The 72,089-nt window shown below is 37.2% G+C and overlaps 4 protein-coding genes across 4 annotated transcripts in view; all 4 read left to right on the top strand.

The window, feature by feature from the left end:
• LOC101964634 (toll-like receptor 11) overlaps positions 1–1,709 on the top strand; it is a 2,759-nt gene extending 1,050 nt beyond the window's left edge. The window contains 1 exon segment of the mRNA XM_078049037.1: positions 1–1,709. This exon segment is cut by the window's left edge and continues 143 nt beyond it. Within this exon segment, the coding sequence (XP_077905163.1) occupies positions 1–1,709 (1,709 nt within the window).
• Positions 1,710–11,208: 9,499 nt separating this feature from the next.
• Positions 11,209–12,162, top strand: LOC101964928 (olfactory receptor 11G2). Its single transcript, XM_005341417.3, has one exon. The coding sequence runs from the start codon at positions 11,209–11,211 to the stop codon at positions 12,160–12,162; it is 954 nt and encodes a 317-aa protein (XP_005341474.3).
• A 22,874-nt stretch (positions 12,163–35,036) lies between these two features.
• On the top strand, positions 35,037–35,990 carry LOC101965217 (olfactory receptor 11G2). Its single transcript, XM_005341418.2, has one exon. It carries the CDS (start codon positions 35,037–35,039, stop codon positions 35,988–35,990), a length of 954 nt encoding a protein of 317 aa, XP_005341475.1.
• Positions 35,991–71,168: 35,178 nt separating this feature from the next.
• LOC101965512 (olfactory receptor 11G2) overlaps positions 71,169–72,089 on the top strand; it is a 975-nt gene continuing 54 nt past the window's right edge. The window contains exon 1 of the mRNA XM_005341419.1: positions 71,169–72,089. This exon is cut by the window's right edge and continues 54 nt beyond it. Coding sequence (XP_005341476.1) covers positions 71,169–72,089 — 921 coding nt within the window.

Here is a 72,089-nt window from a genome sequence, read left to right as displayed (position 1 = left end):
TCCCAGATGGGCTGGTTAGCACAAACTTGAGAGTGCTAGATCTGTCCAACAATGAGTTATGTGTTCTGCCCTATGGAGCCTTCTCCTTTATTCCTCAACTTGAGAAGCTGTGGCTGAGTGGCAACAACATCTCCAACTTATCCAGTGAGAGCCTGGAGGGACTAAAGCAGCTAAAGACACTAGACCTGAGCTGGAACAAAATTAAGGTACTAAAACCAGACTGGCTCTCCTTTCTTCCTGCTCTCACCTCACTGAACCTGCTGGGCACCTATTTAAGTCATATCCCAGGCAAGGAGCTCCAAGGTCCCCAGAGGCTGAGCCATCTGCAGCTGGGTTCACTTCAGATGCTGGACTTCTATCCTCCCTGGCCTCTAGCTCTGCTCAGCTTAGAGATATGGGCAGAAACAGGTATCTGGTTTAATAACTTCAATGAAGATCCCTTCTTGTTCCTGGAGAAGCTGATCTTACAAACTTCCAAAGTGGTACTGTCTCCATACAACACCTCAGTTCATTTTCCTTCCCTGCGTCATCTCACTCTTCGAGGCGTAAGTTTCTTTGGCTTCTCAAGTCAACAGTCTCAGAGATCCTTCCCTCAGTTTCCTGTCCTGGAGCACCTGCACTTCTGGTCTGATTATGGGAGTACAGAAAACCTGCAACTATTTGGGATGCCCAAGCTTCGAGAGCTCGGGCTCGGAGATCTGAATTTCCACTATGAGTCAAGGTCAACAAAGCTGGAGCTGGTACTGAAGGAAGTGCCTCAGTTACAGGTACTGGCATTGAGCCACCTGAATCTTGGGAACCTCTCCATGTCCAGTTTCAGGGACTTGGACCACCTGCAGCTACTGCTGTTCAACTCTGAATGGACCCTGGGGTTAGACAGCAACCTTCAGGAGTTAATCCCCCAGATGCCTCAATATGTTTATTTCTCAGATGTCACCTTCACCTGCCAGTGTGAAAGCTTCTGGGTGGGGCCTTGGGCAACACAGGCCCCCAACACCTTTGTGTATGGGCTGGAGAAATCCATCTGCATGGCCAATGCTTCTGACTACTCCAAGACTCCACTGCTCTCCTTCCTTTCTCATCAGTGTGCACGTGATCTTGAGTTTCAGGGCTTTCTTGCCAGCTTTACTCTGGTGCTCCTGTTCTCTATCCTTGTACTGCTTGGCTGCCCCAAATGGTCCTGGCTTCACCATCTCCGGACTCTTTTTCATGTGTGGTGGTGGAAACTATGTGGGCGTGGCCCCAGAAGCCAATTCCACTATGATGTCTTTATATCCTACTGTGAGCAGGACCAAGACTGGGTGCTGGAAGAACTGGTTCCTACACTGGAGAAGTCTCCTCCAGCAGGTGAGGGCTTGAGGCTGTGCCTGCCAGAGAGGGACTTTGGGGTTGGGCAGGACAGGTTGGATGCCCTTGTTGCCAGCATGGAGAACTGCAGGGCCATCCTCTGTGTACTCAGCAACAAAGCCCTGGGGAGTCCCCGGTGCCATCTGGAGTTAAGGCTTGCCACCTATCACTTGGTGGCCAGACCTGGAACAGCTTGCCTCCTGTTTCTGGAGCCTAATGATGGGCGGAAGCTATTCGGCTATCACTGCCTCACCAGGTGGCTTCAAAAAGAGGACTATTTTGATTTGCCTCAAGGGAGGGTGGAGTGGGATGTTTTCTGTGAGCAGCTTCTGAAAAGGCTACTTCTAACCAATGAAGCCTGACCTTGCCACCAAGTTAAAATAGGCAAAAATGGGATAAACCTCTTCAAAACAACACACATATCTATTTATATGAATTTTTTCTCATATTCTCAGAAACTGCATAAAATAAGTGCCCTGAAACAGAAGGATAAAGTACAATGATGAAAGATGGAATATCCTGCATTCATTAAGAATCATGCTCCAAGGATATTTAGTGCTATGGGAAAGAACCAATATATAATATCAAATAAAAACATTGGCAAATGGTGTGTGCTATAATTCCAAATATGAAAATAATTGCTTCTGTATTTAATGTATGAAATATGAAGACAGAAAGAGACTAGAAATGTAAAATTAAAAAATGGCCCTGGTAAAAGCCCTATGAATGATTTAAACTTCTAATCCTTTTCTGCTCTCCATTTTTTTTTCTGAAATAAACATGTGTTACTTTCATAATAGTAAAAATAAAATAAATTATCTTTCAAAAATGAAAAAACAAGTTAGTATAGACTAAATAGTTTAACAATCTACTTTCTGTTGGCACAACTGTGTCTTTTACTACCAGATATCTAAACTCATTATAAAGCTATACTAATTTAGAGAATGTGATACAATAAGTACAAAAAGCCAGATGTTATCAAACAAGGAATCCAGAAACCAATTCATGAACATACATACCTTTAATTTATGATAAAGGAACTTCATAGTGGGGATAAAAGAAGGTCTTTTCCATCTAAAAAATATATATATATATTAAATGTCAAATGGATTTCTATATGAAAAAGTGAAATTTAACCATAACTTTATATCACACACAGAAAGTAGAGCCAAGGCAGATTGCAGATTTTAAATGTGGAAGGTGAAATATTAAACTTTCTAGAAAATAAAGTAAAATGTTTTCATTACTTTGAAATAAGGAAAAAATAATAATTATAAATGAACTGGACTGATAAGTCAGAAGAATTAAAATTTAAAAATTCTGTTTATTAAAATAAAATTGAGGGCTGGGGTTGTGGCTCAGTGGTATAGCGCTTGCCTAGCACGCATGAGGCACTGGGTTCGATTCTCAGCACCACATACAAATAAATAAAACAAAAAAGGTCCATCAACACCAAAAAAAAAAATTTTAAAAAATTATAAGTAAATAAATAAATAAAATTGAGGGGCTGGGGTTGTGGCTCAGTGATAAAGTGCTTTCCTAGCACATGCAAGGCGTTCAGTTCAATCCTCAGTGACAGGAGAATTTGAAGTAAACATGTTTTGATGAAGAAGGGTGCATAAGTTAGAAATATGTGTGAGTTAGATAAGGACATAAGGTAAACATGTTTTGATGTATTTTAGCACAAACAAGTGTGGTAGTTTAGGATAAGCGTGTTGTGATACAGTGTAAACATAATCTGTGAGGATAGGATAAGAGATAGAAGCCACGACGTAAACATGTTTTGGTTTGAAGTGTTGTAAACAACTATAGTATTTAAGGGCCAGGAAGGCTGAGCTCTTTGGTCAGTTCAGATCCACGATGCCAGTGGATCAACATTGAGCGAACTGAGCCCCGCCAGTCTCTGTTCCTGTGCCTCGTATGATGTGATGAAACCTGGTGTGAATAAACTGAGCATTCGAAAAGGCATATCGTGTGCAGTGACTTCTTTCTTCAGGACACGGATCGTTGGCTGGGAGCGGTTACCTGGAGCAGAGGCGATCCTGACTCCAGGACCACCTGGGGACGATCACGGGACCTCGATGCAGTCCTGCTCGTGTCACTCAGCAACACATAAAAATAAATAAATAAAATAAAGGTAAAAAAAATGAGAATGGAAAATAAAGCCACACAGATAGGAGATAACATCTGTAATAGATATAACTGACAAAAGGCTTATGTCTAAAATATATTTTTATTAACACATTAATTATATATATTAGTAGCATTCGGTATGATATTTCCACATATGTACATGTGTAGATCATGTCCAACCACTTTTATTCCAGCCTCACCACCCACTCTCACTCCAATACCCTCCCCAGTTTCTACTAATCACTCTTCTACTCTCAGATCAATTTCAGTTACTTTCCATGTATGGGAGTGCCAATGTCTTGGCTGGGCACAGAATCACGAGCCACTCACACCTTGTAGATTCAAACAGCGATTCTTTATTCCCGAACTCACACCAGCCTCTACACACGTTCTCGGGAAATCCACGTTCTGCCCGCCAATTCACGTCCCCAAATACTTTATCTTTCTCAATTCCAGGAGAACTCAGCGGGAACTCAGGCAGCAGGAACGCCCTATTCCCAGCAGCAATAAACTTAAACCTGGAACTTCCCTAAAACCACATTGTCTTAAACCGGAACGCCTTAAACTTGTCTTAAACCGGGAACGCCCTAACCCCAAGGAGCAGGATACTTCCTCAAACGTGCAGGATACACCTTAAACCTGGATCCACCCTCGTCCTTGAGCAGGGTCACCTTTCTCAAATACACATGCAAGGTCACAGCGGATTTCCAAGGCAAGTCCATTTAATATGGGGTATGCTGGCAAGGAAATTTCGATGCGTCATTCCTACTTGGCAATGGCCCTCAGCATGGGAGAGTGCATGTGGTACTTGCCTTTTTCTGTCTAGCTTATTTCATTTTAGATAACCTCCTCCAGTTCAATCAATTTTGCTGCAAATGCCAGGATTTCATTCTTCTTTATAGTTTAATGATATACCATTTTGTATATACACTGTATTTCCTCTATCCATTCTTCTCTTGATGGATAGCTGGCCTAATTCCAGGTACCTATTGTTTTATAAATTATATTTTATATGCCCTTAATCTTTATTTCCTCTTTGTCATACATCCCAATCCAATGATGTGGATGTTTGTTTTGTTTAGTGATGTCCCAAATATATTGAACGCTGTCTTTATTTGTGTGTGTGTGTGTGTGTTTGAATGGGGTATTTCAAAAGGCCTATCTTCAAGCTCAGGTATTTTTATTACACTGTCTCTTCTCTGTTATTGAGGCCTTCAACTGAATTTTTGACTAATTGAGCTGTTTACATTCAAGATTTTCGTTTGGTTCTTTTCGAAAACCTCTATCTCCTTAGAGTTTCTCACTCATATTCTACTTTGTCTTCCCAATTTAACTTCAGTATTTGCCAGTGTATTCTCTTGTATCTCATTGAGCTTTTTTATAATAATTGTAATTTTTTATCAGGCATTTCATTCGCTCAAATTTCTTTGGAGTCTAATGCTAAAGCATCATAATCTTTCAGAGGTGTCACATTATCTTGATGTTTTTATATCCCTTATGTTCCTACTTTGAGATCTGCAGAATTTGGTGACTCAGATATCTCTACCACTTTCATAGGATGGCTTTCTTAATCAGCAGCTTTCTCCTAAAGACATGTGTTGGGTTGTTTGTTATGCAATGTTGGCTTTATTTCCAACTGGGCATCATAGTGTCATCTCCCTCTAGCTTCCTTGACTGTTGTAAGTAAATTTGGGGACAATGTGTTACATGTACATAGCAGAGTGTGTAGGGTGCACAATGTTTGGCTACTCCTCCACTAGGAGTGCTGACACCTACTGGGGGATGGGTTTCCTCTGGAACTGCTGATGTTGGCTCTGTTACTTGTAAGGATTTCTGGCAATGACTGAACCAGTTGTGTTTCTGAAACACTGAGGGGTCTGAAGCACTAGGACTCTGGTCAGACAGAGGTGCATGCCCAAGCACTTCGTGAGAAGAGGTGGTGACAGGAACCAAGCACCCTCTCTGTGATGCTCACACACAGTCCTAACAGCAGTGTGTGGTCAGTCAAGGTGTGCGGGCAGCCAACAATTGGTGTGGCAGCAGCAGGACCTGTAGTGCTCCCTCTGTTGCTACTATTAGAGTGCCAACCTAGGAGCAGAACCTTGGACCCTCTAGCCTTGCATGCCTGGAGTCAGGACAACTATGAGAGCTTTTCTGAATCTTTAAGCTGCAGGTCCCACCAGGAAGCAAACGGGAGCCAAGCATGACTAAGGCAGGCAAAATTCTCTCAGGGCCTTGAGTACCCAGGAACAGGGTGACTTCTGGGGGTTTTCTCTTCCTGACTCCTTCAGTTGAAATGCCCACAAGAGGGATCAGGATGTAGCCAGAGCTAGGCAAACTTTCTCTATATATCTCTTTTGGCTAAGCTCCCACAGTGTTGCTCAAGGTCCCCTCAGCACATTCCTGTGGGGAGCCGTCAGGGAACCATGACATTCCTTCCCCACCCTGTTAGTAGCAGGTACCTGTGCACAGGGCAGGAGGAAGGAGCAAAGAGAACTGCTACTGCCTTCAGTCTTGGCCCAAACATGAACCTGCATGAGACTGGCCACACTTCTGATCTCAGAGGGCAAGATTCCTCATCTCCTGGTTCTTTAAGGCAATGCTTCCCAACCCCCTCCATGTCCTCACACCAATCCCCTACAGTACAGAGCCCCTAACAAGGCAGGTCAGAGTCACTCTGATGGGCCCAGTCAGAGTGTTAGGCAGGTATCCATTCACCCAATGCAATGGAATATCTATGGAGACCCAGAGATAGGCATATGCAGGGGCTTCAGACCCATAGAGCAGTCCAAATTCAGACAATAGGTCCTTTCTCCAGATGGCTCCTGGCTACCATACCAGGTAGAGTGGAAGGGGATGTCTTCCAGGCTAGACTACTGTGTGAATTTTAGGCCTATTATCTGTTTAGGCTGTAGGCCTATTATGACAACAAAATTTTCCAACAGCTAACATTGCCCATCTGTACTTAAAAAGCTTTCTGGGACTCTCTCTTTCACCCTTAACCCTGAAGAGGTGACATTCCCCCACTCCAGGTTTGGAGCTGGGAAGACAGGTGCTAGGATATTTTGTTTCTCTCGTTATGTCATTGTCACTGGTCTCTGTGACTTACAAGCTCCCAGCCTCTCTCATGCTGATCTCCGGTGGTCTCCCATGATCACTCACCTCAAAATGAGGCCATACATGTGTTGCTTTGATTCTCTTTTGTAGAGAGGAGGGAAAGGCTAGATGCCTCTATTCCATCATCTTGAAATCTCTACTTCCTGGATTTCATTTCCCAGCTTCCAAAATGTCCTAAGGTTGTTTTCTCTATGCATCTCTGCACACCTGCAGGTCAAGGGTAGCAGAGGCTAAGGTTGGAGAAACCTGGACATCCTGGAGCAGAGAAAACAGATCCTTCAGAATACATTTTTTAAAGTTTTAAAGTAATAATATATGTTCGATAAAAAGAAAAACAGGCAAGACTGAAAAAGAATACATCCAAACAATAAACAATTATAAGAAAATGTGCTCAAACACACTAATTATAAAGAAAATGCAAATTAAAGCTGCAATGGGATATGGGTACATATCTTCCCAAATGTTTTTGTTTTAAAAACTGACATAATCAAGAACTGGCAAGATATAGAATAATAGGAATTGTCATGTATTACTCATGGGAGTATACCTTGGAGCAAACATTTAAAAAATAATCTCTAGCAGGTTATCTCTTAAAGTTGAACACATGCATTCTCTAGGATCCCACAATTTCATATACATACAACATAAATTCTTGAAAGCATATGCTTAACTATATGCATATTATTCACAGTGGCATTTTCTATAACAATTCAAAACTGAAAATAACCCAAATGTCCCATCAGCAATAGATCTATTTTTGTGGTATAAGCATTCAAAAGAATATTAAATGACCATGAAAATCAATGAACTATAGTTATGCAAAAGTTCACAGGTAAAGAAATATTATACAGTGATGAAAATCCATGAAGTGTCATTTTACTTTAATGTATGAACATGCACAGATAAATATCAGAAATTTATGAGTGAAAGATTCCAGATACTATGCACATATATCATTTCATTTATACATATTTCTAAAACATACAAATTTACAGAAGGATGATAGTTTTTTTCCTTGCTTTTATTAGTGCACTATACTTAAATGTAATAGTTGATTTCAATTTAACAAACTCATACATGAATGGAATTTAATTTTCTCCATTACAGTCCCTGGTGCTCCCCATTTCTCTCTCCTGCCTTCCCCTATTCCCCTTCTTCTGCCCTACTGGTCTTCCTTTCGCTCATTCATTTATTTGGTGCTTTATAAACAAATGTAAAGGTGGAATTCACTGTGGTATGTTTATACATGCACATAGTGTAATTTTGTCAATTTCATTCTTCTTTTCTTTTTCTTTCCCCTCTCTCCTCTCTCCCTCTCAATCTTCTTCTGCTCCAACTGGTCTCCCCTATACCTTTATGATAAGGTTGGTGGTTACTTTGGGAAGAAGAGAGAAGTTGTACTTAGAAGGATCCCAGTAAGGCTATGGGGGATACATGATAATGTTTTATTACTTTGACACAGGCAGTAATTAAATGGGTGTATTTTTTAATAATTCAGTGAGCTTTATTATATACACTATTTTTTAAGGTTCAAGGTTTTACAACTTAAAAAGAAAACTTTAAGCCAGACCATTTTGTTTTCACTCAAATCTGACCCTTTCTAACACTGAAAGCAAAGTCCTTACAAATGGCCTACGTTAAGCGATCTGCCTCACCCAGTGTCCTTCTTGCCTGGTATCTCACTGCTGTCCCTACTCCGTACTCTGCCACAGCCACACTAGCCTGCTGGCCATTATGCTATCATTCTATTATCCTTTCTTCTGCCTGTGGTTCCTCTGACAATTGTTGTTTGGGCTTGAAACTCAGCTCCTCCAGATATCCACAGGTTGTTCTTCCAGTTGGGGACATTGCTTAAATGTCACATTCCCCAGCTTTCCTGTCACTTTAAAATCATCATCTCCTTTTCCAACTTCCAACGTCCCTGCCATAATCCAAGCTCCATTTTTCTCCTTATTATTTTCAATATACTATATAATTATCTTATTTAGGCCTTTGTTTTCTTCTCTCTTTAATAGAATATAGTAACTGTGACAGTAGGAGTTGTGGGGTTGTTTTCTATATATCTCCAGGATCTGAGAGGCATTTGGCAATTCATGCACATTTGATAAATATTTGTGGAATAAGATGATGTAAATGAAATTTTTTGAACTGCCAATTTTTTGTACTTTACACAATGTTCAACTCAAATATCTCTAACAAACTATACAAATACAGATATTTGATAAGCAAAGAATGATTTCTTCTTTGAAATGGGTATAGGGGACCTAACAGAGCTTTCTATGTCAGCTAGTAGAAGCATCTCTTTTACTATTTAGTTTTTCCCCAAGAACCTTCTGTAATTTATGAACACTAGAAATGAAAGAAAGAATTTACTTCTACATCTTCACTCTTCTTTGGGGAACAGTAAAATTTGGCATGTGATTGTAATTTCAAAACTGACCTCCTCTTTTGAGGAAACAGAATCAAATCATTGAGAGAGCCCCAAATCCCAAAAGGCCATGATGCAAGCAAATAAATATACATGGTACCTTCATCTGGACTTTCACTTCATCCTCTAACATGTACCCTGAAGTTAGTGAAACTGTGTTTAGTGCTCACTCTTTGCAATCTAAAAGTGATTACAAACTGGATGATCCCATTTCTTGGAAGTCTCCCACTTGTCTTTTGGTCCATGGAATAATATTTTCTCTCCCCATCTCCGACCTTCTCAGCGTTCATCCAAGGAGTGAGTGGAAACTTTATAACATGTGGGCCACACATGCTCAATGTTTTGCAAAAATAATAGGAAACTTTTTTTTCTTGCCTTTGAGAAAACTTAAAGTATTTTATTAGAATAAAACTGGCAAAAAATTAAGGCTAAAATGTGAATTTTCTTGTTTACCTGGTTTCTGATAAGTATTTTTACTTAGTTATAATTTCATATATATATATATATATGCATATATATACACACTCATATATATGTGCATATATATACACATTATAAGTTTATATGTATATACACACAGAGATATACACATATAAAGAGGCTTAGGATTTTAAGAAAGGATGCATATTAACTAATAAGTAGCAAAATCAAATTTATTTATTTTGATGACTTTTTTTTACTTGATGAATAAATATGGCATATTTCTCTTGCCAAAGATAACATCTTTCCCAAAGCTTACATATGGCTTTTGAATTCCATTTTTGTTGTTGTTGCACTACAAGATTTACTCTAAACTGTAATACTGGACAAGGATATTCTGAAACAAGAAAGGCAAGTACCAATAATGATTTGAAACAAATCAGTGATACTTCTCTACATAAAAATTAATTAACTGAAATGATTAATTAAGAGAAGGATCCTATGTAAGTAGAATAAAAGAATGTCTAAAGAACAAAAAAGATTATACATTGAATTTTAAGTTACTGAAACAACATAGTAAGGGACAGGATTCAGCTGGCCTAATTTGCTACACTAGTTTTCATGCAGGTTCAAGGGCAATGAGAGTCTTAAATAGTAATCCTTCCAATTTTAGTAACATCTCAATGGCTCTCAAAAGGAAGAGTTAATCATCTCTGTGTAGTATGGCCTGAGAAACTCTAATATTATCTCCTATAAACAAATATTACCAGGATTTCTCTAATCAGGGTAAGAGAGCTTACTTTGACAAGCATTCCTTTACTTATTGAGTATTATTTATAAAATACAAAAATATTTCCAAATGTGAAAAATTAATCAAATTTCAGTAAAAATGTACTAAAATTTTGCTATGAGTCCCATAATCATAAAACTTAACCAATCTTTCAATTACTCCTGCAGCTCACTGGACCTATGGTTAACAAGTATAGGCACATTAAACTTCAAATTAAACTTCACATTAAAATTCACCAGTTGTTCTACCTAAGACCAATTTCCAAAAATGGTCTTAGGTAGAACATATTCATATATTCACCTGGAAGTATATAAAAATATTCAGGTAGATCGATTTAGAGGCCAAGGCATAAAACTCTTCCTAACACTTCATGGAGCTGCCTACAAGGAAAAAAAAGCTTTTTTTTTTTAATACTAAACATTGGTATGTATATACAAAGTGGCATAAAAGACTATTTATCCTAGAGTGACAGAGGTCTTTTTTATTATCATTATAAAACACCATGAGTAATTACATGGTGATTACTATGTGCCCTATTGAGCAATATATTGAGATGTGTTCTCTTAAAATATCTTGATTTAGTATTTTACTATATTTCACTGTTATAAATAATTTAAAAAGTTATGAAGTATCCATATAGTGTTCAAATAATTCCACATATTCAGAAAAGTAGTACAGTATCAATAATGCAGTTAAACCGAGTATATCCTTAGTATCTAATCTAGGGTTCATGGTGAAGTAAAATTTGCCTCCAATTCATATTTTTTCCTCCTTGCTATTACTGTGACTTTTAAAAATAACATTGTTTGTTCAGAACTGAGTCTTGCAAGTTTGCAGGTCAGTTTTGCTGCTCAAGCAACACTTTAATTGTTTACTACCTCATAAAATTAATAATAAAAAAATTGGTGATTCCAGGAAAAAAATTCAACATTAAACAGCAATAACCTCTGTAATCTCACTGACTTCTACACCAATGAACGGGTCCAACCAAGAACACACAGTCTCTGTTACCCACTTCATCCTCATGGGCTTTCCCTCCAGCCCAGAAATGCAGCTCCTCTACTTTGGGCTCTTCTCCATAACCTACACTCTGACCCTGATGGGGAACGCAGCCATTGCCTGTGCTGTGAGGGGAGACCGGCGCCTTCACAACCCCATGTACATCCTTCTGGGAAATTTCTCTCTCCTGGAAATATGCTATGTCACCTCCACTGTCCCCAACATGTTGGCCAACTTCCTCTCCACAAGCAAGTCCATCTCTTTTGTGAGCTGTTTTGCACAATTCTACTTCTTCTTCTCCTTTGGGTATGATGAGGGCTTCTTCCTTTGCTTCATGGCCTTTGACAGGTACCTTGCTATCTGTCATCCTCTGCATTACCCACGCATCATGACCAGACAGCTGTGCACTGGCCTCATCATCTTTGGATGGTCATGTGGGTTCATCTTCTTTCTAACTCCGTTTATTTTTATTTCACGGTTATCCTATTGTGGTCCAAATATCATCAACCATTTTATGTGTGATCCTGTCCCATTGATGATGCTGTCCTGTTCTGAAGATGCTACCACCCAGTTCATTTACTCTGCCTTCAATTCTTTTTTCATGATTGGCACTTTGCTGTTTATTCTTTCTTCTTATGCTCTAGTGATTCTAGCTGTGGTGAGGATGCCCTCAGCAGCAAGCAAACGCAAGGCTTTCTTGACTTGTGCTTCTCACCTGGCAGTTGTCACCCTTTTTTATGGTTCTATTTTGATGATGTATGTTGGCCCTGAATCAGGACACACAGTAAAAATGCAAAAAATTATTACCTTATTTTATTCTGTGATAACACCTCTATGTAATCCTCTAATATATAGCCTGAGGAACAAGGAGATGAAAGATGCTCTGAGGAAAATCTTCAGAACTGAACAAGGTGTTCATAAAATATGAGAGATACAAACTACATCTACAAATGCAACCTACCTTAGCCAGACATGGGTGATATATATCTACAAATTAATCATATTTTAAGAATTGCTAGAATGAGGTTCCATTATCATCTTAAACAGCACTCACCATGAGAACCTAGATTGAAAATATTGTCCGTACTTAAAAGGCAGGATTTATTATTTTTAGCATTACTTTTATTTTGTTTTGTTTGTTTGTTTCCCATCCTAGGGATTGAACTCAGGGCCTTATAAGTAGTAGGTGAGTGCTATATCACTAAGCTATACACCCAGCTCCAAATGTTAAATGGCTAGTAAATGTAGGTATTTTTTTTATTAGATCTCTTTCCTAAAATTTTTTTGTCACTTTATTCTTTAAGATACCTTGTAATTTGGTTTATTTCCACTTCAAAAAAGCTTCCTTTGTATTTTTATTTAAATTTGATTGTTTAAGATTTATTCATGAATTCAGAAAGAAATAATATCATAAATAATGTTCACTTTCCTAATCAAGAATACTATCTTAAATTATTCTTGATTTATTTATGTATTATTATGTATTTTAGTAAAGTTTCACAGTTAAAAAATGAAAAAAATGTGGGATTTATGTGAGTTCTGTAGGAAGAAGTGGTTTATAGTATACTATGCATAAGAAATATAAATCAAATAGCTGAACAATTACCTAAAAATTGCTGTAAGAGGAAGAAATTATAAATAATTTGGAAATTCATGGAAAATGACTTTAATGTTAAGTTTAAAGTATTCATGATGTTAAGGAAACATCGGTGGTCTTAAGGAAAATTCATGCAATTTCCATTATTCTCAATTATATGAAAGGAGCAATTAAAGTAATTCAATAAATTACTGTGTTTTTACAAAGGTATTTTTATATTTATAATTTTGTTTAAGTTAGTTATTGACCAAACTTTGTACATTCAACTTAAATTTGTACTGATATTAAGCTTTCTGGAATTTGATGGAATTGCAAATATTTGATACATTAAGAAGCATTGGGAGGAATAGATGAATTCTAGATAGGGCAGAGGGGAGGGAGGGAAAGGGAGAAAGCAGGGGATTAGCAAGGATGGTGGAATGTGATGGACATCATTATCCAAAGAACATGTATGAGGAATTGAATTGGGTGTTAAAATATTTTATATATAAACAGATAAGAAAAATTGTGGTATATATGTGTAATAATAATTGTAATGCAAAAAAACCCAAAGTACATATATAAAGACATGAATTGGTGTGAAAATACCTTATACACAAAAATATGAAAAATTGTGCTATATACGTGTAATGACTTGTAATGCACTCCGCCTTTGTGTATTTAAAAAAGTAAAATCAATAAAAAAAACTTGGAAAGGGTAATGAGCATCTTAAAAATTAACACAAAAGCCTCTATATTTTAATTTTTAATATTTTGGCTTTCAACTAAAAGGGAGTAAGTTGAGACCAAAATGTTTGGGCTGTAAATGCTGGACTTAGACAAAACTTTGCTGAAGAAAAATTTGATAATAAAAGAAAAGGGGAAATTAAAAAAGAAAAAGAAGCAATTCCTGAGACACCAGCACATTTTCGCTATACCACAGCTTTTCTTCAGTTCATACCTCTGGCTTCAAGGTGGGAAGTGGAGCAGGTTTTACACAACCTTCTGACTGGGAAAGAAAGGACCCCAGACTTGGTTCACAGGTGGGTTATCTGAATATGCCAATGGACAAAAGATTCACTGCACTATTCAGAGTGATTTATTCTGATTGTCAATTGTTGCTGCTACATAACAGGGACAGGGAGGAACAGGGATGGAATGTAGAGGATGCACTGGGGCTTCTTTTGGCACTTTCATGCTTATCGATACCATTGGACAAGAAAGTAAAATATATACTGCCTGACAAGGCAGAGCAACTAAGCTCTCAGAATCCTCAGAGATCAATGTCTGGGAGACCCCAGAGTCAAATGACTTACATAATCCAAATTGTTCTTTGAAGATGAAGAGCTACAATAGTGGTGGAGGAGGGGGATAATGAATATCTTTGATCATTAGATCAGTTTTGGAGTAGAGTTTGAGGTACCTCCAAAACATCCAAGTAAAAATATCATCTATCAGTCAGATAAAAACACCATATAGCCAGACATGGTGGTGCACGCCTGTAATCCCAGCAGTTTGGGAGAAACTGCTGAGAAACTCAGTTTAGCTGAGAAAGGAGGACTGCAAATTCAAAGCCAGCCTCAGCAACAGTGAGGTGCTAAGCAATTCAGTGAGACCCTGTCTCTAATAAAATACAAAAGAAGGCTGGGGATATGGCTCAGTTGGTTGAGTGCCCCTGAGTTCAATCAACTGGTACAAAAAGAAAATAAAATAAAATTTTTTTTAAAAACCTACCATATAGCAGTTCTCTTTGGAAATTTTAAGGATTTAACTTGTAATTTGATGTAATTTTGGCAAATGAGTGGTGACCAAAATTTTCAAAAATAAAATGGCTAGATGGGAGTATAGCATTAAGAGATTTGAAGGCCTAGAATCCAGCCTCACAGAGCTTTAATGTTTAATGGCCAAAGGGAGGGTATAGTCTACAAACTATAGCTATAGCAGAAATGTGGAAATTTATGCCACGTTTTTGTGTATCAGTTAAAATTTTTTAAAAAGTTAGAATGTGATAAATATTTAATGGAATATTATTCAACATCGAACCTTAATAAAACTGGATGGCAGAGAAGTGGAATAAGTTGCACCCCTTACATTTCCTATATATATTCACATAAACCTGTCTTTTATTATTTTTCTCCACCTAAACTTATTACCCTCTAGCTATGTAGTTTACTTAATGTCAGTTAAGTAAAGCAAATATCAAAAGCAAATCCGGGACTTTTGCCTATTTTGTTCATTACTTTATCCATGATCATTCAGAAAATTGCCTGAAACAGAGACAATGAATTATTATTGTTAAATTAACAGTTCAGTTCTTATATTAAAATATGAATGTAAATAATATAAACATGCATAGTCAATTTTACATTTAAATACAAATATGAGTCTAACAATAAATGTAAGATAGATGGAAGAGAAAACCTCAAATGTTAAGTGGTTATGTCATCATTTTCTTGCTCATAGGTTTTCTCACATTTTTCTACTATGAACATATAGTTCCTTTTGTATAACATAAACAGGAAATATTTGTTAAAATAATAATCTTCCAAAATATCCCAAGAAAGGAAAGCCTTCACAAATCATTGCTCTAAAACTACACGTAGACAAGGCAAAAGAGAGGTAGAGGGCATGGAGAGTACCATGAGCCAACTATGAGTCTCAAGATTTTTCAGCATAAAACCCCACAAAGATAATTGTTAAAAAGGACTGTCCCACTTACAAAGTTTAGGCAATTATTATGATGTATCAAAATGTTATCACTACTCTGGGTGAGGTGGTACACGCCTCTAATCCCAGCAGCTCAGGAGGCTTATTTCAAAGTCAGTCCCTGCAACAGTGAGGCACTAAGCAACTTAATGAGACCCTGTCTCTAAATAAAATACAAAATAGGGCTGGGGATGTGGCTCAGTGGTCGAGTACCCCTGAGTTTAATCCCCAGTTACCCACCCCACCCCTCCAAAAATATTATCACTGCTCCATATGTGAAATTTGAAGATTCAACACTGCAAATTGAAAAACCCACAGCAACAGAGTGGTAAAAATCAAATCCAATTACAAATGATGGCACATGTCTCCTTCTAGCTCAGTATTAAATGAAAAAAGAGCTCTATGGGTCTCTTTTCCTCCTCCCAAATGACAAAAGGAAACAGGAAAGACTCAGAGCCCCACTCCTTGCTCAGAGGAGGCAGAAATGACAGTCGAGACATCCCAAACATATTGCTCACAAAGGTCCCTGGCCGTCCACTAGCCTGGATGCTTTCAAACCTGTTCTCAACATAAAAATGACCTGGCACCCACTGTGGGTGGACCACTTCATTTCAATTGCTATCAGATGCCAGTTTCTGTCCCACAGTCACATCCAGAAACCCAAACAGGACCTAGTATCCACCAGGGGCCTTTAACTCTGCTAGTAAGTGATTTCCTGGTCCCAAAGGAAGGAATTAATTTTGCTCAATTGTACCTTTGATTTTTTGCTACTCCACTGGAACATTTGGCTTTACTGGGCAATGAATGAGCTAGGATGATCCTGGCACATTCAGGCTACCTGACTCAAGCTCTCCCTGTTTCACTGACTCAGGCCAAAGACAATGTGATGAGGCAGAAGCCAGAGAGCTTGCTGCAAATGCCTCAGAGCCAGGGTTGTCATGCTAACAACTGAGAGATCACAGAGAAGAGAAAGATAAGAGAGAAGCCTGTGGGGAAACTTGAAGAATTATTGTAAAATGTACAATATTTAAACTTGCAGTGGAGAAATGTATGGGAATGTTCTGGAGAATGATACTTTTTCAGAAAGTTTGACTTTGCAACATTTTCTTGGAGAGATTTGGTGTTATGGGAGAATCTCCCAAGTTATGTCTCATCTTGGACTAAAAGGGCATGGAATGTTATTGGGGTACACAGATTATCATCATACTGAGAACTTCATATTAAGGAAGCTATACAGCCATTAAAATGGCAGAAAAACAATAAACGATTTCTACAACAGATCGTTGAGTAGGATGTGAAATGGTTTTAAGGTGTAGTCTGAAACCCCAACTGCTGTAAGATGTCTTCCAAAGTGTAAATTTGTAGTGTCCTTGAGTTAGCATTGAAAGGAGAATAGGTTGGAGTGGGTGACAGAAGCAACTTAGTGATCTAGGTGATGCTGATGGGGCCCTGGATAATTGCCCTAAATTTCTCCCAACCAACAGTGTGTGGCACACTTAAAGGCCCAGGACTTCCATTAGTTTGCTCAAGAAATTATGGGGATCATTCTGCCACGTTGTGGCGTGGGATCTATGTGCATAAAACTTGAAGAGAAGAAGGTACTAAAGGGAACCACAGATGTCTCACTGAAGAAGGAAGGTTCTGAAATCCATCCTTCTCCCTCCTCCCTATAGATGTCAACTTGCCCAAGAGTGCCCATCCCTATTCTCAGGGATGATACTGTATTTATTTAATTGCTGAAAATGAATAGGATCTGAACTTTATCTCTTGAGTGGGGTTTTTGCTGAGATAAAGTACTTAATATTTTTTTCTGATTAAGTGATTTGCTGTATTGTAAACTCCTTGAGGTCAGAGATGAATTAATTTTCTCTGTAGAGTCCAACTTCCAATGTCTTTTCTTCAAATCACACTGTTTATCAAATATAGTACTTCAGTGACAATATTATTTAAGAACTAAGTCTCCAAAGTGACTTAAAGTGTTAACCAGAGTGAATGAAAGGCATAAATTCTTCTAAAGTAGCCAGAGTCAGATTAGATATTATTGCCACTAGAACTCTTGGAAGAAATAGCTAAGGTACACTTAAGCCAAATCTTATCTCTAAGCCCCTGTGAATTGTGTCACTTTTAACCGGTAGCACCTCCCTGACACTCTGCATGTAAAATCTTCAGGCATACGCCCCTGCACAGGACAGAATTGTGGGAAAGGCCCAGGGATCTGAGTGCTGAATGTGACCCCATGTGATTCTTCACACACTGAGTGTGACAGTCACTGGACCTTCAGAGTGAGCATCAGTCCCACTCTTGGGTGACCTGTAGGTGTAGGAGAGAGCACGAAATTAAACCTCCACAACTCAGTAATAAGAAGGGACAATGAGGTTTCTCTTAGGAAGTGATTAGAAAGGTACTCAAGATTTGGGGAGTTGTTCAATTCAAATTTACTATCACTTAAAGAAGGACATATAGGGAAACTCTGGGAGTCCTTGAAATGACTAGTCACATTCATTTTGAGTCTGACTCTTTAAATTCTGGAGGTAACAGGTGGGCCCCAAACAGAGAATGACCTAGGTGACAGTCTCACTGATGGATTCAGGGAAACCCTTCACCTTTTAGCTTGCCACTGGAAGGAAGGCAGATGGGGGTTAAGTGAAGCACTGTGATTGTCCCTAATGTTTCTAAGAGGCAGCGTCCAGAAGCAGAATATGGCCAGAGAGGGGTTCATAAAAAAAATGGAAGGAGGGCTTTCCAGCAGTCTTCTATTTTTTTGTATAACTGCCAAAGTGAACTTTTTGGGAGGAAGAGCATATGTCAAAGCTGCCCCAGGTATCCAAATCCTGTATATCAAAATTGGTTCTAGAAATGTTAAGTGCACTGGCCTGGGAGTCCCCTGACTGTGCTGATGCAATGTTTACTTCATTGTAAATATTACTACAAAAAGGGCCAGATCTCTTATTATGATTATCTATAAATATATTTTAGATTATAGAAAAAGGTGTGTGATATCGTTCATTTCCAAATTCACATGCCTAATACAGTTGGCACTATAATAGAATACATATGAATTATTTATTTGAAAATCTTGTCAGAGTGATCTTATCCAGCACCTCTTTTTTTCCTGATATATTTTGGATGGCATAATAACATATTTCAGTGAAACATAGTTGAATCCAAGATTAAAACCTGAAATTAAGATTTTAACTCCCTGTACTTGAAAAAGGACAGTTGAACTTTATTATCAGGTGAAAAAAATATAATGTTCTAAAGCAGGAACAGAATAGTCTTTAATATGATAGACTTATGTAAAGAAGATGTGAGCAGAGTGATTCTGAAAGACAGAAAAGTCTGTTCTTAAAATCAGGAGACAAAGAAAAGATAATGCTCTCTGACCTGGAAATAGGTTTAAACTCATAGGAAGGTAGGCTGAATGACAGATTCAAGATTCTTGACTTCTTCAAATTCTACTCAGATGTCCCCATTCCACATTTCAGATCCCAGCATGTTTGATTATTTACTACTACAATATTAAACTGCCCAAAGCCTAATGACATAGAACAACCAAACCATTATCCTGTCCAATCAGTATGAGAATTTACTGTCCTCAGGTGGGAAACATTTTTACTCTACATGGTATTAGCTCTGTGTGCAGGCATGGTTACACCTGAAGCAGACAAGAAAGATCACTTAAATGGCTCACCGCTACTTGGTGCTGAATGTTGGCTGGCTGTTCAGCTAATGCTTTCAACTGGAGCTTCATAGTTTTGCTCCAAGTGTTCCCAGCTGCTATGGTGGAAGCTACAGATATCATAAGACCCAAACTTGGAAGTTCCATAGCATCACTTGATCACATTCTATTAGTCAATAAGGGTCAGTGGACCAGCCTACATTCAAGAACAAGAGAAACAGGCACACTCTCATGATAGGAAAATGACAATCACATTATAAATGAGCATGACAAGAAGTTATTCCTTGGATTATCATTGGAAACACAAACACAGGTGCCATGTTCTATCCTCATGATGACCAAACATCTCTCTGACTTGAAAATTATGTTCAATTTATTCTCCAAAAGATTTATCTCACTATGGCATCAGGCATTAATCCACAATCTGTCATTTAACATCTTCCATGAGGTTCTTGGGAGCAAAACCTGACAGAATAACTACAATATTCACTTCTATTAAAAAAAAGAAAGCACTTTCTCTCCTCTCCTTTCTTTTTCTTCTTTCCTTTTGTTTTGAATAATTCAACCATAAAAACAGACCTAGCAGAGAGATGTGGGTGCTGCTGGAAAGTGTACATGCAGTAACCAAGATGTAAGTTTTAGAGCTTAAGCAGGTTAGGAGGGTGGTAGGGGAAGGGCAATTGACCATGCAGTTTGGAATGTAATAAGAATTAGAAGCGTATCAGGTTTGTGGACAGCCTGGTTCAGGGTGTCCACGCCCAATCAGAGTGCCGAGTCTCTATTCACAGGGAAAGAAATAGAAGGCTGGGGATAGAAATGGAAGGTTGGTGGCATACAGGAAGATTGCCAGATAAGCTAATAAGTATAACAGAAGCCAGGTTTCTTTCTCCAGAAAAGTGAGTTAGCAAGTAAAGAAAAGTTGAAAGACTAGAACAAACCCCATGAGTCAGAATGAGATTGTGTGTATGGACTCATCACTTTCTTTTTTTTTTTTTCTCTTTTTCAAAAAATTTTTAATTTGTTTTAATTAGTTACACATGACAGTATAATGCATTTATGTATTTTGATATACAAGATGGGATTTAATTTCTCATTTTCTGAGTGTACATGTTGTAGATCATGCAGTCACATATATACATAAAGTAATAATGTCTGTTTCATTCTATCCTTCCTATCCCCACATCCCCTCCCCTCCCCTCCCTTCTCTTCCTTCTACAAACTGTTTTCTAAAGTAGCTGAAAATTTAACATTTTCATCAGCAATGTTAGGAGTGATCCAATTTTTCTGCATCCTCACCAGTACTTTGTGTTACCGTTATTTTTAACTTCAACCAATCTGATAGTTGTGTAGGATAATATTTTGTTATGATTTTAATTTGCATTTCTCTATTTGCTAATTTTATGAAACATCTTGTCATGTGATTATTTGCCATCTGTATATTTTTGGCACAAAATATTTATTCATGCTTTTTTCATCTAATTGGATATTTTTAATGGTCAGTTTTGAGAGTTCTTTGTATATTTTAGATACAAGTCTATTGTTCAATGTGTGATTTGCAAATATTTTCTCCCTGTTGGGAATTTTTATTTTCATTTTTCTAACAGGGTCTTCCAGAGAAGAAAAGCTTTTCATTTCGATAAAGTCCTACTTGACATTATTTTTTTTATGAATTTTGCTTTGCCTGTCAGGTCTAAAAGTTCTGTGTAATCCTAGTTATTTTTTTTTCACTGTGAAAACCATTTTATGTATTTTTCTTTTTTGAAATTTATTTATTATTTATTTTTTTTTTGTTTTGTTTTTTTAAAACATTACATCTTTCTTAATATATCATGTTTCACAATTTGATTCAGAATGGTTATGAACTTCCATTATTACCCCGTATACAGATTGCTGAATCACATCGGTTACATCAGTTACATTTCCATTGATTTACACATTGCCATTCTAGTGTCTGATGAATTCTGCTCTCTAACCTAACATCTACTATCCCCCCACCCCTCCCCTCCCCTCCCCTCTTCTCTCTCGACCACCTCTACTGTAAAACATTTATTCCACTTGTGTACTTCTTCCCTTACCCCTTACTTCCTCTTGTATGTAATTTTATATAACCCTGAGGATCACCTTCACTTTCCCTGCAGTTTCCCTTCTCTCTCCCTTTCCCTCCCCCCTCTCATCCCCATTTAATGTTAATCTTCTTCTCCTGCTCTTCGTCCCTACTCTGTCCTTAGTTACTCCCCTTATATCAAAGAAGTCATTTGGCATTTATTTTTTAAGGATTGGCTAGCTTCACTTAGCATAATCTGCTCTAATGCCATCCATTTCCCTCCAAATTATATGATTTTGTCGTTTCTTAATGCAGAGTAATACTCCATTGTGTATAAATGCCACATTTTTTTTATCCATTCATCTATTGAAGGGCATCTAGGTTGGTTCCACAATCTTGCTATCGTGAATTGTGCTGCTATGAACATCGATGCAGCAGTGTCCCTGTAGCATGCTCTTTTTAAGTCTTTAGGGAATAGACCAAGAAGGGGAATAGCTGGGTCAAATGGTGGTTGCATTCCCAGCTTTCCAAGAAATCTCCATACTGCTTTCCAAATTGGCTGCACCATTTTGCAGTCCCACAAACAGTGAACAAGTGTACCCTTTTCCCCGCATCCTCTCCAGCACTTGTTGTTGTTGGACTTCATGATGGCTGCCAATCTTACTGGAGTGAGATGGTATCTTAGGGTAGTTTTGATTTGCATTTCTCTGACCGCTAGCGATGGTGAGCATTTTTTCATGTACTTGTTGATTGATTGTATGTCCTCCTCTGAGAAGTGTCTGTTCAGGTCCTTGGCCCATTTGTTGATTGGGTTATTTGTTGTCTTATTGTCTAATTTTTTGAGTTCTTTGTATACTCTGGATATTAGGGCTCTATCTGAAGTGTGTGGAGTAAAGATTTGTTCCCAGGATGTAGGCTCCCTGTTTATCTCTCTTATTGTTTCTTTTGCTGAGAAAAAACTTTTTAGTTTGAGTAAGTCCCATTTGTTGATTCTAGCTATTAACTCTTGCACTATGGGTGTCCTATTGAGGAATTTGGAGCCCGACCCCACAGTATGTAGATCATAGCCAACTTTTTCTTCTATCAGACGCCGTGTCTCTGATTTAATATCAGGCTCCTTGATCCATTTTGAGTTAACTTTTGTGCATGGTGAGAGAAAGGGATTCAGTTTCATTTTGATGCAAATGGATTTCCAATTTTCCCAGCACCATTTGTTGAAGATGCTATCCTTCCTCCATTGCATGCTTTTAGCCCCTTTATCAAATATAAGATAGTTGTAGTTTTGTGGATTGGTTACTGTGTCCTCTATTCTGTACCATTGGTCCACCCGCCTGTTCTAGTACCAGTACCACGCTGTTTTTGTTACTATTGCTCTGTAGTATAATTTGAGGTCTGGTATCGCTATACCGCCTGATTCACACTTCCTGCTTAGCATTGTTTTTGCTATTCTGGGTCTTTTATTATTCCATATGAATTTCATGATTCTTTTATCTATTTCTACAAGAAATGCTGTTGGGATTTTGATTGGCATTGCATTGAACTTATAGAGAACTTTTGGTAGTATCGCCATTTTGATGATGTTGGTTCTGCCTATCCATGAACAGGGTATATTTTTCCATCTTCTAAGGTCTTCTTCTATATCTTTCTTTAGGGTTCTGTAGTTTTCATTGTATAAATCTTTCACCTCTTTTGTTAGGTTGATTCCCAAGTATTTTATTTTTGGGGGGGATATTGTGAATGGAGTAGTTGTCCTCATTTCCGTATCAGAGGATTTGTCGCTGATATACAGGAATGCATTTGATTTATGCGTGTTGATTTTATACCCTGACACTTTGCTGAATTCATTTATTAGCTCTAATAGTTTCTTTGTAGACCCTTTTGGGTCTGTTAGGTATATAATCATGTCGTCAGCAAATAGTGATAATTTAAGTTCTTCTTTTCCTATTTTTATGCCTTTAATTTCTTTTGTCTGTCTAATTGCTCTGGCCAGTGTTTCGAGAACTATGTTGAACAGAAGTGGTGAGAGAGGACATCCCTGTCTTGTTCCAGATCTTAGAGGGAATGCCTTCAATTTCTCTCCATTCAGAATGATGCTGGCCTGTGGCTTATCATAGATTGCTTTTACAATGTTGAGGTATGATCCTGTTATCCCTAATTTTTCTAGAGTTTTGAACATAAAGGGATGCTGTACTTTGTCGAATGCTTTTTCTGCATCTATTGAGATGATCATGTGGTTCTTATTTTTAAGTCTATTGATGTGGTGAATAACATTTATTGATTTCCGTATATTGAACCAGCCTTGCATCCCAGGGATGAATCCTACTTGATCATGGTGTATAATTTTTCTGATATGTTTTTGAATCCGGTTCGCCAGAATTTTATTGAGGATTTTTGCATCTAGGTTCATTAGAGATATTGGTCTGTAGTTTTCTTTCTTTGAAGTGTCTTTGTCTGGTTTAGGGATTAGTGTGATGTTGGCCTCGTAGAATGTATTTGGAAGTTCTCCCTCTTTTTCTATTTCCTGAAATAGCTTGAAAAGTATTGGTGTTAGTTCCTCTTTAAAGGTTTTGTAAAACTCTGTTGTATACCCATCTGGTCCTGGGCTTTTCTTAGTTGGTAGTCTTTTGATGGTTTCTTCTATTTCCTCTATTGTTATTGGTCTGTTTAGGTTGTCTATATCCTCCTGACTCAATCTGGGCAGATCATATGACTTAAGAAATTTATCTGTACCTTCACTATCTTCTATTTTATTGGAGTATAAGGATTCAAAATAATTTCTGATTATCTTCTGTATTTCTGAAGTGTCCGTTGTGATATTGCCTTTTTCATCCCGTATGTTAGTAATTTGGGTTCTCTCTCTTCTTCTCTTCGTTAGCATGGCTAAGGGTCTGTCGATCTTATTTATTTTTTCAAAGAACCAACTTTTAGTTTTGTCTATTTTTTCAATTGTTTCTTTTGTTTCGATTTCATTAATTTCGGCTCTGATTATAATTATTTCTTGCCTTCTACTCCTATTGCTGTTGTTTTGCTCTTCTTTTTCTAGGATTTTGAGATGAAGTATGAGATCATTTATTTGTTGGTTTTTTTTTTTTAAGGAATGAACTCCAAGCAATAAATTTTCCTCTTAGAACTGCTTTCAATGTGTCCCATAGATTCCAATATGTTGTGTCTTTGTTTTCGTTTCACTGTAAGAAGTTTTTAATTTCCTCCTTAATGTCTTCTAAAACCCATTGATCATTCAGTAGCCTATTGTTCATTCTCCAAGTGATGCCTGATTTTTCCTTCCTTCTTTTATCATTGATTTTCAGTTTCATTCCATTATGATCAGACAAGATGCATGGTATTATCTCTACTCCTTTATGTTGTCTAAGAGTTGCCCTGTGACATAATATATGATCTATTTTTGTGAAGGATCCATGTGCTGCTGAGAAAAAAGTGTAACTACTTGATGTTGGATGGTATATTCTATATATGTCAATTAAGTCTAGGTTGTTGATTGTGTTGTTGAGTTCTATAGTTTCCTTGTTTAACTTTTGTTTGGAAGATCTGTCCAGTGGTGAGAGAGGTGTGTTGAAGTCTCCCATGATCATTGTGTGGTGGTCTATTAGACTCTTGAACTTGAGAAGTGTTTGCTTGATGAACATAGCTGCACCATTATTTGAGGCATATATATTTATGATTGTTATGTCTTGTTGGTGTATGGTTCCTTTGAGCAGTATGTAGTGTCCCTCTTTATCCCTTTTGATTAACTTTGGCTTGAAATCTATTTTATTAGATATGAGTATGGACACTCCTGCTTGTTTCCACAGTCCATATGAGTGGTATGATTTTTCCAACCTTTCACCTTCAGTCTATGTATATCTTTTCCTATCAAATGCGTCTCCTGCAGGCAGCATATTGTTGGGTCTTGTTTTGTGATCCATGCAACTAGCCTGTGTCTCTTAATTGGTGAGTTTAAGCCATTAACATTTAGGGTTATTATTGAGATATGGTTTGTTCTTCCAGCCATATTTGTTTATTGATGATACTAAACCTGGCTTGTTTTCCTCTTTGATTACTTTCCCCCATTTACTGTCCTACTTCCCAATGTTGGTTTTCAATGTTATTTTCCACTTCCTCTTCCTGTAGGGTTTTGCCAAGGATTTTTTGAAGAGAAGGTTTTCTAGCTGCGAATTCTTTAACTTTTGTTTATCGTGGAAGGTTTTAATTTCATCTTCCATCCTGAAGCTTAATTTCGCCGGGTACACGATTCTTGGTTGGAACCCATTTTCTTTCAGTGTTTGAAATATGTTATTCCAGGATCTTCTAGCTTTCAGCATCTGTGTTGAGAGATCCGCTGTTATCCTGATTGGTTTACCCCTAAATGTAATCTGCTTCCTTTCTCTTATAGCTTTTAAAATTCTTTCCTTATTCTGTATGTTGGACATCTTCATTATAATATGTCTAGGTGTGGATCTCTTATGGTTTTGCACATTCGGCGTCCTGTAGGCTTCTAGGATTGGGATTCTGTCTCATTCCTCAAGTCTGGGAAGTTTTCTCATATTATTTCATTGAATAGATTATTTATTCCTTTGGTTTGGAGCTCTGTGCCTTCCTGTATCCCAATGACCCTTAAATTTGGTCTTTTGATATTGTCCCATAATTCTTGGATGTTCTGCTCATGGTTTCTTAGCAGTCTTGCTGAGCTGTCTATGTTCTTTTCCAGTTGAAATACTTTGTCTTCATTGTCTGATGTTCTATCTTCTAAGTGATCTACTCTGCTGGTAGTATTCTCAATTGAGTTTTTAAGTTGGTTTATAGCTTCCTGCATTTCTAGGATTTCTATTTGTTTCTTTTTTATTACCTCTATCTCCCTGTGAAATTGATCTTTTACTTCCTGGATTTGTTTGTCAATGTGATCTTTCATTGTCTGATTTTGCTGTCTCATGTCTTCCTTGAGACTCCAGATCATCTGAAGCATATATATCCTGAACTCTTTCTCTGATATTCCCTCTGTTGCAGCTATTGACTCTTCAAAAGTTGAGTTGACCTGCATTGCTTGTGGTCCTTTCTTTTCTTGCCTTTCATACTGCCGCGTGGTTAAGAGCCGGGTGAGTGGGGCAGCCGCTTGCAGAACGAGAGATGGACATCCCGTGAGACCCCGGATGGTGGAGGGCACCTGCCGGTTGGGCGGGGTGGGCTGCGCAGCTCCGGGTGCCAGCCGCTACTCGAAGCGGGTGCTGGCTGCGGGACTAAACTCTTGCATCCACGGTGGAGTCGCCTGTGGAGCCGGGTAACTGCGGCACGTGGTTAAGAGCCAGACGTGTGGAGCAGCAGCTTGCTGAGGGAGAGATGGGCCTCCTGTGGTAGCCCAGAAGGTGAAGGGCACCTGCTGGTTTGGGCCACACAGCTCCAGGTGCCAGCCACTTGCAGAAGCGGGTGCTGGCTGCGGGACGAAACTCCTGCACCCGCCGTGGAGCCGCCTGTGGAGCCAGGAAGCTGCGGCCGCGTGGTCAAGAGCCAGGCAGGTGGGTGGGGCAGCCTCTCGCTGAGTGAGAGATGGGCTTCCCGTTCGAGCCCGGATGGTGAAGAATGCCTGCCGGTTCGGGCGGGGCGGGCCAGCCGCCGGGTGCTGGCCGCTTGCAGTAGCGGGTGCTGGCTGCGTGACTAAACACCTGCACCCGCCGTGGAGCCGCCTGTGGAGCCAGGTAGCTGCGGCCGCATGGTCAAGAGCCAGGCAGGTGGGTGGGGCAGCCTCTCGTTGAGCGAGAGATGGGCTTCCCGTGCGAGCCCGGATGGTGAAGGGCGCCTGCCGGTTCGTGCGAGGCGGGCCGGCCGCCGGGTGCCGGCCGCTTACCTTAGCGGGTGCTGGCTGGGGGACTAAACACCTGCACCCGCCGTGGAGCTGCCTATGGAGGCCGTGTGGTCTAGAGCCAGGCAGGTGGGTGGGGCAGCCGCAGGCTGAGCCAGAGATAGGCTTCCCATGAGAGCCGCTTGCAGGAGCAGCTGATGGCTGCAGGACTGTATCTCTGTGCCCGCGTGGCCAGCCAAGATCCACTTCTCTGGGACAAACTGTCACTTCCAATAAACCTACCAGTTCTCGGCTGCTCTCCTCTTAAGGGAATTTTGTTAGAAGTTCCTCCGTAGGTAGGCTGCGGCTGTTGCAGTGGGTCGTTCTGGTCCTGTTAAAGTGGAGACATTGGAATCGCTGCTTCCTCGCCGGCCGCCATGATGGATCTCCTCATCACTTTCAATATATACGCATAACTATAGAAATAAATCTGTTAACTGATAAGGCCTGGCAGCAGTGATGCTCCCATAACAATAAGAAGACCTACTGTGTTCTACTTTAAGGAACAAGTACTCTTTAGAATAATTGGCTGATTATGTGGCTGGAATACAGAAAATGCAAAACAATCCTTGAATATGCACTTGGTTGCCAGAAATCAAGGAAGTGCTTGAAGATTTACAGGAGCAAATGAAAATTATAAAAATGCAAACTTGTAATAGGTCCCCACCAGTCAAATCAGGAACAATTTGAACATGTAATATATGATAGTTACACATTTGTAGCATTCAATAAATAATTTTGAGTACATAGAGATATAAATAAATGAATAAATTAGAAGTTTGATGAGCAACTCGATATTTATATACACATAGTACCTCATCATCATCTGCTTATTGACAACAAAGGGGAAAAGACTCACTTTATGGTGAGATAGTCTAACAAACACCATTTGAATCAAACTGAGCCTTATCACAAATGGGAATGGAAATCATGCAGATGATGCAATATACTAGAAGGATATTGCATCATCTGCATGATTATCAGGATATCTCTGCCTGCCAAGATATTTAATCTGAATCTAATTTTAAATTATATAAGGCAAATTGAAGAACATTGTCAAGGCCAATGTCTCCAGGTACCTATTGTTTTATAAATTATATTTTATATGCCCTTAATCTTTATCTCCTCTTTGTCATACATCCCAATCCAATGATGTGGATGTTTGTTTTGTTTAGCGATGTCCCAAATATATTGAACGCTGTCTTTATTAGTGTGTGTGTGTGTGTGTGTGCGCATGTGTGTGTGTGCGCATGTGTGTGTGTGTGTGTGTGTGTGTTTGAATGGGGTATTTCAAAAGGCCTATCTTCAACCTCAGGTATTTTTTATTACACTGTCTCTTCTCTGTTATTGAGGCCTTCAACTGAATTTTTGACTAATTGAGCTGTTTACATTCAAGATTTTCGTTTGGTTCTTTTCGAAAACCTCTATCTCCTTAGAGTTTCTCACTCATATTCTACTTTGTCTTCCCAATTTAACTTCAGTATTTGCCAGTGTATTCTCTTGTATCTCATTGAGCTTTTTTATAATAATTGTAATTTTTTATCAGGCATTTCATTCGCTCAAATTTCTTTGGAGTCTAATGCTAAAGCATCATAATCTTTCAGAGGTGTCACATTATCTTGATGTTTTTATATCCCTTATGTTCCTACTTTGAGATCTGCAGAATTTGGTGACTCAGATATCTCTACCACTTTCATAGGATGGCTTTCTTAATCAGCAGCTTTCTCCTAAAGACATGTGTTGGGTTGTTTGTTATGCAATGTTGGCTTTATTTCCAACTGGGCATCATAGTGTCATCTCCCTCTAGCTTCCTTGACTGTTGTAAGTAAATTTGGGGACAATGTGTTACATGTACATAGCAGAGTGTGTAGGGTGCACAATGTTTGGCTACTCCTCTACTAGGAGTGCTGACACCTACTGGGGGATGGGTTTCCTCTGGAACTGCTGATGTTGGCTCTGTTACTTGTAAGGATTTCTGGCAATGACTGAACCAGTTGTGTTTCTGAAACACTGAGGGGTATGAAGCACTAGGACTCTGGTCAGACAGAGGTGCATGCCCAAGCACTTCGTGAGAAGAGGTGGTGACAGGAACCAAGCACCCTCTCTGTGATGCTCACACACAGTCCTAACAGCAGTGTGTGGTCAGTCAAGGTGTGCGGGCAGCCAACAATTGGTGTGGCAGCAGCAGGACCTGTAGTGCTCCCTCTGTTGCTACTATTAGAGTGCCAACCTAGGAGCAGAACCTTGGACCCTCTAGCCTTGCATGCCTGGAGTTGGGACAACTATGGGGGCTTTTCTGAATCTTTAAGCTGTAGGTCCCACCAGGAAGCAAACGGGAGCCAAGCATGACTAAGGCAGGCAAAATTCTCTCAGGGCCTTGTGTACCCAGGAACAGGGTGACTGCTGGGGGTTTTCTCTTCCTGACTCCTTTCGTTGAAATGCTCACAAGAGGGATCAGGATGTAGCCAGAGCTAGGCAAACTTTCTCTATATATCTCTTTTGGCTAAGCTCCCACAGTGTTGCTCAAGGTCCCCTCAGCACATTCCTGTGGGGAGCCGTCAGGGAACCATGATATTCCTTCCCCACCCTGTTAGTAGCAGGTACCTGTGCACAGGGCAGGAGGAAGGAGCAAAGAGAACTGCTACTGCCTTCAGTCTTGGCACAAACATGAACCTGCATGAGACTGGCCACACCCGTGATCTCAGAGGGCAAGCTCCCTCACTTCCTGGTTCTTTAAGGCAATGCTTCTCAACATCCCCCATGTCTCAACACCTACAGTGCAGGGCCCCCAACAAGGCTGTCAGAGTCACTCTGATGGGCCAAGTCAGGCTTGTTAGGCAGGTATCCACTGACCCAATGCAGTAGAATATCTATGGAGACCCAGAGATGGCATATAAAGGGGCTTCTGACCCTTAGAGCAATCCAAATTCAGACAATAGGTTCTTTCTCCAGATTGCCCCTGGCTACCATACCAGCTATAATGGGAGGGGATGTCTTCCAAGCCAGACTACTGTGTGAATTTCAGGCCTATTATCTGTTTAGGCTGTAGGCCTATTACGGCAACAAAATTTTCCAACAGCTCACATCGCCAGTATCTGTACTTAAAGAGCTTTCTGGGACTCTTTCGTTCACCCTTACCCCTGAAGAGGTGACATTCCCCCCCCCCAGATTTGGAGCTGGGAAGACAGGTGCTGGAATATTTTGTTTCTCTCACTATGCCATTGTCACTTGTCTCTGTGTCTTACAAGCTCCCAGTCTCTCTCATGCTGATCTCCAGTGGTCTCCCATGATCATGTACCTCAAAATGAGGCCATCCATGTTGTTGCTTTGATTCTCCTTTGTAGAGAGTAGGGAAGGCTAGATGCCTCTATTCAGTCATCTTGAAATCTCTACTTCCTGGATATCATTTCCCAGCTTGCAAGATGTCCTGAGGTTTTCTCTGTAGATCTCTGCACACCTGCAGGTCAAGAGTGGCAGAGACCAATGGTAGAGAAACCAGGACATCCTGGAGCAGAGAAAACAGAGCCTTCAGAATACATTTTTTAAAGTTTTAAAGTAATAATATGTGCTCAATAAAAAGAAAAATAGGCAAGATTCTGAAAAATTATTTCTGAAAAAGAATACATCCAAACAATAAACAAATATAAGAAAATGTGCTTAAACACATTAGTTATAAAGAAAATGCAAATTAAAACTGCAATGGAATATGGCTACATGTCTTCTCAAATGTTTTTGTTTTAAAAACTGAAATAATCAGGAACTGGAAAAAGATATAGAATAATGGGAATTGTCATGTATTACTCATGGAAGTGTACCTTGGAGTAAATATTTTCAAAATAATTTCTAGCAGGTTATCTGTTGAAGTTGAACACATGCATTCTCTAGGATCCTGCAACTTCATATATATACAACATAAATTCTTGAAAGCATATGCTTAAATATATGCATATTATTCACAGTGGCATTTTCTATAACAATTCAAAACTGAAAATAACCCAAATGTCCCATCAGCAATATTTTTGTGGCATAAGTATTCAAAAGAATATTAAATGACCATGAAAATCAATGAACTATAGTTATACAAAAGTTCACAGGTAAAGAAATATTATACAGTGATGAAAATCCATGAAGTGTCATTTTACTTTAATATATGAACATACACAGAATATATGAATATATGAACATAATATATGAACATATCAGAAATGTATGAGTGAAAGATTCCAGATACTATGCACATATATCATTTTATTTATGCATATTTCTAAAACATACAAATTTACAGAAGGATGATAGTATTTTCCTTTGCTTTTATTAGTGCACTATACTTAAATGTAATAGTTGATTTCAATTTAACAAACTCATACATGAATGGGATTTAATTTTCTCCATTACAGTCCCTGGTGCTCCCCATTTCTCTCTCCTGCCTTCCTCTATTCCCTTTCTTCTACCCTACTGGTCTTCCTTTCGCTCATTCATTTATTTGGTGCTTTATAAACAAATGTAAAGGTGGAATTCACTGTGGTATGTTTATACATGCACATAGTGTAATTTTGTCAATTTCATTCTTCTTTTCTTTTTCTTTCCCATCCCTTCTCTTTCCCTCTCAATCTTCTTCTACCCAACTGATCTCCCCTATACCTTTATGACAAGGTTGGTGGTTACTTTGAGAAGGAGAGAGAAGTTGTACTTAGAAGGATCCCAGTAAGGCTATGGGGGATACAAGATAATGTTTTATTACTTTGACACAGGCAGTAATTAAATGGGTGTATTTTTAATAATTCAGTGAGCTTTATTATATACACTATTTTTTAAGGTTCAAGGTTTTAAAACTTAAAAAGAAAACTTTAAGCCAGACCATTTTGTTTTCTGCTCAAATACTGATCCTTTCTTACACTGAAAGCAAAGTCCTTACAAATGGCCTACGTTAAGCGATCTGCCTCACCCAGTGTCCTTCTACCTGGTATCTCACTGCTGTCCCCACTGCTTACCCTGCCACAGCCACACTAGCCTGCTGGCCGTTATGCTATCATTCTATTATGCTTTCTTCTGTCTGGGGTTCCTCTGACAATTGTTGTTTGGGCTTGAAACACAGCTCCTCTAGATATCCACAGGATGTTCTTCTAGTTGGGGTCATTGCTTAAATGTCACATTCCCCAGACAGTTTTCCTGTCACTGTAAAATCATGGTCTCCTATTCCAACTTCCGACGTCCCTGCCATACTCCATGCTCCATTTTTCTCCTTATTATTTTCAATATACTATATAATTATCTTATTTAGGCCTTTGTTTTCTTCTCTCTTTAATAGAATATAGTAACTGTGACAGTAGGAGTTGTGGGGTTGTTTTCTATATATCTCCAGGTTCTGAGAGACATTTGGCACTTCATACACATTTGATAAATATTTGTGGAATAAGAGGATGCAAATTAGATTTTTTGAACTGCCATTTTTTGTGCTCTACACAATGTTCAACTCAAAAATCTCCAACAAACTATACAAATACAGATATTTGATAAGCAAAGAATGATTTCTTCTTTGAAATGGGTATAGGGGACCTGATAGCGCTTTCTATGGCAGGTAGTAGAAGCATCTCTTTTACTACTTAGTTTTCCCCCAGGAACTGTCTGTAACTTATGAACACTAGAAATGAATTAAAGAATTTTCTTCTACCTCTTCACTTTTCTTTGGGGAACAGTAAAATTTGGCATTTGATTATAATTTCAAAAATGACCTCCTCTTTTAAGGAAACAGAATCAAGTCATTGAGAGAGCCCCAAATCCCAAAAGGCCATGATGCAAGCAAATAAATATACATGCTACCTTCATCTGGACTTTCACTTCATCACATGTACCCTGAAGTTAGCGAAACTGTGTTTAGTGCTCACTCTTTGCAATCTGAAAGTGATTGTGATTACAAACTGGATGATCCCATTTCTTGGAAGTCTCCCACTTGTCTTTTGCTCCATGGAATAATATTTTCTCTCCCCATCTCCGACCTTCTCAGCGTTCCTCCAAGGAGTGAGTGGAAACCTTATAACATATGGGCCACACATGCTCAGTATTTTGCAAAAATAATAGAAAATATTTTCTTCTTTTCTTTGAGAAAACTGAAAGTATTTCATTAGAATAAAACTGGCAAAAAATTAAAGCGATTTCTGATGAGTATTTTTACTTAGTTATCATTTCCCTCTAAAATACGTTATATGTATATGTGCATATATATGTGTGTGTGTGCGTATATATATACATTATAAGTTATTATTTATATATATATGCACACACAGATAGACACATATAAAAAGGCTTAGGATTTTAAGAAAGGATGCATATTAACTGATAAAATAAAATTTATTTATTTTGATGACTTTTTTTAACTTGATGAATAAATATGGCATATTTCTTTTTCCAAAGATAACATGTTTCCCAAGCTTATATATGGCTTTTGAATTCTACTTTGTTGTTGTTGTTGCACTAGAGGACTTACTCTAAACTGTAATAGTGGACAAGTATTATCCTCAGGATATTCTGAAACAAGAAAGGCATCCTCAGGATATTCTGAAACAAGAAAGGCAAATACCAATGATTTGAAACAAATCCTTTGTCAGTGATATTTCTCTACATAAAATTAATTAACTGAAATGACTAAGAGAAGGATCCTAAGTAAGTAGGATAAAAGAATGTCTAAAGAACAAAAAGATTATACACTGAATTATAAGTTATTGAAACAACATAGTAAGGGACAGGATTCAGCTGGCCTAATTCGCTACACTAGTTTTCATGCAGGTTCAAGGGCAATGAGAGTCTTAAATAGTAGTTCTTCCAATTTTAGTAACATCTCAATGGCTCTCAAAGAAAGAGTCAATCATCTCTGTGTAGTATGGCCTGAGAAACTCTAATATTATCTCCCATAAACAAATATGACCAGGATTTCTCTAATCAGCATTCCTTCACTTACAGAGTATTATTTATAAAATACAAAGATATTTAAGTCAAATATCAGTAAAAATGTACTAAAATTTTACTATGAGTCCCATAATCATAAAACTTAACCAATTTTTCAATTACTCTTTCAGCTCACTCTACCTGTGGTTAACAAGTACAGGCATATTAAACTTAGCCATATTCACTCACACCAGCTGTCCTACCTAAGACTAATTTCCAAAAATGGTACATCATATTCATATATTCACCTGGAAGTACATAAAATATTTAGATTGATTTAGAGACCAAGGCATAGAAACTTCCTAACACTGCATGCAGCTGCCTACAAGGAAGAAAAAAGAAAAGTGGTTTTTTTTAATACTAAACATTGGTATGTATACACAGAGTAGCATAAAAGACTATTTATCCTAGAGTGACAGAGGTCTTTTTTATTATCATTATAAAACACCATGAGTAATCACAAGTGAAAATAAATATTAATGTGTGCCCTACTAGGCAATGAATTGAGACATGGTCTCTTATTTTTTTTAATTTTTTTATTATTAGTTGTTCAAAACATTACAAAGCTCTTGAAATATCATATTTAAAATATCTTGATTTAGTATTTTATTATATTTCTCTGTTATAAATAATAAAAAAGTTATGAAGTATTCATATAGTGTTCCACATATGCAGAAAAGTAGTGCAATAATGCAGAAAATAATAATTCCACATATGCAGAAAAGTAGTACAATAATGCAGGTAAAGTGAGTATATTCTTAGTATCTAATATAGGGTTCTTAGTGAAGTAAAATTTGCCTCCAATTCATAATTTTTCCTCCTAGCTATTATTGTGACTTTTAAAAAAAACATTATTTGTTCAAAACTGAGTCTTGCAAGTTTTCAGGTCAGTTTTGCTGCTCAAGCAACACTTTAATTGTTTATTACCTTATAAAATGAATAATAAAAAAAATTGGTGCTTCCAGGAAAAAAAAATTCAACATTAAACAGCAATAACCTCTGTGATCTCAGTGACTTCTACACCAATGAACGGGTCCAACCAAGAACACACAGTCTCTGTTACCCACTTCATCCTCATGGGCTTTCCCTCCAGCCCAGAAATGCAGCTCCTCTACTTTGGGCTCTTCTCCATGACCTACACCCTGACCCTGATGGGGAATGCAGCCATTGCCTGTGCTGTGAGGGGAGACCAGCGTCTTCACACCCCCATGTACATCCTCCTGGGCAATTTCTCTCTCCTGGAGATATGCTATGTCACCTCCACCGTCCCCAACATGTTGGCCAACTTCCTCTCCACAAGCAAGTCCATCTCTTTTGTGAGCTGTTTTGCACAATTCTACTTCTTCTTCTCCTTTGGTTATGACGAGGGCTTCTTCCTTTGCATCATGGCCTTTGACAGGTACCTTGCCATCTGCCATCCCCTGCATTACCCACGCATCATGACCATTCAGCTGTGCACTGGCCTTGTCATCTTTGGATGGTCATGTGGGTTCATCCTCTTTCTAACTCCATTTATTTTTATTTCACGGTTATCCTATTGTGGTCCAAATATCATCAACCATTTTGTGTGTGATCCTGTCCCATTGATGATGCTGTCCTGTTCTGAAGACTCCACCACCCAGTTCATTTACTCTGCCTTCAATTCTTTTTTCATGATTGGCACTTTGCTGTTTATTCTTTCTTCTTATGCTCTGGTGATTCTAGCTGTAGTGAGGATGCCCTCGGCAGCAAGCAAACGCAAGGCTTTCTTGACTTGTGCTTCTCATTTGGCAGTTGTCACCCTTTTTTATGGTTCTATTTTGATGATGTATGTTGGCCCTGAATCAGGACACACAGTAAAAATGCAAAAAATTATTACCTTATTTTATTCTGTGATAACACCTCTATGTAATCCTCTAATATATAGCCTGAGGAACAAGGAGATGAAAGATGCTCTGAGGAAAATCTTCAGAATTGAACAGGGTGTTCATAAAATATAAATAAAAAGAGAGACAAACTATATCTTTCAAATGCAATTTACCTCAGCAAGACAAGGGTGATATGTATCTACAATGTAATCATATTTTAAGGATTGCTAGAATGAGGTTCCATTGTCATCTTAAACAGCACTCACCATGAGAACCTGGATTGAAAATATTTTCCAGACTTAAAAGGCAGGATTTATTATTTTTAGCATTACATATTTTGTGTTTTTTTTTTTGTTGTTGTTGTTTTGTTTGTTTGTTTTCCGTCCTAGAGATTGAACTTGGGGCTTTATACGTGGTAGGAGAGTATTATATCACTAAGCTACACACCCAGCTCCAAATGTTTAATGGCTAGTAAATGTAGGTATTTTTTTATTAGATCTCTTTCCTAAATTTTTTTTGCCTGTTTATTATTTAAGATAAACTATAATTTGGTTTATTTCCACTTCAAAAAAGCTTTTTTTTGTATTTTTACTAAAATTTGATTGTTTAAGATTTATTCATGAATTTAGGAAGAAATAATATCATAAATAATGTTCACTTTTCCTAATCAAGAATATTATCTAAATTATTTTTGATTTATTTATGTGTTATTTTATATATTTTAGTAAAGTTTTATAGTTTAAAATTTTTTTAAAAGGTGGGATTTATGTGAGTTGTGCAGGAAGGACTGGTTTATATTATGCTTTGCACAAGAAAAATAAATCAAATAGCTGGACAATCACCTAAAAATTACTGTAAGAGGAAGAAACTATAAATAATGTAGAAACTCATTGAAAATGACTTTAATGTTGAGTTTAAAGTATTCATGATGTTAACACTCATTTCCATCTGTGGGTCTTAAGGAAAATTCATGCAATTTCCATTATTCTCAACTATATGAAAGGACCAAAAAAAGTAACTCAATAAATTATTTTGTAATTACAAGGGTATTTTTATATTTGTAATTTTGTTTAAGTTAGTTATTGACCAAACTTTATACATTCAACTTAAATTTGTCCTGATATTACGTTTCCTGCCATCTGATGGAATTGCAAATTATTTGATACATTAAGAAGCACTTCCTTGAGAAACAGAAACGCTTTTGCTGTACCACAGCTTTTCTTCAGTTCATACCTCTGGCTTCAAGGTGGGAAGTGGAACAGGTTTTACACAACCTTCTGACTGGAAAAGAAAGGACCCCAGGCTTGATTCCCAGGTGGATTATCTGAATATTCCAATAGACAAAAGATTCATTTCACTAGTCAGAGTGATTTATTCTGACTGTCAATTGTTGCTGCTACATAACAGGGACAAGTGAGAAACAGGAATGGAATGTAGAGGATGCACTGGAGCTTCTTTTGGTATTTTAATGTTTAGCAATATCATTGGACAAGAAAGTAAAACATATATAGCCTGACAAGACAGAGCAACTAAGCTCTCAGAATCCTCAGAGATCAATGTCTGGGAGACCCCAGAGTCAAATGACTTACATAATCCAAATTGTTCTTCAAAGATGAAGAGCTACAATAGTGGTGGAGGAGAGAGATAATGAATATCTTTAATCATTATATCAGTTTTGGAGTTGAGTTTGAGGTACCTCCAAAATATCTAAGTAAAAATATTATCTACCAGCCAGATAAAAACACTATATAGACAGACATAGTGGCGCACACCTGTAATCCCAGCAGTTTGGGAAGCTAAGAAAGGAAGATTGCAAGTTCAAAGCCAGCTTCAGGAACAGCAAGGCGCTAAGCAACTCAGTGAGACCCTGTCTCTAATAAAATACAAAATTGGTCTTGGGATGTAACTCAGTGGTTGAGTGCCCCTGAGTTTAATCCCAGGTACAAAAAAAAAAAAAAAACCCACCATATAGCAGTTCTCAGTTCTCTTTTGGAAATTCTAAGGATTTAACTTGTAATTCAATGTAATTTTGACAAATGAGTGGTGATCAAAATTTTCAAGAATAAAATGGGAGCATAGCATTAAAATATTTGAGGGCCTGGAATCTAATCTCACAGAAATTTAATGTATAATAGCCAAAGGGAGGGTGGGTTCTACAAACCATACCTATAGTAGAAATGTGGAAGTTTATGTTATGTTTTTGTGATTCAGTTACATTTTTTTAAAAAGTTAGAATGTGATAAATATTTAGAATGATATATAATTCAACACTGAATCTTAATAAAACTGGGAGACAAGGGAGTGGAATAAGTTGCAACCCTGACATTCCTACACACACTCACATAAACCTGTCTTTCATTATTTTTCTCCACCTAAACCTATTACCCTATAGCTATATAGTCATTTACTTAATGTCAGTGAAGTAAACCAAATGTTGATTAAGCAAATCTGGGACTTTTATCTGTTTTGTTCATTGCTCTATCCATGATCATTCAGAAAATTGCCCGAAACAGAGACAATGAATTATTATTGTTAAATTAACAAATAATTTCTTATATTAAAATATGAATATAAATAATATAAACATGCATAGTCAATTTTACATTTACATACAAAAATGAGTTTAATTATAAATGTAAGATAGAAGAGAAAACCTACAATGTTAAGTGGTTACATCATCATTTTCTTGCTAATAGGTTTTCTCATTTTTCTCTTGTGAACATATAATACCATTTGTATAATATAAGCAGGAAATATTTGTTAAAATAATAATCTTCCAAGATATCCCCAAAAAGGAAAACCTTCACAAATCATTACTCTAAAACTACACGTAGACAAGGCAAAAGAGAGATAGATGGCATGGAGAGTACCTTAAAACCATGAGTCTCAAGAGTTTTTCAGCATAAAACCCCACAAAGATAATTATTAAAAAGGCCTGTCCCATGTACAAAGCTTAGGCAATTATTATGATGTATCAAAATGTTATTACTGTGCCAGGTGAAGTGGCACATGCCTATAATCCCAGCAGCTTGGGAGGCTGGGGCAGTAGGATTGGATTCCAAAACCAGTCTCTGCAACAGTGAGACACTAAGCAACTCAATGAGACCCTGTCTCTAAATAAAATACAAAATAGGGCTGGAGATGCAGTCAAGTGCTTCTGAGTTCAATCCCCAGTTACCCCCCCCCCCCAAAAAAAAGTATTATCACTGCTCCATATGTGAAACTTGAGGATTCAACACTGGGAATTGAAAAACTCAGAGTGGCAGAGTGGTAAAAATCAAATCCAACTACAAATGATGGCACATGTCTCCTTCCAGCTCAGTATTAAACGAAAAAGAGCTCTGTGAGTCTCTTTTCCTTCTCCCAAATGACAAAAGGAAACAGAAAAGACTCAGAGCCCCACACCCTGCTCAGAGGACACAGAAATTACAGTTGAGACATCTCAAACATACTGCTCACAAAGGTGCCTGGCCCTCTGTCAACCTGGATGCTTCCAATCCTGTTCTCAGCAGAAAAATGACCTGGCACCCACTGCGGGTGAACCACTTTATTCCAATTACTATCAAATGCCAGTTTTTGCCCCACAGTCACATCTAGAAACCAAAGTAGGACCTAGTCTCCACCAGGGGCCCTTAGCTCTGCTAGTAAGTGACTTCCTGGTCCCAATTGCTCAATTGTTCCTTTGATTTTTTGCTACTCCACTGGAACATTTGGATTTACTGGGCAATGAATGCGCTAGGATGACCCTGGCACATTCAGGCTACCTGTCTCAAGCTCTCCCTGTTTCACTGACTCAGGCCAAAGACAATGTGATGAGGCAGAAGCCAGAGAGCTTGCTGCAAATGCCTCAGACCCAGGGTTGTCATGCTAACAACTGAGAGATCACAGAGAAGAGAAAGATAAGCCTGTGGGAAACCCGAAGAATTATTGTAAAAATGTACAATGTTTAAACTTGCAGTGGAGAAATGTATGGGAATGTTCTGGAGAATGCTACATTTTTAGAAAGTTTGACTTTGCAACATTTTCTTGGAGAGATTTGTTTGTTATGGGAGAATTTTCCTGAGTTACATCTCATCTTGGACTAAAAGGGCATGGACTGGTATTGGGGTACACAGATTATCATCATACTGAGAACTTCATACGAAAGAAGCTATTTATTCAGCCATTAAAATGGCGGTTTCTACAACAGATCACTAAATAGGATGTTAAATGGTTTTAAGGTATAGTCTGAAACCTCAACTGCTGTAAGATGTCTTCCAAAGTGTAAATTTGCAGTGTTCTTGAGTTAGCATTGAAAGGAGAATAGGTTGGAGTGGGTGACAGAAGCAACCTAGTGATCTAGGTGATGCAACTCTGGATAATTGCCCTAAATTTCTCCCAACCAAGAGTGTGTAGCACAGGCAGAGTAGGCACTTAAAGATCCAGGACTTTCATCAGTTTGCTCAAGAAATTATGAGGATCATTCTGCCACCTTGTGGCGTGGGATCTATGTGCATAAAACTTGAAGAGCAGAAGGTTCTAAAGGGAACCACAGATGTCTCACTGAAGAAGGAAGGTTCTGAAACCTGTCCTTCTCCCTTCTCCCTATAGATGTCATCTTGCCCAAGAGTGCCCATCCCTATCCTCAGGGAATGATATTGTATTTACTTAATTGTTGAAAATGAATAGGATCTGAACTTTATCTCTTGAGTGTGTTTTGCTGAGATAAAGTACTTAATATTTTTTTTCTGATTAAGTGATTTGCTGTATTGTAAACGTCTTGAAGTCAGAGATGAATTAATTTTCTCTGCAGAGTCCAACTTCCAATGTCTCTTCATCAAATCACACTGTTTATCAAATATAGTACCTCATTGACAATATTATTTAAGAACTAAGTCTCCAAAGTGATTTAAAGTGTTAACCAGAGTGAATGAAAGGCATAAATTAAAATGTTATACCTCTACAGTAGCCAGAGTCAGATTAGATATCATTGCCACTAGAACTCTTGGAAGAAATAGCTAAAGTACACGTAAGCCAAATCTTATCTCTAAGCCACTGTGAATTGTGTCACTTTTAACCGGTAGCACCTCCCTGACACTCTGCATGTAAAATCTTCAGGCATACGCCCCTGCACAGGACAGACTTGTGGGAAAGGCCCAGGGATCTGAGTGCTGAATGTGACTCCATGTGATTCTTCACACACTGAGTGTGACAGTCACTGGACCTTCAGAGTGAGCATCAGTCCCACTCTTGGGTGTAAGAGAGGGCACAAAATTAAACCTCCACAACTCAGTAATAAGAAGGGACAATGAGGTTTCTCTTAGGAAGTGATTAGAAAGGTACTCAAGATTTGGGGAGTTGTTCAATTCAAATTTACTATCACTTAAAGAAGGACATATAGGGAAACTCTGGGAGTCCTTGAAACGACTAGTCACATCCATTTTGAGTCTGACTCTTTAAATTCTGGAGGTAACAGGTGGGCCCCAAACAGAGAATGACCTAGGTGACAGTCTCACTGATGGATTCAGGGAAACCCTTCACCTTTTAGCTTGCCACTGGAAGGAAGGCAGATGGGGGTTAAGTGAAGCACTGTGATTGTCCCTAATGTTTCTAAGAGGCAGTGTCTAGAGGCAGAATATGGCCAAGAGGGGTTCATAAAAAAAGGGAGGGAGGACTTTCCAGCAGTCTTCTATTTTTTGTATAACTGCTAAAGTGAACTTTTGGGGAGGAAGAGCATATGTCAAAGCTGCCCCAGGTATCCAAATCCTGTATATCAAAATTGGTTCTAGAAATGTTAAGTGTATTGACCTGGGAGTCCCCTGACTGTGTTGATGCAATGTTTACTTCATTGTAAATATTACTACAAAAAGGGCCAGATCTCTTATTATGATTATCTATAAACATATTTTAGATTATAGAAAAAGGTGTGTGACATCGTTCATTTCCAAATTCACATGCCTAATATAGTTGGCACTATAATATAATACATATGAATTATTTATTTGAAAATCTTGTCAGAGTGATCTTATCCAGCACCTCTTTTTTTCCTGATATATTTTGGATGGCATAATAACATATTTCAGTGAGACATAGTTGAATCCAAGATTAAAACCTGAAATTAAGATTTTAACTCCCTGTACTTGAAAAAGGACAGTTGAACTTTATTATCAGGTGAAAAAAATATAATGTTCTAAAGCAGGAACAGAATAGTCTTTAATATGATAGACTTATGTAAAGAAGATGTGAGCAGAGTGATTCTGAAAGACAGAAAAGTCTGTTCTTAAAATCAGGAAACAAAGAAAAGATAATGCTCTCTGACCTGGAAATAGGTTTAAACTCATAGGAAGGTAGGCTGAATGACAGATTCAAAATTCTTGACTTCTTCAAATTCTACTCAGATGTCCCCATTCCACATTTCAGATCCCAGCATGTTTGATTATTTACTACTACAATATTAAACTGCCCAAAGCCTAATGACATAGAACAACCAAACCATTATCCTGTCCAATCAGTATGAGAATTTACTGTCCTCAGGTGGGAAACATTTTTACTCTACATGGTATTAGCTCTGTGTGCAGGCATGGTTACACCTGAAGCAGACAAGAAAGATCACTTAAATGGCTCACCACTACTTGGTGCTGAATGTTGGCTGGTTGTTCAGCTAATGCTTTCAACTGGAGCTTCATAGTTTTGCTCCAAGTGTTCCCAGCTGCTATGGTGGAAGCTACAGATATCATAAGACCCAAACTTGGAAGTTCCATAGCATCACTTGATCACATTCTATTAGTCAATAAGGGTCAGTGGACCAGCCTACATTCAAGAACAAGAGAAACAGGCACACTCTCATGATAGGAAAATGACAATCACATTATAAATGAGCATGACAAGAAGTTATTCCTTGGATTATCATTGGAAACACAAACACAGGTGCCATATTCTATCCTCATGATGACCAAACATTATGAAAATTATGTTCAATTTATTCTCCAAAAGATTCATCTCACTATGGCATCAGGCATTAATCCACAATCTGTCATTTAACATCTTCCATGAGGTTCTTGGGAGCAAAACCTGACAGAATAACTACAATATTCACTTCTATTAAAAAAAAAGAAAGCACTTTCTCTCCTCTCCTTTCTTTTTCTTCTTTCCTTTTGTTTTGAATAATTCAACCATAAAAACAGATCTAGCAGAGAGATGTGGGTGCTGCTGGAAAGTGTACATGCAGTAACCAAGATGTAAGTTTTAGAGCTCAAGCAGGTTAGGAGGGTGGTAGGGGAAGGGCAATTGACCATGCAGTTTGGAATGTAATAAGAATTAGAAGCGTATCAGGTTTGTGGACAGCCTGGTTCAGGGTGTCCATGCCCAATCAGAGTGCCAAGTCTCTATTCACAGGGAAAGAAATAGAAGGCTGGGGATAGAAATGGAAGGTTGGTGGCATACAGGAAGATTGCCAAATAAGCTAATAAGTATAACAGAAGCCAGGTTTCTTTCTCCAGAAAAGTGAGTTAGCAAGTAAAGAAAAGTTGAAAGACTAGAACAAACCCTATGAGTCAGAATGAGATTGTGTGTATGGACTTATCACTTCAATATATACGCATAACTATAGAAATAAATCTGTTAACTGATAAGGCCTGGCAGCAGTGATGCTCCCATAACAATAAGAAGACCTACTGTGTTCTACTTTAAGGAACAAGTACTCTTTAGAATAATTGGCTGATTATGTGGCTGGAATACAGAAAATGCAAAACAATCCTTGAATATGCACTTGGTTGCCAGAAATCAAGGAAGTGCTTGAAGATTTACAGGAGCAAATGAAAATTATAAAAATGCAAACTTGTAATAGGTCCCCACCAGTCAAATCAGGAACAATTTGAACATGTAATATATGATAGTTACACATTTGTAGCATTCAATAAATAATTTTGAGTACATAGAGATATAAATAAATGAATAAATTAGAAGTTTGATGAGCAACTCGATATTTATATACACATCATCATCTGCTTATTGACAACAAAGGGGAAAAGACTCACTTTATGGTGAGATAGTCTAACAAACACCATTTGAATCAAACTGAGCCTTATCACAAATGGGAATGGAAATCATGCAGATGATGCAATATGCTAGAAGGATGAAGGATCTCTGCCTGTCAAGATACTTAATCTGAATCTAATTTTAAATTATATAAGGCAAATTGAAGAATATTGCCAAGGCCAATGTCTCGGCTTGGCACCAGAATCACGAGCCACCACACACCTTTGTAGGTTCAAACAGCAATTCTTTATTCTCGCTCTCACACCGCCTCCACACAGGTCCAGGGGCAATCGCGTTCTGCCGTCTCCCGCACAATTCACCTACTCTACGAGGCTATCTCCAAATCCCATTTTAATCTCACGAGAACTCAATGGGAACAAGCAGCAGGAACACCCTAATCCCAGCAATAATCTTCAATCTCCAACTTCCCTAAAACCCATTATCTTAAACTGGCAATGCCTTAAACTCAAGGAGCCGGTTACTTCCTCAAACCTGATCAGCTCTAAACCCGGATCCGCCTTGGTCCTTGAGCAAGGTCACCTTATGAAAGCATGCATGCAATGTCCCATCGAATGTCCTCTAAGCAGCATGGGGTACGCTTGGCAAGGAAATTTCAATGCGTCATTCCTACTTGGTAATGGCCCTCAGCATCTCCCCCCTTCTGATTAAGTAAACAACAAGCAATGTGGCTTAGGACCATGCCTGGTAGGTTGTCCAATTCAACATGTGGTTCTTACCTGTCATGGGAGAACTGACCTTTACACGTCAGTTTCCTGTCTTAGGTTGAATCCACTGCAACCAGATCAACCCGTCACTGACTACCAGTCCAGCATTCAGCCATGCTTGTGGATAGGCCTAAGCACCAGTGGGGGGATGAGGTTCTTGCCTCACCTCTGTTGGCCCCCAAATTTTAGGCCATCACTAGTAGAAGGGAGGAAGATACAGAAATGCCACGACACCAAGCCAATTGACGGTTCCTTTGGAAAAATTGCGTCACTGGTGACACCATCAGCAAAGATGCCAGCATTACCACAATTAACATGGGGTGCGCTGGCAAGGAAATTGCATCACTGGTGACACCATCAGCAAAAATATGCCAGCAGTACCACAATTCGCTGCACCAGACGATAGTTCACAATGCCTGCAACTGATATATAGTCCAGGCAAGTTCTGCAGGCAGTTCAAAGTGGAAGAGTCTATCAATATGTCCATTTCCTCCCAAAGTAAATCAAATCCTTGATTGAGCATTACTTGTTGAGTTATATTCATTGATGCATCAGTTTATATAGTTTACTGTGGTAGCTATCATAGAAGCTGTAGTTTGGTTTTCTTAGTCTTCACCGGCACTGGGATGGAGATGGGAATTCTGGCAATGATGTTAAAGAGACATTATCCTGAACAGAATTATTAAATATAATGAAAAGGAAAAGTGAAAGTAAACAAACAGATCTGTTAATCACCTTTAAAAACAATAGTAAGCAAACAGATCTGTTAATCACCTTTGAAAGCAATCATTAACAGCTGTTTACCTAATTTAAATTAAACCACTTAAATCACGTGAATAAAAAAAAGAAAATTCGGATCCATTTTTTATGAGCACTCCTCATATAAAAATATGGACATACACACATACTGACATGCAACACAAAACAGTGCATACATAACATACAACACATAAGACAATAATAACGGCCTTTACCTAGGTAAAATCTCCATTGCAATGTTTAAAAACTCCACAGTCAAAAAATAAAACACAGTCAAAAACAAAACTGATCAGAAAAATATTAACCTAGGTTTGTATGAGCTCAAAAAATAAAATAGAACATTACGATGTGGGAAAAATGCAATAATAAAATAGATATTGAAAAAAGGCACCGTGGTTAATCACTGTCGCAGATGTAAGAATAGCCAAGCTGGAGCTCTGGATATCAGCTGTTATGGGTTTCAGTCAAATCATCTTCTTTTTCTGTAGAAATTGTTTTGGTTAACCTCTCTGGAATCCAAATCGGCTGCTGTTCTCCCTGTGGGAACACACAAACTGAACCACGACTCCAGACAATAACTGGGTCAGGACCTTTCCATTGTCCTGTTAGAATATCTTTCCAAAGTACCATAGGCTTATGTACATTTTTCGGATACATATGTCTTTCCGCAGCACTAAGTCCTGATGAATCCAAATTTAGAAAGTTTAGAGTAAAAAGGGTTATTTTAAGTTTATCTTTGGGGGATATATATCCCTTTCCAATTCCCTCTTTTTGCTTTAATAGATATGTTTTAATAGTTTGATGAGCTCTTTCAACTATGCCTTGTCCCTGTGGATTGTATGGGATTCCTGTTATATGAGTAATACCAAATGATGAGCAAAATTGTTTAAAAGATTTAGAAGTGTAACCAGGACCATTATCTGTTTTTAACTGTTTAGGAACACCCACAGTGGCAAAATTTTGTAAGCAATGAGCTATAACATCTTTAGTTTTTTCTCCAGCATGAAGGGAGCCCATCAAAAATCTGGAAGAAGTATCAACTGTAACATGTAAATATTTTAATTTTCCAAATTCTGGCAAGTGTGTGATGTCCATCTGCCAAATATGGTTAGGTATCAGTCTTCTAGGATTGACTCCAAGATTAACTTGTGGTAAAAAGGTCACACAATTTTGACATTGTTTTATTATATGCCTGGCTTGTTCCTTAGTTATTTTAAAACGCTTTTGTAAAGTATTAGCATTAACATGAAACCTTTTATGAAAATTTATAGCTTCTTCTACAGTAGAAAAAATATGTATATCATGTGTAGTTTTATCTTCTAAATCATTGCCCAAACTAAGGGCTCCAGGCAATCCTGTATGTGCCCTGATATGTCCTATAAAGAATGGATCTTTCCTATCCCAGATTAGACTTTGTATAGTGGAAAACAAAGAGAAAACAGTAGAGGAAGGTGAAATCCTACCAGCATCTTCAAGGGATATTATAGCATTAACTATATACTGACTATCAGAAAATAAATTAAATACAGAATCTTTGAACATCACAAAAGCTTGTAGAACTGCATTAAGCTCTACCTTTTGAGCTGATTGTTTGGGAACTAAAAATGTAAAATTTTGATCAGGGGTAACTACTGCAGCTGTACCATTATTAGACCCATCAGTGAATATATTTGGAGCATTCACGATAGGTGTTTTTCTTGTCATTTTAGGAAAAACTACAGGATGCTTAGACCAAAAAGACAACAAAGGATTAGATGGTAAATGATTATCAAATGAAACATTCGATTTACACATGATTATTGCCCAAGTATTTAATTCATTAGCTAACTCATCAATTTGCTCCATAGTATATGGAGTAATAATTTTATTGGGAGAAATTCCAAACACTGCCTTTGCTGCTCTTATACCTTTGAGTATTAATTGTCCTACAGCCTCAGGATACCTAGTAAGAATAGTGTTAGGAGAATAAGATAAATGTATCCACAATAATGGACCTTCTTGCCAAAATACTCCTGTAGGAATATTTCTTGTTGGTAGTACAATAAATAATAAAGGCAAACTTATATCAATTCTATCTAAATGCATATTTTCCATATATGTCTCAATAATTTTTAATGCCTTTCTAGCTTTAGGAGTTAACATTCGGGGTGAATTTGGATCTGATGGACCTTTTAGAATATCAAATAAAGGTCCCAACTCTCCTGTTGGTATGCCTAGATAAGGCCTTATCCAATTTATATCTCCCAACAACTTTTGAAAGTCATTAAGTGATTTGAGTTGATCTACTCATATTTGAATTTTAGGTGGATGGACCATGGTTGAGGATAATAGAACTCCTAAATAATTAATTGGAAAATTTAATTGTACTTTGTCTATTCCTATCTCTAGATTATAATTTTTTAACAAGTTTGTAAGTGTGGCATAACATTCCAGCAATGTGTTTTTATCTTTATGTGCCAATAATACATCATCCATATAGTGAAATATTTTTAGTTCAGGATTTTGATTTCTAAGTGGCTGGATTGCTTTATTAACATATATTTGACACATAGTTGGACTGTTAGCCATTCCTTGAGGGAGTACTTTCCACTCATATCTCTCATCAGGACCTTCATGATTTAATGCAGGACTATCCTCGGGATGAATTGGAATCGAAAAAAAGCAATCTTTAATGTCTATAGCTAAAACATGCCACGTTTTTGGTAAAGCAGACAATTGAGGAATCCCTGATTGAGCAGGTCCCATAATAACCATCTCATTATTAATTGCTCTTAAATCTTGCAATAATCTCCATTTACCTGATTTCTTTTTGATGACAAAAATGGGAGTATTATGGGGAGATACGGAAGGTTGTAAATGTCCTTCCGCTAATTGTTGTTTGACCAGATCATGGGCTACTTGTATCTTTTCTTTAGTCAGGGGCCACTGAGGAACCCACACTGGTCTTTCTGATTTCCAAGTAATTTTGATTGTCTCAGTGGCCCTTTCTGAAAATCCAACCTATGTCTGTCTGTTCCTTGATCTATTTGAATTGGCGCTGCTATACCTTGTTCTTGTTTTCCTAATCTTTTTTCTTTCCTGATACCTTGTCTAGCCCTAGTAGTGGGCGCATTAGGATTGATGTTATTTGTTAACATCAAACCTAGTTGATCTAGGACATCTCGTCCTCATAAATTAATAGGAAGGTGATCCAAAACATATGGCTGTATAGTTCCTTCACATCCTTCAGGATCCTTCCAATCTAATACCATAGCACTTCTATGGGGATTAGTTGCCACTCCTAGGCCTCGAAGCGTTTGAGTGGCTTGTTGTAATGGCCAATGTTTTGGCCATTCTTGAAGAGATATGATGCTAAGGTCAGCACCTGTGTCCAGGAGTCCATTAAATTCATGACCCTGAATATTTAGTTTTAGCATTGGGCGAGAATCTAAATTTAAAGACAACATAGCCCAATCTACACCTGTGGAGCCTAATCCCTTGGAACCTCTTTCTACATTAAGACTAGAGAACTTATTATGTAGGCTGGGTAGTATTAACAACTGTGCTATTCTATCTCCAGGTAAAATTACTGATATACCTCCTGGAGAACTAGCTATAATTTTTATTTCACCTACATAATCGGGATCAATTACCCCAGGACTTATCATAAGTCCTTTTAATGTAGATGAACTACGTCCCAATAATAAGCCTACTGTTCCTTGGGGAAGAGGTCCTTTTACTCCTGTAGGAATGATTTGAACTCCCATCTCTGGAGTTAATACCTTTCTGGCAGAGGCGCAGATGTCCAACCCTGCGCTCCCTCGGGTTTGTCTGATGAGGGATTTAATGGACAATGTGTCCTGGGCACCACCCTGATGGTGTTGCTGGGATCCTCCACTGCCCCATATATTTGTGGTTGTGGGCCCCGGAGCATTGGGCCCCCCAGTCCGTTTTTTGGCAATGAAGCCTGATGCCTTTCTCCACGATATCGTGGGTAAATACCTGATCAGCTCTAAACCCAGATAGGCCTTGGTCCTTGAGCAAGGTCACCTTATGAAAGCATGCATGCAATGTCCTATCGAATGTCCTCTAAGCAGCATGGGGTACGCTTGGCAAGGAAATTTCAATGCGTCATTCCTACTTGGTAATGGCCCTCAGCAGAACATTATACAGAATAACTGGCCTATATGATTAAAAAATGTTATGTTCAGGGAAAGACCTATAATCTGGTACCACTGGAAGAGAATAAAGGAATTATGACTATTATGGCAACCATGGAGGTATGCTAGTCAGAAACACCCTCAAGACATAATGTGCTAACCAGCTGGGAGGAGAGCAATTAATTGACAACCTCTGGCAGCAGTACATTTTGGTTCCACCACAGTATTTAGGTAAAAATCATGCTCTCCCCCAGCTGATCTCCAGCCTACCTTGATGCTCCATCTGGCCAAATGCAGAAAGTCTTTGAGCCAGTACTCAACTTTAGTCTAAGACTTTCTCAGACCTACATCACAGTCGGAGGCTTTTCTTAACCAATCCTCCTTCTTTCTTCTCCTTCCACAAGTGTTAGACTCATGTCTCTTCACAAACCTTTCCATGAGCTACAGAGGAAAAGGAAAAAAAAGTGGGAGTGTATCTCCTAAAAATCAAAGGGAGATCAGTAATGAAAAGGGACCTAGAGTTGGGAGGTTGAGAGAAAGAAGGAAGTGCTGGGAGTGATATTGACCAAATTCTATTGCCCTATTGTGTGCATGTACAAATATGTAACATCAAATCCCAACAAAATGTACAACAAAAAAATGTGGGGGATTAGGAGCTTTCCTTGACTACTACTGCTGCCTTTCCCCCTTGCCTCTTATAGATATTTCCCTCAAAGAAGAATGTCATATATTTTATACTTCCCAAAGGATCCAAATGATGCTACAACTAAGCACAATGTATGATTCTAAACTAGGTTATATTGCTACCAGAAAACTGTAAGGACAATTGGCAAAATTACACTAAGTTTGTAAGAACTGAATTGTAATGATGTAACCATGTGAATTTCTTGATTTGATGAATGTGTTAGGCTCTGTAGAAGACTGTCTTTGGGGTATTTTTTTTTGTTTTTGTTTTTTAGAAAAAAACACAGAAAAGGATTGGGTGTATAATTTGAAAACTTATCCTCAAATAATTTGGAAGAATTATTTTGTTGTGCTGGACTCTAAGGCTTCACAGTTTTATTAATGTTTCAAAATGCAAATGAGAGTCTGGTTTATAAACAGTTCAGTAGAACATAATAGTTTTTTTTAAAGTTCAGGGGCTGGGATTATGGCTTAGTGCTTTAGCACTTGCCTCGAACGGGTTTGATCTTCAGCATCACATAAAAATAAATAAACAAAATAAAGATGTTGTATTCATGTATAACTAAAAACATATTTTTAAAAAAAGTTCAGTTAACCACATAGCAGCAATTCCCTTTTTTCAAGGAGAAGAAAATATCCATTGAGTTTATCTCAGTTCTGCTTTAGAGCAATGTTTTTTACAGCTGTTGTCCCTGTCTTCAAGGCTCTTGCCTCTAATTTCTGATTCTTCTTTTCTTGCCCTTTAGAGATGGCTTTGGTTGGCATCTGAGTAGCCCTCTTCACTAGGTTCTGCCTCATAAAACTTTGGGCACACAGAGGCCTCCTCAAATTTCAATTTTCTTTTTTTAAATCCTAACCTTAATGATATTGTTTTTGTCAATTAGTATCCCCTAACTTGCATATGAAATAAAGGTGAGACTTTAGACTTTACTTGTGTTGTAGTCCTGAAATTGGTATAATTAAATTGATTGAGATCTAATTTATAGCATGACCTGCACTGTGGCTACACAATGATGGCAGTGATTGAAGCACCTTATTTCTCTGCAATGACTTTAGCTAAGAATTTAAAGACTGAGCTTCATAGGAAGATAATAAGTAAAATAATTCGTTTGCAGATAATCTGTTTACATTCTCTCTCTCTCTCTCTCTCTCTCTCTCTCTCTCTCTCTGTTTTGTGTGTGTGTGTGTGTGTGTGTGTGTGTGTACATAGTACACACACTATAGACCCATAGCTAACAAAATATCATGTTACTAGTACTGGCATAAAAATAAACACATGAACCAATGGAACATAATAGGGATTCCAGAAATAAATTCATACCTCCATAGCCAATTTGTTCTCAATAAAGTTATCAAAAGTAAACAGGATATCTTCTTCTGTAAATGGTACTAGGAAAAGTGAATGTTCACATTCAAAAGGTCAGAACTTATCCCTGTTTTTCACCATGTACAAAAAACAACTCAAAATGGGTCAAAGACCTTAACATAAGATATGAAAATCTAAAGCTACTGGAAGAAAATAGGGAAACAATTCAAGACATTAGTACAGGCAATTTTCTGCATAGGAAGCAAAAAATAATAATTAACAAATTGAATTACACTGAATTTAAAAAGTTTCTGCACAACAAAGAAAATTATCAATAAACTGAAGAGACAACCCAAAGAATGAGACAAAATATTTTTCAACTATTTATCTGATGAAGGATTAATATCCAGAGTATATAACTAAAAAAATTAAAAATAAAGAACAATTCATCTAAAAAAAGCAAATAATCTGTATAGAATGATCTTTTGAGAAGTTCTCTTCTGAAAAGAAGAAATACAAATAGTCAACAAATATATGAAAAAGTATTCAAAACTATTAGCCAAAAGAGAAAAGGAAGTCAAACTACAAGATATCATCTCACCCCAGTCAGAATGTTACTTTCAGGAAAAAAAAAATAAAAATTTAAAAATTCTGGGGAAAATGTTGAGGAAAAAAAATCTCTCATATACTGTTGTGGAAATGTGAATTAGTTCAATCATTGCAGAAAACAGCATGGAGATACTTCAAAAATCTAAAAATAGATCTAACATGGTCCAACTATCCCACTGATGAGCATATATCTAAAGTAAATTAAATTAGCTTAGCAAAGAGGTACCTATACACCCATGTATATTTCAGCCTTATTCCACAATAACAAAAATATAGAATCATCCTAAGAACCCAGCAACAAATGAAAGAATAAAGAGGTTGTGAGATAAACAGATATATGCCAGATAGGTAGGTAGGTAGGTAGACAGATAGATAGACAGACAGACACAATAAAATATTATTCATCCATAAAGAATCAAATCCTGCCATTTGCAGAAAAAGGGACCAAACTAGAGGATATTACGTAAAATGAAATAGTCCAGACACAGAAAGACATATCACATATTCTCTCTCAGATGTGAAAGTTTTAAAAACTTGACCTAAATGTACAGTATTAATTACTAGAGTTTTGGAAGTACAGGGAAGTAGACAAATAGAGGCTCGATTTGATCAGTGAAAGATGTATGCAAGTATTAAAATATCCCACCAAAAACCATTTATATGTACAATTAATACGTTAATTAAAAGAAAAAAACTGAGCTTGTCATTGATATTTATTCAATGCCCCAGTACATTCACAAAATCCATCCACAGTTAAGAATAAAGGAATAGAAACCATCACTAGTTTGAGGTACTAAAATGGCTCTATGAGACTGGGAGAAAATGCAGAATGTGAACTTTCTCCCTAAGGAGCTAAGAAGAACAGTGGTACATACCTCCAATGTCTGAACTTTTAAGTGTGCACAGATCAAGGGACAGGTTTATCTCATCTCACCTAAGCTCTGGTGTAACCAGCATTGTTTAGATGCTTAGAACACATAAGATCAAAAGCAAGGGGTAGGAAGCTTGCTATAACCTGCACAACTCAGCAAATTTAGAAAAAGGGAAATATTTCAAAGTTTCTCCTAGACCAGTAAAAATGATTACATGTAAAAATTTTGGTAAATTCTATGGCTATAATATCTAGTCATACTGATTAATAAAGTTTTTCCTTATCAAATCCATTCAGTAAAGACTGGGAGAAATGGCTGTTTCTTAAAATGCATGTATACCAATGCAAAGCTTTAAAGAATAAAAATAGTCAAAAAATGTGATTCAATCACATAAACAAAATAAATTTCTAACAGATTCTAAATAAAGTATAATTTACCTGAAAAATATTCAAATAATTGTTTTGAGATAGTTCAAAAAGCTACAAGAGGACACAGAGACAACTAAATGAAATTATACAAATAATAGAATAACATAAGAATATATTAAAAAGAGATACACACTTAAAAGAAACAAATTCTACAGTCATACTAGTACTATGACAAAAATGAAAAATTCGCTGGAGGGCTACAAGAATGGATTTGCTCAAACAGATGAAAATGTCAGCTATTTCAGATACTTGTGATATGGAATTAAATACTCAGAGAGAAAAATGCAAATAAAAATGAGTGCACAATCTCAGGAGTTTGTTAAACACCAAAAAGTGAAATAATATACCAATTATGGAAGTTGCAGATAGAGAAGAAAGAGAGAAAATGTTGAAGGAAAGAAGGAAGGAAGAAAGGAAAGAAGGGGGAAGGAGAGAGAAAGAAAGACAGACAAAAAGGAAGAGAAAGAAAGAAAGAAAGAAAGAAAGGAAGGAAGGAAGGAAGGAAGGAAGGAAGGAAGGAAGGAAGGAAGGAAGGAAGGAAGGAAGGAGGAAAATTGTATATATAGAAATACTGGCTGAAAACTCACCACATCTGAAAAGAGAAAGGGGCATACAGATTCATGAAGTCAAAGGATACAAAATAAGATGAATCCAAGACAAGTCCAGAGTAAAACATACTATAATGAAGGTACCAAAAATAAAATTACCACTCCCCAGCAGTGGTAATCCAGCACAGTAGCTTCCCAACTACTACTCTAACATAAAAGAAATGAAAGTTCTTCAATTTTGAAACAAAAGATGCTAACCATTAACACTAAAGCCTATGGACACTGGCAAAGCTATGTATATAAATAAAAATAGACAGTGGTGGTGTAATACAATGTTGTAGTACAAAATGTTTTATTCTAATTTAAAGTCAAAAGATAAAATGGTAGGGAATTCAAAATGGCAGACCAGAGGGAGGCTGCATTCTGTGTCCCTCCCTGACCCTGGTATTAACTAGCGGGAATACTGCTTCTCTAAGAGTGATAGAAGACTCCTACACAGCTGCTTTCATGCAGAAATCATTTGCCCCTGCACAGGACTCTGGGTCTCCCCATTGGAAAAGGACTCCCAACTCCCAACACCCAACTCCCAAAGTTCTAGCCCATGAAGGGCTCCTGAGTGCCTTAGTAGGATCACCTATCAGCACTGCTGCAGAACTCTCAGACACTTCTGCACTCCCATGCAGGACACTCTGCTGCTACCTACTCATGGAAACTCCAGCTGCCATTCCTCTGTGGACCCCATCTAATGAGGGGATCCTCCGGTGGCCTCTATCTTGTGACTCCATTCAGCAGTTATAGCCATAGTCCTCTACCCGGTAATCTACCTGCACCTGGGGGCACTTCACAGGTTCTGGAGGCAGTCAAAGCTGCAATACTGAATGTTACAGAACTCATCTCTGAACACACGGCACAACGCCCCCTGGTTCCTCCAACCCCACTTGACATCCCAGCTCTGGAAGCAGACTGCCTCCATCTTGGCTTACCTTCCTCGCCATATTTGATGGGGGCAGGTCCCATACTGGAACTCCAGCTGGCCAGGTACCAGGTTTCCAACTCCCCCCCTTCTCCCCAGCAGTAGTAATCCATCACAGTAGCTTCCCTACTCAAAACAGTTCTCAGTAGGATGGGTGTGCAGTACAACCAGGGTGCCACCCACAGGAGCCCTGGTAAAAGAGGTCGCTCAATTGGAAACTGCTAAGGGAGAGGGAAATGAGGCAAAAGTGTAGAGACCATCAGAGAGACCAGGAACTGGGAAATCTTCAGGCAAATAGGGAGAGAGTACTGGGCCCTCAAGTCATACAAGTGGAACCAAAAAGAGACCCTTGAGATGTAGTCTCCCTGCAGGGACTGGCAGGTGGCACTCCCCCCTTCAGGCATTCTGAACCAGGACCAGCCTTCCCACCCTGGTTACCTTCACCATCTTGAGGACAGAGATACCAGCTAACAATAGACAACCCCACTTATTGGATAATAACAGAAGCATGAAAATACTGACCATTAAAACCATCAACAATCCTGGTTTCTTTCTTCAAGAATTTCTTTTTCTCTTTTTCTTTTCTCCCTCTGTCCCCAAGCCTTCACATCCCCAACATATGTGAAACTTTCCATGAATTAAAATTCTGAGGACTGAGTCATCTGAATAACATATTATAGATGTGTTATATATGTTATTATAAAAACAATAACATATACAACAACAACACATCTATAATATGTTATTATTTCTTTTCTTTTTACCCCATCCAATTTGTATTATTTTAACATCCCTTATTTTTCTGAATACATTTATGTGTTTGTTTTAAGTACTCTACTGTCTTCCTACATACTTGTCTACCCAAAATTACTTCTTATCTATTCTCTTTCTACTAACTCTCTTCATTAGATTTTTCTTTCACATTTCCTAAGATATATTAACTCTATATCCTCACATCCTCAGCATATCACCCTATGCCTCACCCTCCAGTTCATTTTTCACCATCAGATACTATAAACCCTTTTACAAACCTACTGATTACATTATAGATAATAATCAAATTCAACATTTCTCTATATTGTGACCAAACTGTAAACGTCTTAATAGCGATGAATTGTTCATAGGTGATACATTGTTAATATTTGGATCTGTTAACATTGTCCTTCCCCACAAAAAAGAAGTATTGGAACCCTAAAGGAGAACTACAATCCTATAGGGTAAAAACAATAACACCCCAGGCCCACAGAGCTAGAAGGGAAGACACACAAGCAACATAAAAAGAAAAGGTAAGAAAGTGCCCCAAACAAATCAAGATACCACGTTATTAGAATCTATAGCACCCATGGCAGAAGGAGTTCCAGATGTACATGATTAAAATGTACTGTGATTTGAAGTATGATATAAGAGAGGAAATGCAGGAAGCAAAAGATCACTTAAACAGGGAGATAAAGGTTCTAAAAAAAATCGAACAGAAATCCTTGAAATGAAAGAAACAATAAACCAAATTAAAACTTCAATTGCAAGCATCACGAACAGAGTAGACCACTTGGCAGATAGGACATCAGACAATGAAGTCAAAATATATAATCTTGAAAAGAATGTAGACCACAGAGTGAAAACAGTAAGACGTTATGAGCAGAACATTCAAGAAATATGGGATAGCATAAAAGACCAAATTTAAGAGTTATTGGGATAAAAGAAGACATTGAGTTCTAAACCAGAGGAATAAACAATCTATACAATTAAATAATATCAGAAAATTTTCCAAATATGAAGAATGAATTGGAAAACTAATTTCGAGAAACCTACAAGATGGCAAATATACAAAATCACAACAGTTCCACACCAAGGCACATTATAATAAAAATGCCTAACATACAGAATAAGGAAAGAATTTTGAAAGCTGAAAGAGAAAGAGATCAGATTGCATATAGGGGGAAACCAATTAGGATAACGAAAGATTTTTTAACAGAGACCCTGAAAGCTAGAAGGTCCTGGGACAACATATATCAAGCTCTAAAAAAAAATAGATGCCACCCTAAAATCTTGTATCTAGCAAAATTAAGCTTTAGTTTTGATGATAAAATAAAAATCTTCCATGATAAAAAAATGTTAAAAGAATTTACAACTAGAAAACCAGCCCTACAAAACTTCCTTGGCAAAATATTCCATGAAAAGGAAATGAATACCAATTTTTAAAAAATCAGCAGAGGAAGGTAATACCCTAAAGGAAAAAACTAATCAAAGAAGAAAACATGTCAAGTTAAATAACAAAAATAAACAAATATGGCTGGGAATATAAACCATGTCTGAATAATAAACCTGAATGTTAATGGCCTAAACACATCAATCAAAAGACAAAAGCTAGCAGATTGGATTTTTTTAAAAAGACCCAACAATATACTACCTTCAGGAGACTTATCTGATAGAAAAAGACATACATAGAGAGAAGGTGAAAGGTTGGGAAAATTCAATCCACTCACATGGACTGCAGAAGCAAACAGGGGTTTTCATCCTCATATCAAATAAAGTAGACTTGAAGCCAAAGTTAATAAAAAAATATAGAAAAGGACATTTTATACTGCTCAAGGGAAGCATACACCAACAAGACATAGCAAAAAAAAAATTATATATATATATATCCCAAACATGAACAATTGGATGAACAATCTATGTTTATCAAATAAGTTCTTCTCAAGTTCAAGACTCAAATTGACCACAAAACAATAATCTTGGATGACATTAACAAATCTCTCTTACCACTGGATAGATCTTTGAAACAAAAGTTGAACAAAGAAACTATAGATTCTCAATAATACAATAAATAACTTAGACTTAACTGACATATATAGAATACTTCATCTTTGATCAAGCAAATAAACTTTCTTCTCAGCAGCACATGGATTCTTCTCTAAAATAGAACATATACTATGCCACAAAGCAACTCTTAGCAAATACAAAAAAGTATAGCTATTACCCTGCATTTTATTAGATTATAATGGAATAAAATGAGAATTCAATGATAAAATAAAAATAAAAACTACTCCAACACTTGGAGACTAAACAAAATGCTACAGAATGAACATTGGGTTATAGAAGACATCAAGGAGGAGATTAAAAAATTCTTAGAGGTAAATGAGAACATGGACACAACATGTTGAAATCTCTGGGACACTGAAAGCAGTACTAAGAGGAAAGTTCATTGCATGGAGTTCATTCCTTAAAAGAAGAAAAATTCAACAAATAAATGAACTAACATTACATCTGAAAGCCCTAGAAAAAGAAAAATAAATCAACACCAAGAGCAGTAGAAGGCAAAAAATAATTAAAATTAGAGTTGAAATGAATGAAATTGAGAAAAAAAGAAAAGAAAGAACTGAAAAAATTGACAAGGGGTTGGGAAAATAGCTCAGTTGGTAGAGTGGTTGCGTAGCATGAACAAAGCCCTGGGTTCAATCCCCAGCACTACCTAAATACAAAACAAGAAAGAAAAAAAAATTGACAAAACAAAAAGTTGGTTCTTGACAAAATAAACAAAATTGACACTTAGCTACACAAACAAAGAGAAGGAGAGAGAAAACTCAAATTACTAACATATGTGATGAAAAAGGTAATATCACAACAAACACTACAGAAATATAGCGGATAATCAGAAGTTATTTTCAAAACTTATACTCTTATAAAATAGAAGACATGGAAGGCATTGACAAATTTCTTAAGTCATATGATTTACTCAAATGAATCAGGATGATATACACAATTTAAACAGACCAATAGCAAGCGATGAAATAGAAGATGCCATCAGAAGCTTACTAAAAAGAAAACCACATGACTGGATGGATACAGAGCTGAGTTCTACAAGACCTTTAAAGAAGAACTAATATCAATACTCTTCAATTTATTTCAGGAAATAGAAAAAGAGGGAGTATTTCCAAACTCATTCTATAAGGCCAATATCACTCTGATTCCAAAACCAGGTAAAGTACACATCAAAGAAAGAAAACTTCGGACCAAGATCTTCAATGAACATAGATGCAAAAATTCTCAATGAAATTCTGGAAAATGGAATACAAAACATATCAAAAAGATAGTGCACTATGGTCAAGTGGGATTCATCCCAGGGATGCAAGGTTGGTTCAAATATGGAAATCAATAAAATTAGACATCAATGTCAATTAGACAGCAATAGTCTAAAGATAAAACTCATATGATCATCTCAATAGACACAGAAAAAGCATTTGACAAAATACAGCATCCCTTTATGTTCAAAACACTAGGAAAACTTGGGATAACAGGAACATATCTCAACATCATAAAGGCTATCTATGATAAGCCCCAGGCCAACATTTTTCTAAAAGGAGAAAAATTGAAGGCATTCCCTCTAAAAACTAGAACAAGACAAGGATGCCCTCTTTCACCACTTATATTTAACATAGTTCTTGAAACACTGGCCAGAGCAATTAGACAGATGAAAGAAAGTAAATGTATATGCATAAGGAAAACAGACCTTAATTAGCACTATTTGATGATGATATGATTCTATACCTAAAAGACCCAAAAAGATTCACCAGAAAACTTCTAGAGCTAGTATATAAATTCAGCAAAGTAGCAGGATATAAAATCAACACCCATTAATCAAAAGCATTTCTGTATATCAGTGACAAAACCTCTGAGAGGAAAATGAGGAAAACTACCCCATTTACAATAGCCTCAAAAAATAAAATAAAATAAAATTCTTGGGAATCAACTTAACAAAAGAGGTGAAAGATTTATATAATGAAAATTACAGAACCCTAAATAAAGAAATCAAAGAAGACCTTAGAATATGGAAAGATCTACATTGCTCTTGGATAGGCAAAATTACTATTATCAAAATGACCATACATCCAAAATCACTATACAGATTTAATGCAATCCTGATCAAAATCCCAATGATACTCCTCAAATAAATAGAAGAAGAAATCATGAGGGGCTGGGGATGGGGCTCAAGTGGTATTGTGCTTGCCTGGCATGCACGGGGCACTGGGTTCAATCCTCAGCACCACAAAAAAATAAAATAAAGATGTTGTGTCCACCGAAAACTAAAAAATACATATTAAAAAGTCTCTCTCTCTCTCTCTCTCTCTCTCTCTCTCTCTCTCTCTCTCTCTCTCTCTCTCTTCTCTCTCTCTCTCTCTCTCTCTCTCTCTCTCTCTCTCTCTCTCTCTCTCTCTCTCTCTCTCTCTCTCTCTCTCTCTCTCACACACACACACACACACACACACAAAAGAAAGACAAAGAAAAAGCAATCATGAAATTCACCTGGAATTGCTAAAGCAATTCTCAGCAGAAAGAGTGAAGCATGTGGCATCACTATACCAGGCCTTAAACTATACTACAGAGCAATAGTAACAAAAATAGCATGGTATTGCCACCAAAACAGACCAATGGTACAGAAGTAGACCAATGGTACAGAAGTAGACCAATGGTACAGAATAGAGGACACAGAGACTAACCCATAAAATTACAATTATCTTATATTAGACAAAGGCACCAAAAACATGCATTGGAGAAAAGGTAGCGTCTTCAACAAATGCTCCTGGGAAAACTGAAAATCCATGTGCAACAAAATTAAATTAAACCTCTATCTCTCACCATTCATAAAACTCAACTCAAAGTGGATCAAAGACTTAGGAATACAACCAGAGACCCTGTGTCTAATAGAAGAAAAAGTAGGCCCTAATCTTCTTCATCTAGGATTAGGGCCCAACTTCTTTAATAAAACTCCTATAGCACAAGAATTAAAACCAAGAATCAATAAATGGGATGGAATCAAACTACATAGTTTTTTATCAGCAAAAGAAACAATCTGTGAAGTGAATAGAGAGCCTACATCTTGCTAGTAAATTTTTACCCCCAAACACATCAGATAGAGTCCTAATCTCTAGGGTATATAAAGAATTCAAAAAGCTAAACACCGGGACTGTGACCACTGGCAGATCAGGCCCAGCGGCCTGCTGAGGGGCTGAGCCGCCCCCTCCCCCCGCACCTGCAAGGTAGGCGGACCTGCGACCCATGGGCAGGTCAGGCCCAGCAACCTGCGGAGTGACAGAGGTGCCCCACGCGCCTGCTGGGTAGGCGGACCTTCGACCGACTGGCAGAGCAGACCTAGTGGCCCGCCAGCATGGCAGACAGATCACCCCAATTGGAGGAGGATCACAGCCACTACCTGCCCTGCAAGGGAGATTTTTCAACTATACAAGAGCCATATAAATCAATTGAGGAAAAATTTCAAAAACACAACAGTTTCACCAAGCAGAAAGAAACGCCAGCAGTATGAAAAGACAAGGAAAGAAAGGACCACAAGCAATGGAGGTCAACTCAACTTTAGAAGAGGTAATAGCTGCAACAGATGGAATGTCAGATAAAGAGTTCAGGATATACATGCTTCAGATGATCTGGAGTCTCAAGGAAGACATGAGACAGCAAAATCAGACAATGAAAGATCACATTGACAAGGAACTACATAAACAAATCCAGGAAGTAAAAGATCAATTTCACAGGGAGATAGAGGTAATAAAAAACAAACAAATAGAAATCCTAGAAATGCAGGAAGCAATAAACCAACTTAAAAACTCAATTGAGAATACTACCAGTATAGTAGATCACTTAGAAGATAGAACATCAGACAATGAAGACAAAGTATTTCAACTTGAAAAGAACATAGACAGTGCAGCAAATCTGCTAAGAAATCATGAGCAGAACATCCAAGAATTATGGGATAATATTAAAAGACCAAACTTAAGAGACATTGGGATACAGGAAGGCACAGAGCTCCAAACCAAAGAAATAAACAATCTATTCAGCGAAATAATACGAGAAAACTTCCCAGACTTGAAGAATGAGACAGAATCCCAAATCCTAGAAGTCTACAGGATGCCGAATGTGCAAAATCATAAGAGATCAACACCTAGACACATTATAATGAAGATATCCAACATACAGAATAAGGAGAAAATTTTAAAAGCTACAAGAGAAAGGAAGCAGATTACATTTAGGGCTAAACCAATCAGGATAACAGCTGATTTCTCAACACAGACTGAAAGCTAGAAGATCCTAGAATAACATATTTCAAACACTAAAAGAAAATGGGTTCCAACCAAGAATCATGTATCCGGCGAAATTAAGCTTTAGGATGGAAGATGAAATTAAAACCTTCCACGATAAACAAAAGTTAAAAGAATTTGCAGCTAGAAAACCATCTCTTCAAAAAATCCTTGGCAAAACACTACAGGAAGAGGAAATGGAAAACAACAATGAAAACCAACAGTGGGAGGTAGGACAGTAAAGGGGGGGAAAATAATCAAAGAGGAAAACAAATCAGGTTTAGTAGCATTAATAAACAAATATGGCTGGAAGAACAAACCATATCTCAATAATAACCCTAAATGTTAATGGCTTAAACTCACCAATTAAGAGATACAGGCTAGTTGAATGGATCACAAAACAAGATCCAACAATATGCTGCCTACAGGAGACGCATTTGATAGGAAAAGATATACATAGACTGAAGGTGAAAGGTTGGGAAAAATCATATCACTCATATGGACTTCGGAAACAAGCAGGAGTGTCCTTACTCATATCAAATAAAATAGATTTCAAGCCAAAGTTAATCAAAAGGGATAAAGAGGGACACTACATACTGCTCAAGGGAATCATACACCAACAAGACATAACAATCATAAATATATATGCCCCAAACAACGGTGCTGCTATGTTCATCAAGCAAACTCTTCTCAAGTTCAAGAGTCTAATAGACCCCCATACAATAATCATGGGAGACTTCAACACACCTCTCTCACCACTGGACAGATCTTCCAAACAAAAGTTGAATAAGGAAACTATAGAACTCAATAACACAATTAACAACCTAGACTTAATTGATATATATAGAATACACCACCCAACATCAAGCAGTTACACTTTTTTTTCAGCAGCACATGGATCCTTCTCAAAAATAGATTATATATTATGTCACAGGGCAACTCTTAGACAATATAAAGGAGTAGAGATAATACCATGCATATTATCTGATCATAATGGAATGAAACTGAAAATCAACGATAAAAGAAGGAAGGAAAAATCACGGATCACTTGGAGAATGAACAATAGGTTACTGAATGATCAATGGGTTTTAGAAGACATCAAGGAGGAAATTAAAAAATTCTTAGAGTTAAATGAAAACACAGACACAACATATCGGAATCTATGGGACACATTGAAAGCAGTTCTAAGAGGAAAATTCATTGCTTGGAGTTCATTCCTTAAAAAAAGAAAAAACCAACAAATAAATGATCTCATACTTCATCTCAAGATACTAGAAAAAGAAGAGCAAAACAACAGCAAAAGAAGTAGAAGGCAAGAAATAATTAAAATCAGAGCTGAAATTAATGAAATCAAAACAAAAGAAACAATTGAAAAAATTGACAAAACTAAAAGTTGGTTCTTTGAAAAAATAAATAAAATCGACAGACCCTTAGCCATGCTAGCGAAGAGAAGAAGAGAAAGAACTCAAATTACTAACATATGGGGTGAAAAAGGCAATATCACAACAGACACTTCAGAAATACAGAAGATAATCAGAAATTATTTTGAAGCCTTATACTCCAATAAAATAGAAGGTAGTGAAGGCATCGATAAATTTCTTAAGTCATATAATCTGCCCAGATTGAGTCAGGAGGATATAGACAACCTAAACAGACCAATATCAATTGAGGAAATAGAAGAAACCATCAAAAGATTACCATCTAAGAAAAGCCCAGGACCAGATGGGTATACAGCAGAGTTCTACAAAACCTTTAAAGAAGAACTAATACCAATACTTTTCAAGCTATTCCAGGAAATAGAAAAAGAGGGAGAACTTCCAAATTCATTCTACGAAGCCAACATCACCCTGATGCCTAAACCAGACAAAGACACTTCAAAGAAAGAAAACTACAGACCAATATCTCTAATGAACCTAGATGCAAAAATCCTCAATAAAATTCTGGCGAATCGGATACAAAAACATATCAAAAAAATTGTGCACCATGATCAAGTAGGATTCATCCCTGGTTGCAAGGCTGGTTCAATATACGAAAATCAATAAATGTTATTCACCACATCAATAGACTTAAAAATAAGAACCACATGATCATCTCGATAGATGCGGAAAAAGCATTCGGCAAAGTACAGCATCCCTTTATGTTCAAAACTCTCGAAAAACTAGGGATAACAGGAACATACCTCAACATTGTAAAAGCAATCTATGCTAAGCCTCAGGCTACCATCATTCTGAATGGAGAAGGGTTATACAAAATTTACATATAAGAGGAAAGGAGGGGTAAGAGAAGAATAATACAAGTGGAAGAAATGATTTACAGTAGAGGGGGTAGAGAGAGAAGAGGGGAGAGGAGGGGAGGGGAGGGGGGATAGCAGAGAATAAGATAGACAGCAGAATACATTAGACACTAGAATGGCAATATGTAAATCAATGGAAGTGTAACTGATGTGATACAGCAATCTGTATACGGGGTAAAAATGGGAGTTCATAACCCACTTGAATCAAACTGTGAAATATGATATATTAAGAACTGTGTAATGTTTTGAACTACCAACAATAAAAAAAAAGAAATAGGAGAGAAAAGCATGTTAGCTTTGGGAATACAACCATCAAAATCCATATTGAAGGACATTTTATAGAACAAACATCTCAGAATTGAGTCACTTTCTAGGACACAGAATTATAGGACTAACACAGGGAAAGTCCTGGGCAAACCCCCAACTAACACCTTAACAAACAAATCGCAAGGGGGAACAAGGGAGAATAAGAAAGAATGTGGACTTTTAAAATATTTAAAGATTTATCAGCCAAGCATAATATGTAACCTTATTCTGAACCCCCAAAAATGATTGTTAAAAATGTTTATGAAGCCAATTAAGTATTATTAATTTTTCAGTATGACAATAGGAGTGTTATTATGTTTTTAAAAGTGTGACTCCTTCTCTTTTAGTAACACATAAATGAAATATTTTTAATAAAGTAATGGAATTTGAAATTTGCTTCCAAAAAGATGGACAGAGCAGGAGTGGGTAGGAATCAAGGTGAATCAGGAATGGCCAGAAGATGGTTATAAATCTGGATGATGGGTTGTTATACTATTCTATATAATCTGTACAAGTTCAAAGTTTTCCATGACTTACATTAAAAGGCCTCTTTCAAATATTTTTCTATATATTAAGGACGTACTCTCCAAACTGGTGTTTTCTTCAGATATTGAATAAATATCTGAAATAACAAAAAAAAATAGCTAAACACCAAAAACAAATAACTCAATAAATAAATGTGTCAAGGACCTGAACAGACACTTCTCAGAAGAGAATATTCAATCAATGAACAAATATATAAAAAAATTTTCATTATCTCTAACAATTAGAGAAATGCTAATCAAAACTACTCTAAGATACCATCTCATTCCAGTCAGAATGGCGGCTATTATGCATACAAACAACAATAAGTGTTTGCGAGGATATGGGGGGAAAGGTACACTCATACATTGCTAGTGGGACTGAAAATTGGTGCAGCCAATATGAAAAGCAGTATGGAGATTCCTTGGAAAACTTGGAATGGAACCACCATTTGACCCAGCTATCCCTCTCCTCCATCCATACCAAAAGGACTTAAAAATGGGATACTACAGGGACACAGCCACATCAATGTTTATAGCAGCACAATTCACAATAGCTAAACTGTGGAACCAACCTAGATGCCCTTCAATAGATGAATGGATTAAAAATGTGGAATATACACATATATACTCAGTAATAAAAGAGAATAAAATCATGGCATTTGCCAGTAAATGGATGGCGTTGGAGAAGATAATGCTAAGTGAAGTTAGCCAATCCCCCCCAAAAAAATGCTGAATATTTTCTCTGATATAAGGTGACTGACTCATAGTGGGGTAGGGAGAGGGAGCATGGGAGGAATAGATGAATTCTGGATTGGGCAGAGGGGTTGGAGGGGAAGGGAGGGGGAGGGGATTAACAATGATGGAGGAATGTGATGGTCATCATTATCCAAAGTACATGTATGAAGACATAAATTGGTGTGAACACACTTTATATACAACCAGAGATATGAAAAATTTGTTCTATATGAGTAATAAGAATTGTGATGCATTTTGCTGTCATGTATTTAAAAAACAAAAGCAATTTGAAAATAAATAAATAAATTTTAACTTTGAAAAAAGAAAAAGAAGGACTCATATAATGATATAACAATCAATTATCAGGATATAACAATAATAAATATACAAGTACCCAACAGCAGAGCACCTAAATATGCAAGGTGGACACTGACAGATCTGAAAGCAGACACAGATTGCAACACATTTACATGAATACATTTCAAACTACTACATTCAATTTTGAACAGAAAATCCAGAAAGAGAACCAATGTAGAAACAGCTGCATTAAATAATACTATAGACCAAAATGACATTCTATTCAGCAACCACAAAATACACAACTCCTTAAGTGAATACAGAACATTCTCCAGGATAGGTCATATCTTAGGCTACAAAACAAATGTAAACGAATTTAAGAATATGAAAATCATGCCAAGTATATTTTCCACGGCCCCTGGTATGAAAACTGAAATAAGTAAGAGAAAGAAAAGCTGAAAGGTTCACTAGTATGTGCTATTTGGCCCACTCTTGAACTTGATAAAAGAAGAAATCAATAGAAAATAGAAATAAAGAAAAACAAAATCCAAGACACAACATAACAAAACTGGAATGCAGGAGAAGCTGTACTAAGATGGAAGCTTACAGGAATAAATGCATCCAACAAAAAGAAAAAAAAAAGTCTGAAAAGCCAAAAACTAAACCTCAAGAAAAAAGAAAATGAAAAACTGAATTAGGCCTAAATTTAATAGAATAAATAAGATAATAAATATGTGGAGAGAAATAAATAAAATAGAGCAGAAACAATAGAAAAATCGATAAAACACAGAGTTCATTGAAAAGATAAAATTGAACAACCTTAGCTAGACTAACATAGAAAATAATAAATAAGTCTCAAATAAACAAAATCAGAAATAAAAAAGGAGAGATCATAATGAGTAAATCTCATATTCTTTTCAAGGTCTTTTTTGATTTTTTTTTTTTTTTGGCTTTTGCACTTAGTGTATATTGAAACCATCTGCTATTTGGACTATAACTCTGAATTAAGACTGCAGAAAGTCAATGGCTGAAATCAGAAAAATTAAAGCTATTTCAGAGAATGTTTTGCAAATGTTCATTAAATTTTAATATGTCGTATGAGAGAATCAGATATGTTAGCTTTTCCTTTACTGTAATTCTTCCCTTTGCAGATTTTCATTGTTGTTTTTCATTTCCTCCTCATGGACTATTTTGCCAATAATGTTCTATAGTGCAGGCTTTCTTTCTTAAATTCTTTAGCTTTTGTTTATCATGGAAGGATTTTATTTCATCATCAAATTTGAAGCTTAATTTTTCTGGATGTAAGATTTATTGTAGCTATTACCACATTTTTATTTCTCTTTAATTATTCCCCAGGAACCCTTTGCAATACCTGGTTATTTAAAGCACAATAAGAGGTAAGAATCTATTTCCACAAGCTCTGTATTCCTCAGAGAATGGCTGGGCTTAGGATTTCATTGTGAATAATTAAAATTACAAAACTATCTTATGTGCTGAAGAAGTACTTTAATAATAACAGGGGAGGGGTTCTCAAATCGCAAAAGGCCATGATGTAAGTAAATAAACAGAAAAGGTTACCTTCATCTTGACTTTTATCTTGACCATAAATATGATTATTGAAACAAAGGAGTAAAAAAGATTTTCAAATTTACTCTTCAGAACTCATGGCAGGTTACAAACTGCAGGGTCCAATTCTCAGAAGCCTCTCACATGCTTTCCACCTTCTGGGGTGCTATTTTATTCCTCCTGCAGAACTTTCTTCTCAGCACATACCACCACGTGAGTTACAATTTTCCATACCCTGCAGCAACATGTCAACTATTGTGCATCTTTTTGCTCTGAATATGTAAATATTTGGTTCAAACAAAATTCAGAAAGAGAAGCTTAAAAATAGTAATTTTCTTTATGTTTCAGAGTCTAGGGAATATATTTATCTGGCTTTCTTATCATTTTAAAATATTATTGAGTATTATTTATAAGGAGGCCTGAGGATTTTGTGTGAAAATGTATAATGATAAACTTTTAGAGGTAGATTTATTATCAATATTATCTTAATTCTGTTGCTGGTTCTATGAAAGAAAAATGGAAATCTCTGATTTCATTCTAATATCTTATCTGTGCAATCATCATATTGCTATCAGTTTCATTAGTTTAATATGCTTGGGTCTTATATGAAACTATCCTCTTTAGAATACAAGCCCATTTTGCATCTGTGTGTTTTTTTATTGATGCACTATATAACCTTTGGATTGCAACTTTAGTATCCCTGACAAACATTACAACAGAAGATTCAAGCAGGGTGTGTATTGTCTTTGGTTTAATGTATGATGGTAGGGTTTCAATTTCACTGAAGTAAGTAAGTAAAGTAGCTACAGTAGCATCCTGAGAAATTAGGAAATAGGACAGAATATAAAGGACTAAAACAAAATGAATTAATTTTTTAGTCAAATGAGTTATAAAGAAATTTATTAATTAATTTGACGATGGAGTTCATTTCACAGATATATATATATATATCAAATCATCACATTTCACACTTCATGTGTGTGTGTGTGTGTGTGTGTGTAATTGTATTTGTCAATCAGACCTGAATAAAACTGAAAAAATAAAAATATTTTTAAAAGAAAAAAAGAAATTTAATAGCTACTAAGACTTGTGGGGCAGTTCAGTGAATATTTGCTTCAATAACAGATTGCAACATTAATCATATATAAGCATTCCCAGGTAAGGACATCTTTGAATCATTTTAATATTAATTGTCTCATATTAAAATGAGACAAGTAATATTAAAGTTCTGCCTTCTCTCTGCCTATCCATATAATCACAATACATGTCTATAATTTAAAGATTTAAACTTGTAATAATCTTGACAATAGATTCACCTTGCAGTCTCCAGAATAAAATGGCACTCATACTTCCTCCAATACTGTACAACATTCTACTCTGAAAAAAAATGATTCAGTCATTCAGGATGATAAAACATTAAGTAAGGAATTTGTTTTAACCTTACTACATGGATCTCAGTCAATCAAAGGAGAATCTATAACTATAAAAACAAAAATACAAACAAAAGAGTCTTGTTATTTCAGAAATTACACTGTGAGCCATACTACCATACTTCTCTACCTGTCGTGAAGTGATTGACAGATGAAACAAATAAATTGAATCACCAGGCTGCATTCACACTTCAAACATTCTGCATCATTCCACAAGCAATGAGATAAGGTTGATCCTCAACATTCTTTGGGATTGGTTCCAGAATGGCCTGTGGATACAAAAATCCCCAGATATTCAAGCTTCTTGAAGAAAATGTAGTGTTTGCACATAATCTGCCCATTTTCTCCCATATTCTTTAAATCACCTAGAGATAATTTATGAAACATAATATGATGAAAATATTGTGCAAATGATTATTAGACTGTGATGTTTGGGGAACAATGAAAAGGAAAAAGTTATTCTTAGAGCAGATGCAAATGTTTCTAACATTTTCATCTGCAGTTTATTGAAAACATAGCTGTGGAACCCACAGTTACAAAGGGAAGACTGTATCAACAACAGTCATTTCACTTTAAACACTAAATGTGATAGCCAAGAGCAGGGTCCTAAGCAAGTAAGGCACATAAGAGTTAAACTTCATCTCTGACAACAGACTGTGAGGGGGTGGCACAAGTGAGTGAAGCAAAAAATCATGTTTCAAGGTTGTGTCAACAGAAAAGACCTACAATGGCTGTAACAAGTACTAAAGTGTTTATATACCAAAAGGATGCAAAAGAATAAGCACAGAAATCAGCTGTTAGAAAATAATATGGAAACTACACGCACACACACAAAAAAAAACCACAACTTCTGTCCATTTCACAATGGTGTTTTTGCTTTGTTTGTTTGGGCACTAGAGAAAGAACCCAGAGGTGTTTTACAACTGAGCTACATGTCCACACAACTTTTATTTCAGTCAGGGTTCTCACTAAATTGTGTAGGTTGTTCTTAACTTGCAATCACACTGCCTTAGACTCCAAAATCACTGGAATTGCAGGTTAGCTCTTCGGCAGCAAAATTGTTCACATTATATATTGTAGATGTTGACAAAAATTTCTCTTCTAGGTCATTAGCCCAAGTAGCAAATCTCATTTTCACATTCACATGGAGATCAATCAAAATTTTCAACCAGAGAATTTCAGGTATAAAAGTATAAAACTCTTCCCCACAACATGCAGCTGAAATCACCATTCTTGATAAACAAACAAACAAAAAAAAACACTTCCTAGACACCAAATATGCAATGAATATTATATAAAAAACATATATTTTATCCCTGAAAAGTCTTTTTAAAACCATTTTACAATATCACAAAAAGGCAAAAAGAAGAATATGATCAGCTTCATTAATTCTATTACCATGAGTCAGGACCTTTGGAAATATTTTAATGTAATACTTCACTTGCTACCATTATCAATATGACCAATTTTAATAAATTATCTTTATATTATGCTTTATAAAAAGCTTCATATACACTGAGACTATGTGGTAAACATATAGCAACTTACAGAAATGTAGATGAAGCAACTTACTAAACTATAAAGATGCACCACCTTATTTTGGCTTTGTATTATTATCGGTAATTTAAAAATAAAATTTTACTCTTGAGAAAAAGGTTGTGGAGACGACTGTCTTATTGCTATTAACAGACACTTGATTGTTTATAATTTAATGAAAAAATATTCAAAAGAATATACCACAATGAATCCTAAATATATATGTAATTAAAATAATAAAGGTGATTAATATAGCAGAGCAAGAAATCAGGGGAAGGGAAGTACTGGGGAATGAGAGTGATCAGATTATATGATGGGCATATATTAATATGACATAATGAATTCTATTTTATGTATATATAATTATAATGTACCAGTGCAATAAAAATAATAATAAAGTAATTTGATGTTTCCAGGGAAAAAACAAAATCCAACATTAAATGACAATAACCTCTGTGATCTCAGTGACTTCTACACCAATGAACGGGTCCAACCAAGAACACACACCCTCTGTTACCCACTTCATCCTCATGGGCTTTCCCTCCAGCCCAGAAATGCAGCTCCTCTACTTTGGGCTCTTCTCCATGACCTACACCCTGACCCTGATGGGGAACGCAGCCATTGCCTGTGCTGTGAGGGGAGACCAGCGTCTTCACACCCCCATGTACATCCTCCTGGGCAATTTCTCTCTCCTGGAAATATGCTATGTCACCTCCACCGTCCCCAACATGTTGGCCAACTTTCTCTCCACAAGCAAGTCCATCTCTTTTGTGAGCTGTTTTGCACAATTCTACTTCTTCTTCTCCTTTGGGTGTGATGAGGGCTTCTTCCTTTGCTTCATGGCCTTTGACAGGTGCCTTGCCATCTGCCGTCCCCTGCATTACCCACGCATCATGACCATTCAGCTGTGTACTGGCCTCGTCATCTTTGGATGGTCATGTGGGTTGATCCTCTTTATAACCCCAGTTGTTCTCATTTCACAGTTACCCTATTGTGGACCAAATATCATCAACCATTTTGTGTGTGATCCTGTCCCATTGATGATGCTGTCCTGTTCTGAAGACTCCACCACCCAGTTCATTTACTCTGCCTTCAATGCTTTCTTCATGGTTGGCACTTTTCTCTTCATTCTTTGTTCTTATGCTCTGGTGATTCTAGTTGTGGTCAGGATGCCCTCAGCAGCGAGCAAACACAAGGCTTTCTCTACTTGTGCTTCTCATCTAGCTGTGGTGGTCCTGTTTTATGGCTCTATTATGGTAATGTATGTTAGCCCTGGATCCAAACACCCAGTGGAAGTGCAGAAAATCATTACCTTATTTTATTCTGTGATAACGCCCCTCTGTAATCCTCTAATTTATAGCCTGAGGAACAAGGAAATGAAAGCTGCCCTCAGAAAAGTC

Source organism: Ictidomys tridecemlineatus, chromosome 5, assembly GCF_052094955.1.
Source record: "Ictidomys tridecemlineatus isolate mIctTri1 chromosome 5, mIctTri1.hap1, whole genome shotgun sequence".
NCBI classification, from domain to species: Eukaryota; Metazoa; Chordata; class Mammalia; order Rodentia; family Sciuridae; genus Ictidomys; species Ictidomys tridecemlineatus.
The sequence above is the reverse complement of the archived record's forward strand: the minus strand, read 5'-3'. Positions and strand labels throughout refer to the sequence as shown.

Excerpts from the sequence above, each read along its gene's own strand:
- LOC101964928 (XM_005341417.3), top strand. The coding sequence starts at position 11,209 with ATGAACGGGTCCAACCAAGAACACACAGTCTCTGTTACCCACTTCATC.
- LOC101965217 (XM_005341418.2), top strand. The coding sequence starts at position 35,037 with ATGAACGGGTCCAACCAAGAACACACAGTCTCTGTTACCCACTTCATC.